This window comes from Pelodiscus sinensis, chromosome 6 (genome assembly GCF_052426305.1).
Source record: "Pelodiscus sinensis isolate ZL-2025 chromosome 6, ASM5242630v1, whole genome shotgun sequence".
In the NCBI taxonomy this organism is placed as follows: domain Eukaryota; kingdom Metazoa; phylum Chordata; order Testudines; family Trionychidae; genus Pelodiscus; species Pelodiscus sinensis.
Genome location: NC_143057.1, coordinates 38397646 through 38469734, shown reverse-complemented (window position 1 = coordinate 38469734; position 72089 = coordinate 38397646). Strand labels below are relative to the sequence as shown.

Here is a 72089-nt window from a genome sequence, read left to right as displayed (position 1 = left end):
TGTTAGCATAAAATTTTGGAGATTTCCCTTCCTTTTTTGTTTCCTATCTTTGTTGTCTTAGCAGAAACATAAAGACAGAAAAGTCTGTCTTTATGAATTTCCTGCTTTTAACTTACAGTAATAGTCACTAGTAAGCACCTGGCAAAACGAAAGGGAGGTCTACAACTTGGAAATATTTGTTTACTGCCAAATTACAAAGTCTATTTTCTACGTTGGCTTCCCATGAGCTGCACACCACTCCTAATCAATTTCACCCCTAGGAAGCAGCAAAAGGCTAGTGGCCAAGAATGGACATGTTATAAATCTAGCTCTTAGCACTGGGTTTCAGCAGAACACATTTGTCTCTCTCTTTCCCCCTTTTCTAAATATATAAATAAATAAATAAATAAATCCCCAAACACACACTAAACTTCTTTCAGAAACTGAAAACTAGACATCTATAAACATGAAATATCTATGAAGCCTGACAATGGAAAAGTCACTGGTGCTAATGGTGTCACCTTTCCATTCCTTGAAAATAAAAACTAGCATCAACCAAGAATTCATTAGTATGGGTTTGTTCTATATATAATGTTTCATCTAATCCAGAATCCTATCCTGGTAAAATTGCATCAGTGAGAAATAATAAAATGGGTGCCAGTCAAAATGGATAATATTTTCCTTTTTAAAATATACTAAATTAATTTAAAAAAATTCAAGATCTATCCTTGAAGTCGTTGGACTGGCCAATCTCTGACTGAAGTGAATGCAAGTTTGATCAGTATAAAAATTGCTTCATCCGGCTTCTCACTGTTACTTACAGACTATCATATCTGAATGACTAGTTCTAGTCACAACTGCCACATTTCTGTATGTAAACTTGTAGCAAGATGTGACAGGGAGATTTTCAAAGGCCCAAATGCAATAAGCCACCTCCCATTGAAAAATCAATAGGACTACCATGTATGTGTGACTTTCCCTTAGTTTGTAGACATAGAAGTCTGGTCCAAATTTGTGCTTTTAAGAAGAGTGCACACAACATGCACATTAATATTTGTATTGCCTAATTTGGAGCTGGCCAATGACAGAGCAGATTTTAGCACAACCTTTCTGAGAACTTGGCCCTGTGTTGGTAACACATACAAACAGCTGGGTTTTTTTTCTATTATGATCGTTAAGACTATCTTCTTTCCTTGGCATATGCTGCAGTGTCCAGTGAGGTAGTCAGAATAATTCTCTACATGAGTTCTCTGTCCAAAACTGAAGGCATTATTAATTCAGTCTGGCTTTTTGTTTATATATCTAATATAATAGCTACTGAAAACCAGTGAAAATAACTAGAGTGAATTCCTGGCCCCATTGAAGTAAAGAGCAAAATTCTCATTGACTTAAATGGGGTAGGATTTCACCCCTATTATTAGCTCTTTAATGCTATACCAAGAGTGCCTGTTTCTCTTCTTCTTCAGAAACACTGACTATACTGCACAGTACACAACTCAAAAAATAAACTGAAAAACAAGAAATATCTTATCAGTTTGAATTGAACATTATATATGTGGATATGTACCAAATTCTGTAATTATCAAGGATGCTCATGCTACCAAAAAAATATGAGCTTACCCAAAGCACAGCCTTCCCATCTATTGGAAACATTTGGTAAAGAATTTTGTCAATTTAGATAAGAAATTAAATGTTCTGTAAATTACTTTTTCAACCTACTGTAAATGGCTTGGTATTCATGCATGGAAAACCTCCTTTCCACCCCCAACTAATCACTCCCCTGTCTTTTCCAGGTTAATACAACTCCTGGTTGTTTAGACCAGATCCTTTATTGAAATTCAGCTTACTCTTCTTTAGCTTGATCATCTCTTTTTTTTTTTACCATCCTAACCTACTACTCCAGTCTGATCCTTAGAGTTTTCCCAGACTCTTATCTTTGATGAAATCTTGATGCCCTAATCACAATGCCGGATGCTGTTTCAATCTGTAGGTGTAGAACATCCAAAAAAAAATAACAGTTTCAGTCTGTAGACACTCACACAGATACACACACAGAGATATATATGAGCAAAGAGCTAACTCAGAGAGACTGAGTGGGTTTTCTCTATCAACTGATTAAATTGCAGCTGTGTGTGTCAGAAGAGAAAGCAGCCAGAAAAGCTAGGAGAAAACCCAAGAAGGACAAGTAGTCTGGCCCTGAGATGAAGCCGTGAACCACTGAGGAAAGTGCTAACTGGAATGGCAAGCTTGGAAACTGGAAGCAAGGAAACACACAACTAGATTGTTTGTTTCCACTGTGCTCAGGGACAGAGGACATTGTGGACATCCTTTGTAAACAAACAGAATTTCACCAAATAAAAATCTAACTGGAAATAACCCACAAGGCCCAACTCCTCAGGCCAAGATATGTTAGGGTTGACAGGTGTCCAGTATTGACCCGGACAATCCGGTATTTTCGCCTCCTGTCCAGTAAAAAAATTGGAAAATACCGGACACCTAAAATGTCCGGTATTTTCTGTTTTTTTCCCTGCCAGGAGGTGAAAAAACCGGACACCTGGCAACCCTAAAACACACTTGCCAACTGGGCCCAGCCCTCGGCCTGCCCACCCCCACCCCGGGGTGCCCGACACCCTCAGCCCCCGGACCTCCTGCTTACCTGGTGGCACAGGGAAGCTGCGTTCTGGCTTGATTAAGAAAGCAAAATGGATGCCAGAAAAAAGCCTAAAGACCAAGGGGAAGCAATGCCTTCCCTGGATCTTAGTGCTTAACTGCTTCCCTGTTCCTATCCCTATTCTGACTCTGCATGCACTGAAAAGGCCATGCTGTTTTATTTTTTAATTTTTTTTTCTCAACAACTTGGTCTCCCCCTCTTTTTCCCCACCCCCAACAGAATTTTTCCCCCAGTGTTTTTTTTTGGGGGGGGGAGGGAGAGGAGAGGAGGTGTTCGGTATTTTTGGTTAAACCATCTGGCAACCCTAAGATATGTATGTATGTGTGTGTGTGTGTGCGCACACACGTCCTCATACATACACAGAGAGAGGCATCTGAGCTAACAGCCTTCTCACTATATGCGAAAAGTCAGCCAGGTGCACTTTTGAAACAGCTGAAATAGTAACTTTTCTGCAGGGCCGTCACCAGGCATATGTGAAATATACAGCTGTGTAGGGCACCCAAATATTTGGGACACCTAATTTTGGGTGCCTCTATGCAGCTGCCAGTGCCTGTATGCCTAAGGACAGCCCTGTGTCACCTCGATTGCCTGGTTCCTCTCCAGCCCTGCCTCCTAGCTGCTCTCTCCTGCCTGTGAGTGGGCCTCTCCCTGCTCTCGCTCACATACACATACTCACATGCTCCTCTCAGCTAGCAGTGGCTGCTAACTGAGGGTTCCGTTCTGCCCGATTGGGAACCCCAAGGAGCCCCCAGCCTCTACAGCTCCACTCCAGCCCCAGAAAAAACCCCAAGCCCTGGTAGAAGCTGCAACAGGGGATGAGAGGGGTGAGGTAGAGAGAATCTTAAGGCCCCCAGCAGATGCCACACAAGGGAGAGGGGCTAGGATGGAAGGAAACTCCTGGCCCCCAATAGAAGCTGTGCAGGAGGCAGTAGCCTCTATAGCGTAAGGCTCTGCCATTCTGTCTCAAAAATCCCAGATTTCAGGAAGCACATCAGTCCTGCATTAATAATTACGGTGTTCCAGGGTTGGTGAACTACAGCAAGTGCCGTGGAGATAATGGATCATTGTATTGTGACTCTCATGTTCTTAACAAAAACAGCATGATAACTTGCTTTAGATATAAAATTAAACAGGGTGAACACTGTACATAAGTGTGACTTTTCATCCAAAGATCCATAACATTCTACGCACATAAAAGCCTCCCTTTGAGGAGGTATTGTTATGCCCACTTTATAGATGGGTAATATATAGCCAAATGTAATTTCAAAGTTGGTGTTACCAGAAAGCTGTTAACTGACCTGAAAGAAAATATGTATTGAAAGAATAATTTTACCCCCTTCCAACTCACTCTAATCACTCCCTGCCATACTCAGTAAACTCAGGATTGTTTTCAGCTGCCACTGTGGTGCCTTGTGACTCATAATTAGAAAACAAATGGCAGATTAGCTTAATAATATTCATTAGTATCTAATGAAACTGAGATTGTTTCCCGTTCAAAGCATGTTGGGCTGTTAGTTGAATTTAAGTAAATTCTTCTGCCTTTGCCCCCTTCAGCTATGTGAAAGAGAGAAGGGGCGGGGGGAGAGGGAATAGAATGATTAACTCTTTCCCTGTTAGCTGTGTTACATATGTTTAGATACTGTCCAGAAGCCTCTCTGATAGTCCTCAGGGAAGGAATGGTTAACAGAAAAGCAATGCTTCCTTTCAGGCACTGTTGTTCTTTTTTTTTTTTTCTGCAAAAAAATATCCTAAGTTAGAATTTTAACGATATGCAGAAATCATAGCTGTCTTGCTGAATCGCTATAGGACTGACCTCCCTTGACAGTTCTTAAATTATTCAGCTATCAAGGGCCTGCTAAACATTAAATTAAGCATCCTCTCTCCCCTGTCCTAAACCATTAAGTTATGCAAATGCACAGATAATGGGGCATATGACAGCTGGAGGCATTAATCAAGCAGCTATGTCTCTGGGCTGTTGTTATGTAGAAACCGCATCTGCCAACAGACAGAACAGACACAATTAGATCTCACTTAATGGAATGAGAAGAAACTATCTAGTTCTCTACACTCTTGTTAGGTTGTAGACCTGGGAGTGAATAAGACACTTGGGAAATCTCTCTCTTTCTCTCTCTCTCTCTCTCTTTTTAATACCTGCTCTTCCAACTGAAATGAAAAATTACCTGTAATTGTTATCATTTGCAAACAAAACCTGTCAGAAGACCCACCCGCTGTTTACAATGGATGTTTTTCTTGTTCCCTGCTAAGGCTCTTTGGGGAATTTTCTTCTTCTTTTTTTTTTTTTTTTTTAACTAAAGCTCTGTCTTTGAGGGGGAAAAACAAACAAACAGATCTCCCATTACAGCATTTGAATTACAGCTTTAAAAATGAACTTGCATGCTAAGTCATACCGAAGAAGCATATTGCTGAGGGACTAGTCAGTTTACTATTCATATATTTGTGCCCACTTCCCTCCTATTAATGGCTAATTATTAAAGATAAATGTTTGCAAACAGACCCCTTCTCTGTCATCATGCAACATTACTGCTCCCCAGAGGTACATAGCAAGAGCCTCATAAGTTATGGAGGTGTCCAATGAATTTCCTAAAGAAATCTAGAAGGCAGACTGTATAATTTAATCCATTGGTGTTAGAGTGTTTTAAAAATCCTTGTTGTTAAGCATTTATGCAGTAACAGAAGATTGATTAAGGTGATGGGCACACACAAACAGGAAACAGGAAACAGGATTGATGGGAAAATCCCCTTTTCATAAAAGTTCATATGCTCTGTTGAAATTTGTATAAGATATTGGTTGACTAATACAGTATATAGGAGAATTGGCATATCTAACGATATGGATATTTCCTGCAACTGCTCCCACTTATCCTGTAACGAATAATTATTAAAAGGAAGGAGTAGTTCTGTGGCACCTTAGGGCATGTCTACACTGGGGAGTTATTTCAAAATAACTCCAATTATTTCAAAATAACAAGGTGAGCATCTATACTACCAAGCCTATTAATTCGAAATAATGGGCTTGTTATTTTGAAATAATAACTGCTGCTTGTGAAGAGGACTAAGCTTATTTCAAAATAGTTATTTTGGGAGTTATTATTTCGAAATAACCTGGTAGTGTAGACATAGCCTAAGATGCAACAGGACTACTTGTTATTTTTAAAGTTACAGAATAACATAACTACCCCTCTGAAACTTGTTTAAAGGAGTTTGTCAAATCCTTTAGTCAAAATCTTTAACAAACTGTGTATTCCTGCTGGGAATTGGGCTTTTAATTTAATTTAGATTATTTAATCATTCTTTTCTTAGGCCAAAAGTCATGTTTCAAAAAGTAGTATTTATTCTAAGTCTTATCATAAATAGAAGTGTTTTTGTGAACTATCATGGCAGATAGTAACTGTATACCAAATTTACCTATAACTACTACAGTATGGTTAGACTGCTTATTTGATTATTCATTTATATAGATATTATCCCATTTGATATAAAATATATATCAAACAAACCTTTAAACCCCTTTAAAAATTGACCTGCAATAAATTACCCCAATAGTCACCACTTCTTTCACTGTTACTTCCCAATCTATTCACTATCACCTCCCAGAAAAGTCTGAGACAACAAATGACCCTTAAAATGTAACGTGAAAATCATCAAATCCAGGTTCCAGTACCAAAGAGGGAAATGTCTTAGTCAAAATACTTGGGGAGAGTGGGAATACTCTGCCACCAGCATTTCCAATACAAAGCCAGAGGGCATTAGCTGGAACACCTTAAAAGATCACAACTGTCACAGTCTTGCAATGGAGGGAGCACAAATGATAGAAAGTATGATTGGCGACCAATATTACCTGAACTTCCAGCAGCAATTTGGCGGATCCTGGTTTATAGAAATAAACAGCTTAATGGCTCTGATTTTATTTCTATCATTACTTTTAGTGGTGTCCTTACATCCTATGAGCGTGACTACACTACAGAGAAGAGTGACCCTTCAGAGATCTGTCTTCTAGCGTTTGATTTAGTGGGTCCAGTGTTGACCCCAAATTAAATGCTGAGGGCAGCTCCCTCCAGCATCCTCTACCCCTCATTTTATTAGGAGAAAGGTAAGCCGATGGGAGCATGTGCTCCTGTCAGCCTGTCGCAGTGCAGGCGCTGCAACGGCTCAGCTTAAGGTAAGCCAAATCTAGCTACACATTTTTGTGTAGCTGAATGGTGTACCTTAAGCTGACCAGCCTGGTCTAGAGTAAACCAGGCCTATGAGTATTATTTCAGTTTTATGTGAATTTAGCCTAAAAAATAGACCTTATCCCTTTCTCCAACTTTATTAGACATGGAGCAACTTGTTCCTCTCCATCTCTAAGTCAAGAAATAGGAGTGGAAATATAAACCTGGGTGACATAAGGATATTGAATTTGCAACCTCCACAACAAACTACCCAATCACAGCTTAAGATTTAAGAAACAGCTGTCACTCTGATTCAAAGAAAGGCTTCCTCCACTAAGGGTATGTCTAGACTGCAAGCTTCTTTCAAAAGGAGCTTTTTTGGAAGAGATCTTCCGCACTGAATGGACACTATCTCGCATTTAAGCTGTGATTACTATGGACGGAGTGGGCACCAGGGCACCTGTGCTTTTTCCTTTTTCCTCTTCTTTCGAAAAAAACTCCCTCTTCTACATCCACACACACCTTTTTCTGAAAGAGCTCTTTCGAATAAGGTGTTCTTCCTCATAGAATAAGGTTTACCAATGTCGGAAAAAACCCTCTGTTCTTTCAATTTTTTTCAAAATGCAATAGCAGTATGGACATAAGTGAAGTTTTTTCTGAAAAATGGCCATTTTAAAAAAAAACCCTGCAGTCTAGATGCACCCTAAGTCAGGAAACAAAAAATTATTATAAAATCCTATCAAACCATCAATATTATGGTCTGTTAGAAAGACACTACTTTCCCTTAGTGCCTTCTGAAACCTAGTGATTTCCATTATCATCTGAGGGAGGACCATCATCAAAATAGGCCTCTTGGCATCACAGGAAATAGAGGAAGTAATGACTCGTCCTGGGAAAAAGGCAAAATTTCATCCTTCCCCTTAGCTCTAAACACTAAATAAATAAATCTTCAGGGTGTAGCAAGAAATATATGAATTGAGCCAGTAACCACACAGCCAGTCCTACTATTGTCAAGAGGGCCAGGAACACTGACCTAAAGAAGCTATCCATATAGAGAGTGAAGTAAATGAAGCAACAATCAGGCCATCCATATTAGTTCTATTTTCCTCCCATATTAATATTGCTTTATAAAAAGCAAATAACCTCTAGAATACAATTTTGGGTTAGGAAGTATCCTGTCTCGCTAAATATATTGATATATACATTGCAAAGAACATAGCTGAAATCCTGAGCCTCCTCTTCTTAGATTATGCTGAACAGAGTACCTAGATGGAGTAATCTTGGTTAATATCAAACCTGAGGCATCATCCCACTAGGATTCTATTATGTTTGCAAAGACAGGGGCCTTATTCTTAACCAAATCAGAAGTGGTATTGGGGCAAGTTTATTATGTTGTAGCTTCAGCCAGGTGCTGCTTGGATCCAACAAATGTGGTGATACTAGAACCTATAATATTGAGTTGAGTTGACACAGGTATATTTTCACTTGTTCCTTTAGTAACTGAGTGTTCACCTTTTTCTGATATATATAACTGGGTATCTAGAATTCTCAGGCACTTAAATTACTTTTCAGTGATTTCTCGGATACCTCTGACTGTCCATTTCCTCAATATATGATCTAGGTTCTGCTGTAGAGATGTTGACTCTTGCTAACTGTCAGTTCTTATTACCTGCTTACAGGTGGAATGGTTGCCAGACTGCCAGTCTAAATTATGTATCTTCACTATCATGTTCAGCTTTTTCAACAAGATTTTTCAGTTTCTGAATAGTTCTTCTGGCCATCCTATTGCTCTGTATGTATTTTGGCATGCCACTGACACGCATTATACTGCTTGATTTTTGCAAAATTCTCCAGCTGAGCAGATGGGTTGGTCATCAGTAATCAAAATCTCTTTTTTTCCATATAATACTTATTGTGATTTGAGATGGGTAATCACCAATATTCTACTTTTTAGTCAGATATCAAAACTCTTTACATTTGGTGTAGTAATAAATTGTAAAAGTCAAATAAATCACTTCCCACGTGTTATCTCTCTAGAATTTCATGTCCCTTCAGTTCTAATTGTCTGCTTTTCAGAAAGGGTTATAGGTATCAGAATGGGTTATACCTGTTATCTGATCACTTGTCCCAAGCCAGAACATATATATAAGCCTATATATAACATTACATATATATTATATAAAGCTATAACTATACTAGAAGATTTATCTGGTCCTTAATTAATTTTTGCTTTTTTTCATTTAAATCATTGCTGTGGGTTTGGGCTGGGATGAGAGGCATAGTATGCAGGCTCTCCCGGGGAGAGAGGATAACCCCATCTCTCTCTCACTACAGCTGGTTTAGGTCAAGTGAAAAGCACTCTCCATGGCTGCTGCAGCTCCAGTGGGCAAAGGTGCATGTCTCCAGGCTGGGGCAGGCCTAGGTTCATCTGCCCCCTATGCTCCCCAGTCAGAGGAATGCAGCAAACTGTGCACTTTCCCCTCACTTCCTGGTGAAAGGGAACAGCCAGCAATGTTCCCACATGAATGGGAGCTGCAGCCTGCCCTGCCCTCTCAAAAGGGCACCTAAAGGATGGGAGGCTTGGGACTGAGGCAGTCCTGGACCCAGCGGGGCGGAGCACACCATCATCCAGCCCTTTTCATCTGCCTGGTGATTCTGTCTCTTTTCTGTATGGTTTTATGTGAGGGGAGCTTCAGGCCCTTCCACACACAACCAAACCTTTACCTTGCTTTGCATTATGACATAAGAGGAAGCTACATACCAAATTTGGTGGTCCTAGCTCTTACAGTTTAGGAGGAGGTCTTGAACAAATGGACAGAAGGACAGAGAGAGACTCGCTCACAAACTCTCTCGAATATATAATAGATAACTATGAATACATATGTGATAAGATACATGAAGAAACTGATCAAAAACGCAAAAGCGACGAAGAGTCCTGTGGCACCTTATAGACTAACTGAAGTGTAGGAGCATAAGCTTTCGTGGGCAAAGACCCACTTCGTCAGATGCATGCATCTGACGAAGTGGGTCTTTGCCCACGAAAGCTTATGCTCCTACACTTCAGTTAGTCTATAAGGTGCCACAGGACTCTTTGTCGCTTTTGCAGATTCAGACTAACACGGCTACCCCTCTGATACTTGATCAAAAACGATAATTTGTTAATTGAGAGTACACTGCTTCCAAATCTGAACTTCTAACTCTTGTTAAGGCAGCAGAGCACATGTCTGTTTTAAATTTGAAACTAGTTTTCCATATGTGGATGCATATATGGAAAGTGAATCTGCGATAGACTACTTTTGGAAGTAATTTTATTACAGTTGTTCTACAGAAAACCCATTTTCTATTGTGGCATCACAACCACACTACTTAAACATCCTGATTAGTACTGCTGAATTGGAATGCTATTTTTTGTTCTTTGTATTTCAGATATAGTTTGTAGCTTGTCTCACATGGGGCAGAGTTAAGGTTGTGATGGTTCTATGAAAGCTAATGCTGGCTTCAGAAATTCAGACTTAATTCTAAATTTCCTGTCTTTCATTTTTACCAGTAACTTTAACAGAAACAAGATGGGCTCCAGTTAGTCATTTAGAATAGTGATATCTAACTACATCATGGTAAAGCAACAAACTCATTTTGCCATTTTATCTTCAGAAACAAACAAAAAGCTGGAATAATTTAGATCTCATTTGCAATCTCACTCATGTATGCCAACAATATTGTTATTCTCCTCCACGATTTTTTTTTCTGATTGAAGGTGTTCTTCTACTAGGGAGTATGTGACAGAGCAGCCATCCCATCATGGAGTATAAGGGGTTAAAACAGCCTCAGGAGAGTGCTGCCGCTGCTAACTAATGAGAAAGGGGCATGAGACAGCCAATCAGAACCCAGCTGGTCTGGATAAAAGAGCTGCTAGCCTGGAAGAACAATCAGTCTTACTCCTGGTTTAAGGTCTTGAAGACTATACTTATCAAGTCAAACCCATTTTGCTGGTATAGAATAGTGGGTAAATGTCTCTAGTTCCTTTCATGGTACCATCTCTACCTCTAATTATTTTGTTGTTTGTTCTTCAAGGAAAACATGTTTTTGCCAGTTGACTTTACATTATTTTCTTATGGTTTTATTGCACTCAGGCATAGTAACCTATGTCACTCAGCCATTGTGTTTCCTAGTGTCCCTTATTTATTTTTCCCTAGATCTTGAAAAATCATGTAGGTGAAATCTTGGCCCCATTGAAATCACTGGAAAAAATTCCATTAAATAAAGAGGATGAAGTCTTGATCCTGTGGAATTACTCTCTTTTTTTATACTGACATCAAGACTGCATATTTATTTCTGTTCTCCATGTTCCATTAAATGTTTTTCCTCCTGCTTCTTATCCAAACTTTTACCTGTGAATTCACTGACAGTTTCAGTTTCTCAACATATCCTGTTTTTAAGGAAAATTCAAGGTCTGATCTTGTGTTGGTTTAGTTCGAGTTTGAATTTTTCTATTTCTGGTTAGGGCTAGATGGGATTATTTAATTCAGTGGGACTATTTGTGTATGTAAGGATAATGTAGTGAGTATTGATTTGTGGGAGCCAACCATTTATTTGGACTTCTCATGTCCTTTTGAAGTTGATGCATGAAATTACTGTAGTACATTCAGGTTCTCCAGGTTTTGCATTTAACAAACTACACACTACACCATCCTGTGGTCAATCACTTCCCACTTTCAACTGTCTGATTGATTTTTGCAATGCTTTAGGCAATAGCAAACTGCTACTAAAACCCAAACCCAGTGACATCATTTACTCTCTTCAAGACCATTTACTGATTTCCTTTTTCGTATTGTTTTACTTCTACCAATTTTAAAGATTTTTTTCTCCTATTCTTAAGCCTACATTCTCTAATCATAGCAAGATCCCCAAGATAATTATAGATAACTGCACTTTTTGTGTGATCAGAAGTTGAACTCTCAACCTTCAGGTCTTACTAAACTCCTGAGGCATGCTGAAATTCATAATTACCCACGGATTTTGCTATATTACTAAATTAATCCAGCTGCTCCAGAGCTGCATTCCTTTTTTACAAGATATTAAACCAACTTGTCAATCTGTAATTGTAGAGCTCCTTCCAGCCTTTTCATCTAATTCAGCCAAGTTATACTGAGTCTGTCTGTTCCTTGCATTCCATCTCTTTGTTCCACTACCATCTAATGGAAATGTATTCCATAAATAGCTTGGACTGAAGAAGCAATCTGGCTGACAAGAATTGTGAAGTACATATTTATAATTCATATAGGGACTTAATACATCCATTAAAATAGTTTACATTTGAATAGGATATATTCCCCTCTTGTACAAGTATAATAAAAATCAAGGAGTTTATGGCATCTCAGAGTATATTTTTGGTATCAGAAATATTTGCCATTCTGGCTTAAGTAAACTCCTACTGTACTGGGCACTGAGGTGATGGAACAATTTTTATAGTGGTGGTGCTTTCTAATATTTTGCATCCAACTTCCCAGTGAGAGAAGTCTAGAGTAGTATGGGAAGTAAGGGACTGCCCCCTCCCCTACACATTTAAGAGGGAAAGGAAAGCTACATTACTTTGACATTCCAATCCTTTTGAAGAATTTGCTCTTTCAATAGTCATTCTTAGTACTTTGCCCATTGGTCATTTCCGTGCTTAATGGCTAGAGCATGCTCTCTAATAATACACTGCTGTTCTGAAAGTGCCTTTAGTGGATGCAGGCTCAGGTCACAAGGATCGGATCCAAAGTCTTCTGAGATTAATTTTGAGAACTTTTCCATTGACTTCAGTAGGCTTTGGCTCACACACCAAATGAGCTATATAGCCCATTCTGACATCTCTTTGGTCCCTGGTAATGTTGTTTAACTTTTCCAATAGTTATTTTATCATTTTACATGGTCATTTATTTTTAAGTAAAGTGTTTACACATTTAATGCTTTTACTCCTTGCCAGTTTTTCAGATTTTGTGCCAGTACATCATCTTCCCACTTTGGGAGACCCATACCTGAAAACTACTGAATCACTGTCAGCTTGTGTGGATCTGATCTTCTTTATCTCACTGCAAATTTGTTTATATTATTTTCTCCAATGTGTTTAGGGTTTCACTCTCTGAGAAGAGCATTGTATATTTTAAATAATGGGATACCACTGACAGGGTTTGCATGATGGAATCATTGATATCGTTGTGACAGCAATGATGTCTCTCTGCTTATTATTATGAAGGATGTCTGTTGTGATGCAGAAACTAGTACCCTTGATCCTTTTTTTCACTCTTATGTGATGAGTTGTACTGCCCTAGAACAAAATCTCAATTCACTGTGAATAGTGACAATGATCTTGACAACCATTAACACTGATGCTTGGTGTGAAATCCATCATTTGACTATTTCTTCCATTCCTGTTTTTATAAGGCAATAATCTGGTCCTGGCACTTCCTAGTCTACATCTCTATCACACACATGAAACACACACTCAGGTTATGTCTATACTGGCCTCTGAATGACAAAACTTTTGTCTTTCAGAGTCTTTAAATGATATACACACACCCCAGAGATAAAAGTTTTGCCAATGAAAAGTACTGGATTGAACAGTGCTTTGTCATCAGCCTTCCCATAAAACTGATGCAGCTCCTTGGGGATGGAAGTATTTTGTCTGCAAAAGAGCAAACAGTGGCTATACTGCTCCACTTTTAGCAACACAGCTGTAGAGGCACAGCAATGTTGCTAAAAGCTGCATAATGTAGATAAAGTCTCAGGAACATAATCAGAAGGGAACTGCAGCTATTCACATTACCTCAGCAGTAACAGTGTGTGACTGAGGCTATTTCTAAACCGGGAAGATTTGGTGACCAAAGTGCTGTCGACATGCAGAAGCTACCAAAAGTGAAAACTGGTCGAACTGATTTTTCTGTTTCCCATTGTCAACATTTCATGACCACATTGCTCTCATATCCTTGACATATCCCTACCCTGTCGACTGATAGAGCAAAGCAATATGGGTAAGTAGCCCACAGTGCAGTGTTATGGGAAGGCACAGCTGATCCCTACACTTCTTGGGATTCCCTAATAGCTCTTTGAGCTCTCCATGCTAATGAATATCAAAGGAGCACAAGTCTTTCCAACCCTCACCCTGCAACACCAGTCTGCCTGCTGCTTTGTTCCTAGCAGGGCAGAATAGGACCATTCCGATTATTTGCTCTTTGTTTGTTTCCCATGTGAAGCATCTCACTCATCTGTCAGATACTTTTCAGAGCTTTGCAGGGGGAGGGGTGAATGCCTGCAGGGCAGCAGAAATCACAAAACACTGAGCATGGCCATCAGAGCAGGCATTGTGGGATACTGGTGGAAGCCATTTCTCTCAACAAAACAAAAGAGCAGAATCCCCACTGGCTTTTTGCCATCAATAAATGGAGAGAAAGACAAAAGTCTCTCAAAGGAGTGGACATTTTTTTGTTGCCAAAAGTGGGTGCTTTTCTCGACAAAAGCACTGCATTGCAGTGTAAGGGTATGGCTAGACTGCAGAGGTTTTTTGGGATGCCAGAGATATCCTGAAAAAACACCACTGCATCCAGGGAACGCATTTGCTCTTCTGCTTTTTTTTTTTTTTTGGAAGAGCAAAGGCGCTCTTTCAGAAGCCCCTGTATTCCTCATTTCTCGAGGAAGAAGGGGGCTTTTGAAAGAGGAATTTTTTCCAAAATTTGGCCCAGTCTAGACAGGCCACATTTCGGAAAAGCCTCTTTGACAAAAGTATCAGAAAAAGATAGATCCTCGCAGTCTGGTCTCACTTTTTGGTGACAAAATGTGCCAGTGTAGACAAGATCTGAGTGAGAGAGACAGAGAAAGCAAGAGAAAGACTTTTGACTTTTAAAACAATTTTAATATCAGTAGAAAACCACAGTAAAATCAGAATAAATTACAATTGCCCATCCCAAACAGAAGTACTTTTCTAATTGCCTATGACAGAATAAAATGCCCAAATTGCTTATAAGTGTATTATAACTAAACAACTGTGTAAAACCACAACTTTTTGGCAGCCCTGGTACCAAATAATTTATCTGCTTTTAAAATGGCCGTCTTTGCTTGACCAACATAAAGTTTGTAAGCAAACCACAGATTTATTTGTAAATCTATACTTAATAGTAAAAATAAATAAATACAATGAGGAGAAAAGAAATCAATAGACTATAACAAAAAATACTCTGAACTCAAACAAATAATGGCTGTAAGATGGAACAACCATATGAGTAACAGTCTTCTCTGTGTCATAAAACGGGCATGGTACGAGGAGAGGCTAAAGAGACTGGGACTTTTCAGTTTAGAAAAGAGGAGACTGAGGGGGGATATGATAGAGGTCTATAAAATCATGAGTGGTGTGGAGAGGGCTGATAAAGAAAAGTTATTTATTAGTTCCCATAATAGAAGAACTAGAGGACACCAAATGAAGTTAATGGGTAGCAGGTTTAAAACTAATAAAAGGAAGTTCTTCTTCACACAGCGTGTTGTCAACCTGTGGAACTCCTTGCCAGAGGAGGCTGTGAAGGCTAGGACTATAATAGAGTTTAAAGAGAAGCTGGATAAATTCATGGAGGTTAGGTCCATAAAAGGCTATTACCCAGGGGATAAAATGGTGTCCTTGGCCTCTGTTTGTCAGAGGCTGGAGAGGGATGGCAGGAGACAAATTACTTGATCATTGTCTTCGGTCCACCCTCTCTGGGGCACCTGGTGCTGGCCACTGTCGGTAGACAGGATACTGGGCTAGATGGACCTTTGGTCTGACCCAGTACGGCTGTTCTTATGTTCTTATGTTAAGTCAACCGTGAACAAACACATTAATGGCAATAACCACATGAAAAATTGTCCTTTGGAGATCACCCATACTCTTTGCATTCGGAGGCTTGTATACAGTTAGCCAAGCTGGATGGATGGAGTCCACTACCAGAAGCTATCTTTTCTATACCATATATCAGGATAATAAATAAGCATTTGAAAATGACAAATATTTACCAGAAAGGTATCTAATGATTTATGGCTTAAGCTAGTAAAAGTAAATTCAGAAGACACATTGAAGTCAAGCAAGCTGCCAGGCATGTCAACATACCAATCCACATCAGGCATAATAGGCAAGAAAACAGAAGCATTACATACCTGAGAATAGTTTGCTCAAGAAGGCAACTGTCCACACTGTCAATACTGCCCCTAGGAAGAGTTGATTCCACTTCTAATAAAAACCAAGAAACCTAGCAAATGGAATGAAAATCAAGCATCGCAGCCAAGATATCAGCTGAGACCCATGTAAAATCAATTAAATGAACCAGTTTTGTTATACCTTCTGCAATAAGGGAAGAGACTAAAATTCCTAGAAACAAGGCCTTGTCTGCACTTGCAAGTTTTGTTGCCAAAAAAGTCCCTTTTTGGTGGCAAAACCTGGAGAGTATCCACATTGCAACATGACAAAAGTGCAACAACTGCCCAGTTTTGTTGACAAAAATTCCACCTCAGCACAAAACTTTTGTTTCTCCCCCTCCCTTTATTGTCCACAGTCATATAGTGTGTACTACAGTATGTCTGTCGAGTTTATTGACCTCTGGTATGTTTCCCACAATGCTCAATTAGCCACCCTGGCCAGCACTTTGAACTCTGCTGCTCTGTAGCCAGGTAAACAGGTTAACGGATGCATCCCTCCCATCTGCAAACCCTGGGAACTTTAAAAGTCCATTTCCTGGTGTCTGCATCATTTTGTAGTGATCCTCCTGGCTCATTGTGTAATAGTCCTCATGGCATCTTCTCAAGGAAACAGCACACTCAGGAGCTGCAGCCCTCTGCGCCTTCTAGAACCTTATTTGTTTTAGGGCTTTAATACGTTAACACAACATGAATTGGTTGATAGTGATACAGATACACTTCCTCTTGGGGATGTCCTCTTTTTTGAAAGTTCAAATATGGTAACCCTAACCAACACCTCCACTGTTTCCTGGGCTCTTAGGCATTTTGGGGTAAAACTAGACCTAAATAACAGCACAGAACCCTGGGAGCCTAGACTGGTGGCTGTAAAACTTTATGGGACCATGGAAACTTGGCCACACCCATGAAAATTGGACATCCAGCTAACTAAAATCATGCCTGACCTCAGATGTTGCTGGACCAGAGAATGCTGGATTGGACAGTTCAACCTGTAGTTTCAGTTCTATGAACTATCCAGTTCCACCGACCTCCTTCAGCAACATAGAGGTTAATTCTAATACCTCCATTTCTTCCTCCTCAGCTTTTGAATATTATTCATGTTCTTGGGTGTGAAAACAGGATGAACCTCTTAAGAGACTTATGCAACTGGAATCCCCACGACTGTCTTGACAACTGCTTAAGGAATAAGTAAAAAGAGCTTTAGGCTGTTCTTGCCTAATTCTAAAGCTGATGAATTATACTGAACATACAATCCTGCACAAGAAGTTATAAGAAATCAGTGTAGGAACCTCCTATCTGAGGAAAGCTATCTCAGCCTGAGAGGGCAAATATGTCAATTCCAAATTTTTTAAGCTGTGTTTCAAAAGTATTGTTTGTGAAAAGGTGGCGGCATTCCATTTCCAGCCCCATCCTAAGATATTTTAACTGAATTTTACAAGTACAATAAATTCACATTTACAAAAGATTATCATCAGACAAAATTCTGCATTCCAGACAAGAGAGATCTTTTCCCATACCATAGCTGTGCAAGGCATGTGGTACACATAGAATGCACATGGATATCAATGAACCTGATTGTGTTGCTCTTCCATTCAGCTAGAATGAGCTAGTGCTCCTGAGGCAGTTTTAGACTGTATTGCTAAACCCTTCTCTTCTTGTTTCATTTCTGCATGACTAGTAGCTAGGGAAATGAAGAGCTAGGAAAGCAGGTCACAGTTGTTATAATTAGAGAAGCCGTAGTAAAGATGTGACCCATCGCCACTGGCTGTGTCTACATTAGCATTTTCTTAACGTTTCCCTCTGTTGCAATGTACAATGGCTTTGGTGCAGCTCCACTGACATGTCCATCATCGTGTCCAGACCTACTCTGAGTTGATACAATGGTTAAAATGCCTGCAGTCCCAATAGCCTGCTTAGGTTAGCATGGCCACAGTTGCTACCACAGAGCTGCACCAGTACCAGTGCAACAGTGATACATTTTAAGAAGCAGGCTAGTCTAAACAAGCTCACTGTATCTTCCAGCTATCCATAATAGCCCAGTTCCTGCTGGACTGGGAACCAACTACAGAAACTATTTAAAACTCTGCTATGCATCTTGCCAGCAAAATGGCTTCTAACACAGCTCAGCAGTTAAGTGAGGTCAGGGCCAAACTATTTTCTGTTTTAAAATGTACTTGGTTTAGAAAAAAAGACCTAGGTAGTTAGTGCGTTTAGAATGGACAACTGCAACCCATTCTATTCAGGACCCACCCTAAATGCCACCTGTGCAGGTACTGCCAGCCAAGGGATATTTTCATAACACTTATAGAATTCTATCCTTTTTAACAGCATGAAAATTGGCCATGTTTCATGCCGCTTTTGGGGGGCTAGGATCTTTCTCCTTGTTATATGTTTGTACAGTGCATAGCACGGTGGGGTTTCCAGCTGTTAACATAATAATAACAATAATAATTAATAATTAGAAATAGATGAAGTACTGAGAGGAATGAAAAACTGCAAAGAATCATTGGGTACATGGATTCTGGCTGAAATACAACTCTCCAAGATTGTTTACCTGAACAACATAATAAGCATGTGAAGAACAGATGATCACAGGTAGAACCATCCTCACACAAGAAAAGGAGGAAGTCCATGAATTCAGGCCCCCTGGCAGGTGGGAAGAAAAGGGGCAATTGCCCCAGGGCCAGGCAATTCAGTTTCCCCTCCCCCGACCTTGCCCAGGGACCCGCAAGACTGTTGACTCCCTGTATGAATTATAGATCAGGCACGGGTTTACCAACTACATGGAAACTTCCTATGCTAATTCTGGAAGTGCTTGCTTGCAATGGAAAACTGCCTAGTAACCAAAAACAGCTGCACAGTAAATGTAAAAGGAACAAAAGATCACAAAAGATGCAAAACAAAACAAGAAAAAGTTAAAGATAGGGGGCCCAAAAAGCATCTGACAGCATCCCCATTTGTGGGACATCAAGACACTAAAAATGTACAAGTCTCCTCCAGAGATCATTTCCTTTCTGCAGCTATTTATGGTTAACTGTCTGGAAGGAGCTCTCACTGACAAGATCCAAATTAAAATAGGAATTTTTCAACTGGATCATTATCACCAGTGAGGTAAACTGTTGTTACCATATCAGCAAAGAGCAACAACCCATTACTCATGTTTTATACATAGATGATTTGAAATCATATGGATGGCCCTAAAATTAATTACAGAGATTGATGACATGTAGAAAAATTTGGTGAAGATATAAATATACGAGTTCGCTTAACTAAATGTGAATTCGTCTCTATAAAGAGGGACAAGCTAGCACATCAGATTGCATACTAGTTAACAAAGGTACTCTTAAGCTATCTCTCAAGATAGCCCCTAAAATAACACACAATCAAGGAACTGATGGAGTTACAATATAAGAAATAAAATAAAGAATATTATAGGAAAGAATGTTACAGATAAAAAAAGGACTATTCTGAGGACAAAACTCAACTATGTTCAGTTTTTCATCTGAGCCATTAATATGAGGGTGCTACCGATAATATGGTACACTGCCAGAGCGATCAAGTGGAATCAAGAGGAAAAGAAAAAATCTGACATCCAAACAAACATGCTACAGATATACAGAGTAATGACTATTAGTCCAGAGATGGAAAGGATGGACATCTGCTGATACAAAAGAGTTTTGCTATCTGTGGAAGAAGCAGTTGAAACAAAGAATATAAAAATAAAATATGAACAGTCAGCCAAAGTAAAAGATCAGCTGTCATGATAACAAGCAGCAGACAATTGTGCATCCTTGTGCAAGCAAGCATAAAAGAAAGGAGAAAGCAAATTGCCAAAGAAAGGCTCAAAAGATTTACACAGAAATCAATGCACGGGAAATGGTGGGAAAAGATCGAAGTCACTGGCGATCCCAAGTAAACAAACTTATGGCTTTACAAGGATACTTCAAAAGAGAGATAGGTCCTTATTATGAGTGCACAACAGCAGTTCATAAGGCTTAATTTTGTTCAAAACAAGACTCTCTCAAAGAACAGCTCCACAAACTGCAGAATGTGTTCAGAAAAGGACAAGATGGTGGAACGTGTGTGTGTTCAACGCATGCAAGAGCCTGGCCAGGAGAGATTAGATCAACAAACACAGTGAGGTGTCTGTATTGGAGCCTCTGTAGAAAGTATGGATTTAAACTAACCATGTAATGTTATGACCAATGAATTGAAAGAGCACTAGCGAATGAAAAGGCTAAAAGATTTCATTGGATCTGGCAATTATCACAGACCAAATAGTTCAAGCAGGCTGGAGACAGTTGATATAGAAAAGAATATAAATGCTAGTGGATATTGCCATATCAGCAAATGGAAAACAAATGACAACCAAGAAGAGAAGATAGTGGAGTATGAAGAACTCTTCCATTAGGTGGAACAATTATGGAAAATTAGAACTAAGGCAAGCCTAGTGGTTATCGGAGCACTTGGAGTAATCCCTAAAGGTAGGAATGAGCAACTCAAGAACATGCTAAAAGTGTAAGGGTATGTCTACACTTGCCCCCTTACGTCAGATTAGGAAGGCAAATGAAGCATACCAAAGTTGCTAATGAAGCCCGGGATTTAAATATCCCACGCTTGATTAGCATATTCGCGGCCGGTCGCCATTTTAAAATGCAGGTAGCCCGAATTAACTCGCCGTGTGTAGACGCGGTAGTCCAATCCAAAACCCTTCCCTTGAATTAACTGTGACTACTCATTGAATGTTCTGTCATCTAGAGGGTGGAGCTTGTGATATCTTGGGGTATGTCTACACTTGCCCCCTAGTTCGGACTAGGGAGGCAAATGAAGCATTCTGAAGTTGCTAATGAAGCCTGGGATTTAAATTGCATGAGGAGTAACAGTTAATTCAAGGGAAGGGTTTTGCATTGGACTACCGCGTCTACACGCGGCAAGTTAATTTGGGCTACCGGCATTTTAAAATGGTGACCGACCACGAATATGCTAATCAAGCACGGGATATTTAAACTAGCTACAGGCATAAAGGGAAACAAGAAGACCTTTTATAAATACATTAAAAGCAAGAGGAAGACCAAGGACAGGGTAGGCCCACTGCTTAGTGAGGAGGGAGAAGAATAACAGGAAACTTAGAAATGGCAGAGATGCTCAATGACTTCTTTGTTTCGGTCTTCACCGAGAAGTCTTGACGTGTGCCTAACGTAGTGAATACAAGCAGAGAGAGGGTAAGTTTAGAAGATAGGATACACAAAGAACAAGTTAAAAATCACTTAGGAAAGTTAGATGTCAGCAAGTCACCAGGTCCTGATGAAATGCATCCCAGGATACTCAAGGAGCTGATAGAGGAGGTATCTGAGCCTTTAGCTATGATCTTTGAAAAATCATGGCAGACAGGGGAGATTCCAGAAGACTGGAAAAGGGCAAATATTGTGCCCATCTATAAAAAGGGGAATAAGAACAACCCAGGAAACTACAGACCGGCCAGTTTAACGTCTGTCCCAGGGAAGATAATGGAGCAGGTAATTAAGGAAATCATATACAAACACTTGGAAGGTAATAAAGTGATAGGGAATAGCCAGCATGGGTTTGTGAAGAACAAGTCATGCCAAACTAATCTTATAGCTTTCCTTGATAGGATAACGAGCCTTGTGGATAAGGGAGAAGCAGTGGATGTCATATACCTAGACTTTAGTAAGGCATTTGATACAGTCTCGCATGATATTCTTATTGATAAACTAGGCAAATATAACTTAGATAGGGCCACGATAAGGTGGGTGCATAATTGGCTGGATAACCGTAGTCAGAGAGTTGTTGTTAACGGTTCTAAATCCTGCTGGAAAGGGATAACAAGTGGAGTTCCGCAAGGGTCTGTTTTGGGACCCGTACTGTTCAATATCTTCAACAATGATGTAGATATTGGGATAGAGAGTACGCTTATTAAGTTTGCAGATGATACCAAACTGGGTGGGGTTGCATCTTCTTTGGAGGATAGGGACATAATTCAAAATGACCTTAGCAAGTTAGAGAAATGGTCAAAGGTAAACAGGATGAGGTTTAATAAAGAGAAATGCAAAGTGCTCCACTTAGGAAGGAACAATCAGTTCCATACATACAAGATGGGAAGCGACTGTCTAGGAAGGAGCATGGCGGAAAGGGATCTAGGGGTCATAGTGGACCACAAGTTGAATATGAGTCAACAGTGTGATGCTGTTGCAAAAAAAAGCAAATATGATTCTAGGTTGTATCAACAGGTGTGCTGTAAGCAAAACTCATGAAGTCATTCTGCCGCTCTACTCTGCACTAGTTAGGCCTCAGCTGGAGTACTGTGTCCAGTTCTGGGCGCCACATTTCAAGAAAGATGTGGAGAAATTGGAAAGGGTACAGCGAAGAGCGACAAGAATGATTAAAGGTTTAGAGAACATGACCTATGAAGCCAGGTTTCATGAACTGGGCTTGTTTAGTTTGGAAAAAAGAAGATTAAGGGGGGACATGATAGCGGTTTTCAAATATCTAAAAGGGTGTCACAAGGAGGAAGGAGAAAATTTGTTCCTCTTGGTTACTGAGGACAGGACAAGGAGTAATGGGCTTAAAGTGCAGCAGGGGAGGTTTAGATTGGACATTAGGAAAAAATTCCTAACTGTCAGGGTGGTCAAATATTGGAATAAATTGCCAAGGGAGGTGGTGGAATCTCCCTCTCTGGAGATATTTAAGAACAGGTTAGATAGACATCTGTCAGGGATGGTGTAGACGGAGCTTAGTCCTGCCTTGAGGGCGGGGGGCTGGACTCGATGACCTCTCGAGGTCCCTTCCAGTCCTATTATTCTATGATTCTATGAAATCCCATGCTTCACTAGCAACTTCGGTATGCTTAATTTGCCTCCCTAGTCCAAACTAGGAGGCAAGTGTAGACATACCCCAAGATATCACAAGCTCCGCCCTCTAGATGACAGAACACTTAGGCACTACAGGAATTTTAAGGAAAAGCAAAGAAAAACTAATGCACCTGAGAACCTAAAAAAGCAGGAAATCTATGGAAGTTTAACAAAACTTCTAACCAACACAACTTATGGAATGAGTCAGTGGTTAAGATTTATTGGTGACTCAAGATAAATTTTAGCCAGTAATTTTCACTTTTTATATTTAAAAATCTTGTGTGTTGTGAAGGTTATTTGTTTTTTCAAAAATCCTCCTGGTGTACAACTGAAAGAGAATACTAGCAACAACACAACTATGCCTATAGCAACCGCCTTCTAGTAGCTGTTTGATGGACAGTCTAAAGTGAATTGACTAGCTTCAGTAAGGTTCCTAGCAAACGTGTCCACATCACAAGTGGTTGTAATCACTCATCACTAATTAGCACCCTTGTTGTTCTCAGAAAAGAGGCCAAAAAATGAATGAATCAGCACAGAGGGTAAACTTCCCTACGGAATGTTCCACAGAGTCAGGATTGACTCACTTTGGCAGAACCATGCGGGGAAGCTTGCCATGCTTCTGGACCTGTTCCAAGGAGCAACGGGACTTTAGTCTCCAGAGCTGGCAATCTGTCCAGTATCTTGGGCATTTCCTTCAACAAAATCCAAAAAGCATAAAAGACAACAAAGAGAGTACTGTTTGATCATGTTGTATACCAGGAAAATATAGGGTGGACTTTAAAAAGTAAATCTCTGCCAAACCTGTTTGTTGAGACGTATTTAGATATATTAACACCACACATACATATGCACAAAAGAGTTACATTTAATACAAAAGAATTATATATAACCAGATCTGGCTCCAATAAGATATTAAATAATGCTGGTGTGATGGAATGTGACTCTCATCCACTGGCAAAAATTGCTTCGGTACCACCTATTGCCAGTGTGTGGAAGGGAAGGTCATTCCCGACTCTAATTTAAAAAACTGGCACTGACTACATTCGTGCTAATTAGTCAAAAAGCAGGGTTGTTTCTTAATGCTGTTTTGTGCTTCTGAGAATATTCTTGAAAGTTTAGAAAATAATAGAATACATGATAAAGGGTACGCCTACATTATTTATAAAATATATTTCTTTTTGTAATAACCATATTATATAAAGTCATCTTAACCTGATACTAGCTCTTCTTTGATGTCTGGTATTTGAATGGCTAAGGGGAAATATAAGTCTCAGTGCTCTGCTTCATTCTCTCTCATTTTAAGCTAGTCTTTGTCTCCCTCTTGTGTCCACTGCTTGTATTTAACACCAAATGCTTTAGGCAGCAAAAGATGGATATAATTTGATGTTTACAGGAAGAGCTTTACATTGTTTTTAAAACCATATGCAAAACATTAATCAGACTCAAATGACTACTTCCCAGAGAAAGTAGAGTTCAACTTTGAAAAGAGAGGGTCAGAATAAATTGCAAAGCAGACTGACCAGAATCAATGCAATAACTTTGATTGCCAAACTAAAAGATTCAAGATTGATTTTTCCCTCCCACTAAAATATTGCATATAATGTTTCTTGGTAGCCTGAAATACTGTATTTTGCAAGAACTTGTGTGACCAAGACCTCAAACCTCTCTTTCAACAGCCTCACAGATAGCTGAATGTGCATGATCTCATCAAGCAATGACTTTTAAAAGCATTAAAGTCAGAAAAGAGGAAATGATTAATGCAGAGCATCAGTGTAACTAATAGCAGCATGAAATATACTCAGTCAATCTCAAACAAATCAATTATTAAATCTGAAACATCTGCAGTAAAGTTAGGAGTTTTTTTTATTTTCAAAGAGAATATGTGCATTAAGGTCTGGTGAGACTATAGAGATAGTGCACAGCATTCATCCCTCAATTCATTCAATAATAAGAAGACTCCTTTAATGAAGCACTTTCATATTTTGAGAGGCCTCATATTGTACTCAAAATTTAATCCCATTTTATTTTTCATTTGTTTTAATCTTTTAACCATCTAATACTAACCTCTGCTTAAAGAAAACTAACAAACTGATTTTTAATTCTACGGAGTTTAATTTTCCCCAATGTGAAGGAAATTCCAAACTCAGAAATCTCACTCTCACACTCTTCAAAAAAAGAAACCCTTTGTTTGTGTACATTTATAGAAACCCTAAAGTATACTGAAACTGTCCACAGACTATATCTCTAAAATATCCCCCCTTGGAACACACAGCTTCTGTTTTACAAGTTTTTAAATTGTCCAGGCTTGGGGAAAACTACATTACATTTAAAATGTTGTAACAATGCTATATCTAAATATAACTACATCTTTCAGGAGAGCTTCGAAAAATCCATACAAGAGACACCTCTCCCAATGTATTACAGAAGAATGCACACCATGCAGACCAGCCATTAAGGATGTTAAATTTTGATTAATATCAGCTAATCAAGTAGTTGATAAGGGGGAGGTGGGGCGCTTACTATCCTGGCTGCGCCTCAGCCTTTTAGATGTAGTAAGAGCCACCTGCAGCTCTTACTACATTTAAAAGACAGAAAAGCAGCAGGGAACACAGGGCAAGCTTATGGGGGCCCTGTAGTGCTCAAGTTGCTACATTTCAAAAGTAAAAGGGCAGGAGGCAGAACCCAGCGCAAACAGGGACTGCTTCAGTCCCCACTTGTGCCATTTCACCTCTGTGCCTCTGCCCTCTCTGCCCTCTGCAGAGACAGTGCTGGGGGGAAGCATCTTTTAAGCTGGCTCCCCCCAGCACCAGCTCCAGCTCCTCCCCCGCCCTTGTTGCCTCTGTCTCGTAGGGGTAGTAAGGGTGGGGCAAGCAACTAGTCGAGTCACTAGTCGACTATCCAATAAACTTATGCTTATCAGATAGTTGAGTAGCCACTTACAGCCCTGCCAGCCATATGCAGTCAATCTGAAAATAATGAGGAATAGCTCCAGTTGAGCCACCATGTTTCAAATTACAACAAACTTGGAATAAAAGCACCAAACCTTATAAAACATAACAAGGTATATGGCGTGTTCTTTCGAAGAGCTAACTCTTGCTCTATATCTTCCTGGCTTGCTATAACCCCACCTTTTCTATAGCAACTAATCCAGTTTTCCACATCTCTGCTGTTAACTAGATGTGCCTTTCCTGTCAAAAATGAAGACCTGAGGCCAAATTCTCTTTTGAGTCATATGGAGCCAACAAGGTTACAAAAATATAATTGAGGGCAGAATGTGACCCAATTATTTTAATAAACTGCCATTATCTTAATACTGGGAAATCCCATTTGTATTTATATCTAAAGCATTAAACTCTCTCCTCGTCACAGGGGGACCGCTCTGTCACCTTGGGAAGAGCTTGGATATTTTTGCTCCTTTATTCCTTGACTATAACAGCAAGTCCAGGAGAATCTGCCAGCTAATTACTGCTCTTGTAATTGTTTGACCTAGCACACCATGCTGGAAATTGAACCACAAGTGTGTGAAACAATCAAATCTTGAAGGCAACCTGCAAATAGACTTATCAGGTGAACATTTATTTATACCTTGTTGTCATGAATGACCGAAGATAAATCAGTCTGTTATAAAACACTTAAGCTGTGTCTACATTGGCAAGATTTAGCGCAAAAGCAGTTGCTTTTGCGCAAAATCTTGCCATCTGTCTACACTGGCCGCAAGTATTTGCGCAAGAACACTGACATTCTACTGTATGAAATCAGTGCTTCTTGCGCAAGTACTGTGATGCTCCCGCTCAGGGATAAGTCCTCTTGCGCAAGTATTCTTGCGCAAGAAGCCAGTGTAGAAAGGTAACATCAATTTCTTGCACAAGAAAGCCCAATGACTAAAATGGCCATCGGAGCTTTTTTGCGCAACAGAGCATCTTCACTGGCACAGATGCTTCTGTGCAAAAGCAAATCTTTTGCACAAAGACACATGCCAGTATAGGCGCTCTCTTACTCAAATACTCTAACGCAAAAACTCTTGCGTTTATAATATTTGCGCTAAATCTTGCCAGTCTAGACGTAGCCCCAGTTGTACCCTCCAAAAGCACTGGGTATTGTTTTTAGTTGTACAATTTTCCATATGAATGAGCCACTTTCTGATCTCCCTTAAAACAGCAATAATGGTACAGAAAAGGTTTGTAATATAAGAACAAAAGAAAACCCGAGGAAAGGGAAAGGGAAAATATCTCAAAATGATAAAATTATGTCATTAATTTTGTAATGTACAATAAAACTGTGGAACTCATCAGGATATACATGAGGATAACAAAGAGATAACAATCTTACCGAAATAAAAAATGGGAAAAAAATAGCCACAGAGATTTACCTAGCCAATTAGAATGCCATCTCACATATATTTATAAGGAAGACCAATCCCTATTGGTCAAGACATATCAACCAGAGCTGCCTGGGTTTAACGAGAAAATGTCCTGTACAGCAGTGGTCTTCAACCTTTTTAAGCATGAGATCACTTTTTGGATTTAAGTGCAATCCAGGATCTACCTCAAACCCAAACACCCTTGCCCCACCTTCTTCCCACCCCTTCCCTGAAGCCCCGCCCTGCTTACTCCATCCTCCCTCCCCCATCCTCATTCACTTTTATCAGGCTGGGGGCAGGAGTTTTGGGTGCAGGAGAGGTTCAGGACTGGGGCCAGGGTTTGGAATGCAGGCTCCAGCTGGGCACTGCTTACCACAGGTGCCTTCTGTGTGATTGTGGTGCAGCGGGCTAAGGCAGACTCACCCCTCCCCCTCTTCCTCTTCTTCCCATGCCCTGCATAGCAAGCAGGAGGCTCCCACGGGTGGGAAGCAACTCCAACGCAGAGGGCAGAAGCTGCACAGTAGTGCTTTAATGGGGCAGATGAAGTGCCTGCACTTAACAGCCTCCCAGCTAAACCTCTCAGGATCACCTATCAAAGGTTCCAAGATCTACAAGTAGATCCCAATCTACTGGTTGGTGACCACTGCTGTACAGGAACATTAATGTTGTCCTCTCTAGCCCTAATGGAGCAAACCATGCTTACTATCAAGCACCTGCTTAAGTTCTACAGAAGAATATGATTGTGTTCTTTGATTAATGGGTTCTAAGGAAGAGTTACATGATCACCAGAAACATCGGATCCTGGCCATAGCCAGATACAAAGTACCAGCCTCGATGGGTCACCAGTCTCATCCAATCTAGAAAATCCTGTGTTTCAGTGAGAAGACCGTGCTACACGCAACAGAATTATTAACCACTGCTAAATCAGGCAAGTTTGCTGAATCTGTACTTTAAGAAATTTAAAATGCTAATAGTAAGTAATGACCTTTAAAAATCACTAAGAAAGGTTTTGGTGGTCACATATCCATTTACACTGGCATTAGCTACCAAGCCTTCTTTTTTATGAGAAATGTTTGATTGATCTTTATTGAGCAGAGCCTTTTTGATTGTAAAAGAAATGATCAGTTTTCCCCTCTGGTTCAGTCTCAGGAAGTTAATAGTGCAGTTCTCTCTGCAGTAGAGACAGTTAATGATGGTGGACTATCATAAGAAGGATTTACTGTCCAAATTACAATCCATTTTCTAATCAGACTTCTCCACTCAGACTGTTCTACTTGAATTGGTTAATGTTTTGGACTCCTTTGCAGTTGACAAGGACATTTTGTTGTCATTTTTTTTCTGTCATTCAAATAATGCATATGCTTTCACTACAGTGGTTCATAATCTATTGCTATAAATTCTTAAGTAAACTGTAAATACATTGATTTGATAAACTCATGCTGCATCTCCTAGACTAGCCAAAGCGCTTCTCAGCAATAATGGTAGGTAGGAAGACAGCAAAAACTGTACTCTACAGTAGAACCTCAAAGTTACAAACACCAAAGTTACAAACTGACCAGGCAACCACAAACCTCATTTGGAACTTGAATGACACAAACAGGAAGCAGTGAACACAAATTAAAAAGAGCAAATACAATACAGTACTGTGTTAAACAAACTACTAAAAAGAGGGAAAGCAACATTTTTATTTTGCATAGTAAAGTTTCAAAGCTGTACTAAGTCAATGTTCAGCTGCAGACTTTTGAAAGAACAACCATAATTTTTGTTTATAGTAACAAACATTTTGGATTTATGAATAAGTCCATTCCTGAGGAGTTTGTAAAACTGAGGTTTTATTGTACTATATTAAATAAATCATGTTTTATTTTTAGAGCCTGCCCATATGGTCTTATATTGCCCTCATCAATGTAATATTGAGTGCCTCTCATTAGGCAGCACATACACATTTTGAAAATGCTATAGGGTTAAAAATATTGAAGATAGATCTAAGATTCTGAGAATCTAATTGTAATGAGTCTGGGACAGCAACATGGCCTCCCTCTGACCCGGAAGAGGAAGGGCCCTCTAAGACCGCTTGGTTGGGGGGTCAAGGATCACCCAGCCTGACTACAGGAATATAAGAGCTCAGAGCTCAGTTGAAGCACAGATTCTGAACAGGCCAGATGCTCATCCCCAGCTCCCATTGTGAAGGGCTCAGTCACGTTGTGCCCAACGGGAGGACTGGGTTGGACCACCAGGACCCCTGCAAGCCCTGATGACTGGCTTGGGCTGAGACTGTGGCCACGGCCCAAGGATTCACCAGGACCCCCGGGATCCTCACTGAGCCCAGTCGACTGGACCAGTCCACCTGGGCCTTTGCCTGAGCCAGAGCCAGAACTGACGGACATGCACAACCGATGAACCAGTACCTCCGTCCCCAGCTGACCCTGAGGCCAAGCCAGATAGGCCCCCAGGAGGAACTGGAAAGCGGTCCAGGGACAGCCGTCCCTGGGGTAGATGAAGCGATGGAGGCTGGTTGGGCAGCATGTTGCAGCTTGGATCCCCACTGACCCACAGACCTGATCAGCATGTTGCAGTCCGGATCCCCACCGACCCAGCGGCTGCCACGCTGACACTGTCAGGGCCCTGGCCTGGGATTCAGTGGAGCGGATGGGCCTGTGTCTCCCCTGCCACCTCTTCCCTTGGGTGGCAGGTTCGCCCTGTAAGGAGAGAAACCCCTGCACTCGTCGGCTTTCTGCCATCAAGGAGACCTGACCCTGGGCTCAGCCTGCAGACTGGCCTGGGTTTTGGACTGTTTGACTATTTGTTTGTTGCTCCACCCTGGTCAGGAGCCTGGACTCATAAACTACTGCTCCATTTACCCTAAAAGTACTTCTTGACTCTTTGTTTGTTGCCCCACCCTGAACAGGGCCGTGGCCTCCCGCTGACAGGAATGAGTACACTAATGCAATAAGCAGATTTAACATAATGAACAAATGGAGTTGGCATTGCAACTGGAATGCTTCACAGAATAGTCGGGTTTAAAAGGGCTTTACAATGGAATAAAAGGAGCCACCATTATGTCTGATTACTTAGCAGCTTAGTGCAACGGAGAATGGCACATAGAAAAGAAATTAACATCTAAAAAGCAAATGCTCTACAAAACTCCAACATACTTCACATAACGTATAGAAGATCTCTCTCTTTCTGATTACCCTACTCTTAGTCACACACATTTACTAAATGTATATGAAGGAAGTAAAAATCAGCCCAGATTCAGATGCAGGAGCCAGAATTGTAAATATCAGAGTCTTTCCAGGTTAGATGAATCAGTAAACTTACTATGTAAGCTCAACCAATAAATTACATTGGCATATAGTCACCTGTAATGAATGGCAGCAGCAATTTCCTTCCTCCATGGGGAATCCATGTTTAAAACTTGACAGAATCTTAATCATCTACTCCAAATGCCAATACATATTATTCCTCAACAGCTTTCCACAATGTTGTAACAATTGGAAAACACCAGGATACCCAAACCTTCAGAAGCCTAGTTATGCAAGCACAGTTAACAAAACTACTCTATCCCGGGACACTGTCTTGGTTACTACAAACTTGCAGCCCATTGAGATGAACAAGGGCCACTTGTGCAGCCCACTCACTAGACCTGGTTGCCCATCGCTGCTCTAGGTGCTACCACGGTACAAATAAAAACAAGTCATATTTGTAAGAGAAAAGAAGTACAGTAGACTTCCAATAATCTGGCACCTTTGGGATCTAGGTGGTGCCAGATTATCGGATATGCCAGAGTACCAGAAGGTGCTATAAGGGGGAATACTCCCAACACAATCTCCCTCCCTCCCCCCACCTTATGCTCGGATCCTGGAGCCGCTGGTACAGCTGCAGGTCTCCTTCCAGGCACTGGCGCACGTGCGCTGAGCGGCTGGCTTTTCAATGAGCTGGTCGGGATGCCGTGCGCAACCCAATCCCCCTCCCCTCCCTTTCCTTTCCCCAGAGCCAAACACCTCCCCTTCCTGCTGTCACCCAATCCCACTTCTCCCCCAACCTTATGTCTGGGTCCCAAAGAAGCTGCCTATGCTAAGAGGCTGGCTGCTAGTACGTGCAGGCTGGACGCTGTGTACGATGTGTACCGTGAGTGGAACAGTGCGGGCCGTGAGCACTCATGCAGTTCACAGCAGCCTGGCTGTGAGAGCGGCTGACCTGAGCAGTTCCGGGTTCCAGTTAATGCCAGACTATCAGGAGTGCCGGACAACTGGATGTCGGACTATTGGAGTTTTACCGTACTTACAACTAGCCTACAGGGACCAACTTACAAGAAAGCTCTCACTTGATGTTAGCTCCTCTGCATGATATTTGTGGCTCTCTATAGCTACCAAGTGTCATCACTGCCTGATGACAGTGTACAAAAGAGATTAGCAGCCTCCTTAAAAAAAAAGCAGACAACTCCTGAGCAGGAATGTGAAGGCAAAATTCATGCCTATTTTATCTTCTGTAAAATAAAGTGATTGGCATTCCATCCAAAGCAGTCAAAACTGACTTAAGACTCCAAAGTGTGCTAGGCACTTTAAAGACAAATAGAACACATGGTCTGTGTCCTGCAGAGCTTATAATTTATCAAGAGACTTAGCAAATGAGTGGTGAAATAGAAGGATCAGGTCAAGCAATGGACGATATGGATTACAATTACAAGGTCATATGCTTGTTGTGGTGGTTCTGAATGCATTTTGTCTGTCTGTCTTATGGATTTTGACTAAATACTTGCATGCATTTTCTCTGCCAGCCAGAATGCCATCTCTATTCCTCCTCTGCAGCTCAAGGTGGGACCAGTATATTGCACCACAGTAAAGAATACATCTTTTCACTTCCTATCCTTAGTTAGAAAATGGCTTTAATGCTTCTCTAGACTTCATGGCCCATGTATCTGGGGGAGTGCGTGGATTGCCACTAGAGGTAGAGGAGTTGCATTTGAATCACATGTCAAAGACAAGAGGGCTCTCACAGGTACTTTGAGATGGAAAATCCAACAGTACATGAGGAGGAATGTAGTACAGGGGTGGCCAACCTGCAGCTTGCGAGCCGCATGCTGCTCTTCCCCCCTTAAAGTGTGGCTCATGAAGCCTCCCCCGCAGCTCAAATAGCCACCCTTACGCCCCTAGAAATGGTTCCCAGCCCCCGGCTCCCTGTGCTCACCGGGACAGGGGAGCCGTCCTGTGCGGTGATTCAAAATGGCATCACCAAGATGGCGGCAGCTGACAGGAGCTTGATGTAGCCAAAAAGTCTTGTCTTTTAAAGGGATAGCATCCTTTATTTATTGAATAGATATAGACATAGATATAGATATAGATAGATTGCTCAACAACTTTTTTTTTTTTCTCAATAAAAATTGTTCAAAAAAATAATTCTGGTGCGGATCTTCATATTTTTTCTGCCACTGTTTCGGCTTTCTTCATTTAATGGGTTGGCCACCCCTGATGTAGTAGTTTGAGGGCCCCATATGTATGACTTCATATAGAGCCCCACAGAAATTAGGGCAAGCCATACTACATGTGAAATATGGGTTCCTGAGAAACTGACTCAACACTGAAACATCCATGCTTACTAATTAGAATCAACCATTTTTTGATGAAGCAACATCAAAGTAGATTATTCTGATTCCTTAGTCTCAGTGTTAATGTGTGATCAATAGGAGATATTTTAAAAATTCAGTTAGCTGAAGAATAGATAAATCCAATTTATATCCTCATTTCCCTGGACCTAAAGTGGGCAATACGAATTAAGAAATAAGTTAGTACAAAGTGTGCTTTAATGGACTATTAATGTATGTCTATTGTAACTATGTGGTATAGACCTGAAGGCCAAGTGGCTTCTGCCACTGAAGGACTACATTAATGGGCAATTAAAGAATTTCCTGAATAGGCTCATTGCTGGTGGAGTTATATTTTTTAAAAGTGCTTTTTAAAGGAAATTTAAAATTGTTTAGTATGGCCAGCAGCATATTGCAGAAAAAATATATTGTGCTGTAGAAAGATTTCTGGCAATAGTAAGATAGTAAAACTAGCAGTGATTTTTCCTTAACTACATTTTCCACGGTTCTCAGACGTACCCAGGGACAACCATTTCTGGAGAAATAAACACCTTCTTTAAAGCAAGTTGTGAAATGATGCAACTGTGGATTCAGCTATCTTAAAAGCTGTTTATTTTTGCCAGGGAAGGTATCTACAATCAGAGACTGAAATAACTATGGCTTTCATATACCAGTACCTTTAGTCTCATTTTCAAGAGGCTTGGTCACTCTAATAGGTGTAGTGGCAGTTATTATGTAATTGAGATGGGGCAGCAGAACAAGTGAAAGGGATATCTGAATTTAGCCACCTCTGAATTCCCCAAAGCAATGGCCACTCAACAAACCTCAAATAACAAAGTCTCTCTTTAATAGTGAGTTTAAATGCCTCTTTCACCTTGGCAGTTAAATCTCATCCCTATTCTCAAGGGCTGCAAAAGGTAGAGATTAGAAGGAACAAGGGAAAACTAAATAGTTCAGTCCCTTTTAAAAGTCAGAGGAAAAACAATCAGCTTAGATCCCTTTCATGAGCTACTAGAAACTGTTTCTGTAGTCAATATTTCTGTGCTATACCCAGGGAAATCCTAGCACATGCTGTCTGATCTCTACCTCTGCTCACAAGATTGAAAAAAAAAGCCTTGCTGCCTCTATCCTAACTTCTTATATCCTGTTGATGAGGCACAGCTGGCGTCTGCTTCATTCTCTGCTGCAATCTCTTCAATGACAGGAGACACCTAGGAGCCTTTCACTGCTCTGAGAGAGAGATTTTTAAACTTTTGCTCTTCTGTACAGGGTTTCATCCCTCCACGTATGGATTATAATTCCATTTGTGATTATATATTGCCTCCGTGATATCAACAGCAATTGCTTACCTAGATAAGTAAAGTTAAGAAAGACTTGCTATATTTTAATGTGTATTTAATGTCCCCAGACAGGAAGGAGAATCTTGCGGTAAAGGTGCATGACCCTGAGTCAGAGCACTTGGGCTTTGTAGCTTTGGAAAGTGTTCCTTTAAGGGCTGAGCTTCCTAGACAGTCTGAGCAGGGCACTGTAAAGTTATTGATGTTACATGCAGCCTATTGGAACTGAACATTGAATGACGCATAGCTCTTGCTTAATCCTCAAAGATACTGAACTCCCATTGATTTTAATGGCAGTTAGGCACCTAAATGCCTTGGAGGATCTGGACCTAAGAGACCACTGAGTATCATGGGTTCTAGCTCCATCTTTGCCATAGACATCCTTTGTAACTTAACATATTTGTGCCTAAATTCTCCATCTATAGGAGGTGATAATATCCTAGAAAAGGATGGTTACAGATTAAAAAGATTAATTGGAACTCTGGGGATCTGCATTCAATTTTTATCTCTGCCACAGATGTCGTCAGTGACCATGGAGTAGGCACCGAATGCTAGGTTAACAGGCTGGGTATGTTGCTGGTCTGCAGCCTAGCTGAATCCACAGTGCTGAATTAGCTGCCCGTATTCCCTATGCAATGTATGGGGAAAGTTAGGTGCCTAAGAATGGGATTCCAAAGTCCATCAAACTAGCCTCTTCAGACCCCAGTCACAGTATCCTTGCGTAGCCAGACCCAATTTCTCTCCGCTACCTCTTCCAGTTCAATCCCACCAATTCTTTGTCCCACTCTACTCTTTTCTCTCCTGTCCTGTCCCCTTTGTATTTGAATAAGCTGGCCTTCTCTCCACACTGCAGGAGCCTAGCAGGGAGTTCATTGAGAGCACAGGAAAGACAAGCTCCCTGTTTTCAGTTCTGACACCCTGCCCCACAACAGCCACCAGGAGCCATTACAAAGAAGGTCTGGATTCATACTCATAACCCTGCAGCACTTCATAATGCAGCACAGGCATTGCTGTCTGTACTAGGAGCTGTGAGAGGCTTCAACATGTTCAGTGAGGATAGAATCATCAGAGATTTTAGTTTCATAAATCACAAGTTTCTACTCAGCATGTGCAAACAAGGGGTGTTAAATTACAGTTAATTGACTAGTTGATGGAATTTCCATCCACTATTCAACTACTCGATAGGCACTTCCGCTTTCCTCCTTTGAAATGTACAAGAGCCCCCGCTGAGGCTCTTGTACATTTCAAAGGAGGAATGCGGAACACAGCGTACAGCCAGGGGCCAGCCGGAAGTCCCGCTGACTCCGGGCTGCACACAGGTGACTGCTTGGAAATGTACAAGAGTCCCCAGCAGGGGCTCTTGTGCATTTCAAAGCCTTGGAGCCCAGGGTCAGTGGGGGACTCAGAGCTCCATGGCGCTTCGACATTTTAAGGGGGCAGTGCTGCACAGCTGAGCCATGGATCAGCTGTGCGGCAGCTGTTCCTTTGAAACACCACTTTGCGGTTTCAAAGCGTCAGTGCCACATAGTTGATCCTCGACTCAGCTGTGCGGTGCTGCCACTTTGAAGCAAGGAGGTGGGAATCAACTAGTCAACAGACTATCTCATAAGCAATGCTTATCGGATAGTCAACAAGTCCTTAACATCCCTAATGCAAACTATGATTTTCAAAAGTTTTTAAATTGTACAAATCTGGGCAGGTTTTCATGTAAAAGGCACAACCCTAAGTTAACCCAAATGCCTTTTCTTTCCCTCCCCCCAAATTTCAAGTCTCTCCTCTAAACTGTCCATAAATAAGATTGCCATAATCTTTTAAATAATGAAAGGCAATGTGTTTTTCCTAAGCCTCATTCTCAAAAATGGCTCAGCTGTTTGGCTCCCATTTTCCCCCAAAACTTTCAGCCTGAGGCAGATATGAAGCATGAAAAATTTCAACTCACACTCTTAAAGTTTGACAAATTTGTAAGCAACCGAACACAGAATCTTATAATGGAAAGTGTCAAGCAAACTTAATAACAGGCAATGTTACCAACCCCATCTATAATGTAGTTTCCAGTGTTGTTTCTGAGTGAGGAGAAGGTAAGAGTTGGATGGGAGGGTTATGATGCTTAGCCTACACATTTACCCAAATTCTAAGCTCTACTGTGAAAAAGTCACAGCCACCTATGACAACAAATGGAAAAGGTGCAAAAGGGAGACAAAGACTGAATTAGTTGAAAAGGCCTTCTGATATAATACAGGTGGTACCTCCCTAAATTGGGACTCTCTGGATGTTGCTGGACCACAGAGCCCAGAGATAAGGAAGTCTGGTGGTGAGAGTGGGAGTGCAGCAGCGGGGCCAGCAACTCAGCAGGAGCAGCCTGGCAGGGCAGGATGGGCAACACAGTGGGGAGCTCTGGCCTCAGTGGCAACAAAGCCAGTGGCAGCAGAGGAGCTCCAGCCCCAGCAGCCATGGAGGTCTGGGGCTGGTGGCAGCCATGGAACTCCAGCTGTCACGGCACCGGTGGAAGCAGCAGCCAGAGAGCTCCCACCCTTTAGGGCCGTGGTCCCCAACCTGGTGCCCACGGGTGCCATGGCGCCTGCCGGGCCCTTTACGTGTGCCCGCGGAGCAATCTGGGCTGGCCCCGCCCCCGGGCATGCAGCAGGTGCCAGCCTCGGGCGCATGGCTGGCCCCGGCCCCGCCCCCGGGTGCGCTGCACGTGCCCTTGCCAGCCCTGGCGCTGGCCTTGGCCCCGGCCCCGTACGCGCAGCATGTGAGCGGCCCCGCCCCCAGGCGCCCGGCAGCCCCAAAAGGTTGGGGACCACTGCTTTAGGGCCTCAGCCAAGTCAACGGCTGGGGGATGGTGGTGGGGGGGGAGCTTGAGCCTGTGCCAGGGCCCAAGCCCAAGTCAAATCCCAAACCCAAGCCAGGTCCAGGAGCAGGCAGAAAGCAGCTGGCAGTCGGGACAGGCTGGGAGCTAGGGTTGCCAGGTGTCCAGTTTTGAACCGGACAGTCCAGTATTTGATCTTTCTGTTCGGGAAATAAAGTGCGAAAATATAAATATCCAGTATTTTCTTAATAAGATGTAATGTAGATTGTGATGTAATATCAAGTGTGTCCCGTATTTTTGTGAAAACCATCTGGCAACCACCCTACTGGAAGCCCGAAGACAGGGAACCTCTCCTGGTCCAGCAAATCTCCTCATTCAGGTCTGATACGGTTGCCAGGTGTCCGGTATTGACCTGGACAGTCCAATATTTTTGCCTTCTGTCCGTTAAAAAAATTCAGAAAATACCGGACACCTAAAATGTCTGGTATTTTCTGTTTTCTTTTTCCCTGCCAGGAGGAGAAAGTACTAGACACCTGGCAACCCTATGACACACTCAGCAACCAGGCCCAGTCCCAAGTCCCTCCACTGGCCCCCATTTACCTGGTTCTGCAGGGGCTTGTCTTGTGGCTGAAATAGAAAAACAAAATGGCTGCCTGGAAAAAAAAAAAGCTTCTTAAAGGGGCCAAGGGGCCATGCTGATTTATTTATTTGCTCAACTGCTGTCGGGGTCCTTTTTTTTTTTTGCTCAACAACTTTGGTCTCCCCCCCTGCCCCCCCCCCGACTGTGAGGGGGTTCGCACTCACCACCGTATCCCCCTGCCGTCTGTCTTCCGGAATTGGCTCCCTTGGCAGGTGGGGTGCCTTCTCTGGGGTGGTGTCTCCCCTCTTTACTCCCGGCTGCGGCGTCCTCTTCGCCACACTGCCCTCCGGCAGTGCCCAAGTCTGTCTCTGAGCCCCCCTTCCGGGGGTTGATGTTCCTCCAGCGGGCCTTCTTTCAAGCCCTGCAGTCTGGGGATTTGCGGGCCAGAGCTCCCCTAGCCCTGCCTGGCCTCCCCAGCCCTGCCCTAGCTCCAGGGAGCCTCCTCCTCCCTCAGCAGCCAGGTTCTCACTGCTTCCCCCCACAGCAGCAGCCCATTCTCTATTATAGCGCCCAGCTGGGCCCTAATGGGCTAGTACAGCCTCAGCTGGGCTAAATTCCCCAGCCCTGGTTCAGGCCGGGGTCTGCCCTTAAAGGGCCAGTGCAGGGCGAGCGCCCTGTCACACCGACACACACACTTTTTTTTTTCTCAGCAGAATTTTTTCCCAGGGTGTTTGGTATTTTTGGTTAAACCATCTGGCAACCCTAAGGACTGATCAGGTCCCAAGGGTGCCAGATCAGGGAGGTCCAACCAGTACAAGGATTGTGATCTGACTAAAGGCCTTCTGATATAATACCAGGCTGCTTGATAAACAAGAGATGCGTGGGTTGGAAAATCAATGGACCAAAATTGATGTGTCAAACTTTAGGCCGAATTAGTGAACAAAATGAGGCAATGGGCTATTTTAGCCAGCCTTTCCTTTTCTTGTACAATAATTTTTTTAAAAAAAAGAAAGACTTCTGAGGGAAAATAGCAAAAGAAACAGCAGTCTTAACAACAAGCTCTGCAGCAAGTTTTATCACCAGAGCTGCCATACCTACTGTCTCCTGGGATCTCCTGCAGCAACTCTCATAGTGAGAGTCAGGACCCCAAAGTGCATCACAATTCAATTTTAATGGAGTCAACAAGGATTGCTTACACTTGCTGGGGTCTGAGGCAGAACCTAAAGCCAGAGAGCTACAGCCCTGGGCATTGGGGCTCAGGTTACAGGCTCCCTGCCTGAGACTAATGTCCTTAGGATTTGGATTTGGTCCCTTCACCCAGGGCAATGGAATTCAGGGATTTGTCAGCACCAGACAGAAGCTACGTTTTTTACACTGACTGTTCTTTTCTCTCCCTCACCCTTTCTTTCGGGGGATAAGGGGGGTTAGGAAATGAACTGGCATTTAACAACAGCTGCACCCCATCTCAACTAACTTTTCTTTTCCCCAAAAGGATGGGTTTTACATCTTCAATACCATCTAAGGTAGATCTTTCTAAAAGATCTCTCTCTCTCCCTAAAGGAAATACAATAGTAGGAATGGGTTAAGAGAAATTATAAGTGTTTCTGTATTAAGATGTTTAATGGTAAATATTTGTTTAGTAAAAAATGGTAGAACAGTCCCATTCACTGAATAGTTTCCTACAACAGAGCTTGCTTTCTAAGTATACTTATAGAAACACCCAGCTGTTATGGAATGAATGGTTTGTTTGTCCCTTTCATAACAATGGGAGTCTCTGTTGCCTTAAAAGGACATTATAAACAAGGTACAGCATCTGTTAAGTGATGCGAAGCATGCTATCTCCTAGGACACAAATGCCTACATTTTGCAGCATTCCTAGCTGCTGACATTCACAAGCCATTGAGACTGGGAATCATACAGCTGATCATTTTTTATTCTTTTGTGCAACTTATCTCTGGTATTATTCCCAATTCTGTCACTGACTCCCCAAACATCTCCAGCCCAGAATCTGATCTACGTGACTTCTACAGTAATGCTTATTTAGTAATGCTGGAGTCACGTAACTAAGATCACATTCATATACAGATTTGTCTTATATGGTAATTTGAGAATACATCAGTATGTTCTATTATAAACAATATGGCTGACCAAGAACTAGAATTTACAGTGTCACAAATTACTTGTCCCTCTCCTTTACACTGGTGAATGGCATAGTCAGCCAAGACTGGGTTTTCGAGTCTCAGCCCCTTTGTTAGCCCCTGTGAGTTGGGCTGTACTGATATGAGACTGGCATCAATAGCACTAGCTCTGCTGCAGACCTTATGAGAGCATTATCATGCCTGCAGTCAGCAACAAAAAGTGAAAAATATGACTGCTATTTGATAGAGTATCATGCTATAGGCAAATGGCTAATTAGGCCTATTCCAGTTTTGAATACAAACATTCAGAAAGTTCAGCAACTCCAGCCTGGCTGTTGGAACCTTCTTGCAATATTAGACACAGTCTGCAGGCACATTGTCTCATGGACTTGCCAAATGAATGACTACAACTTTGTACTTTGCTGCTGTGTGACTCAGGCTAGGCTGTTTGTTGTTTCCCATCTTGGGATGAGTGCATTAATATTCAATAGGCTGATCCTCACACTTGTTAGCTACTTTAAACTATCAATACAGCTCCTTCATGAAACCAGCAAAACCAAACTAGGCCTAATTCTGCTCTTATACAGGTGTAAGTCTGAAATAACTATATTGATTTCAATGAAGTAGCCAGGCTATGCCACTGTAAAATTGAATTATAAAATACCCCTTGGAGCCTGCACTGGTGTAAATAGCACTTAAATTCATTTTAGAAAGTAATGATTATTCTTAAACTAAATTATTAATACTTTGTAAGGTATTAGCCTGAGGGTGGGTTTATTTGTTTGGGTTTGTTGGTTGGATTTCTCTAGGAAGAAGGAGGCTGGGGTGGCTTTTGTTCTTAAGACTGCATTTTTAGTCTTTACTCTGCACTAAGTCTTGGTAGCTAAATAAATAATACAAGGCAAGTGTCACTGTAATAAATGAGAGTATTTATGATTAGACACATCTCCCAGCCATGCAGAGCTGGGAAGCTCATCTTAAGGGTCTCTTTTGCTTCTGAATCTTCATCTCGCCGCAGGATCTGCACAGGGGCTAGGACTGTTCCAGTGCAAATAGCAAACAGGGGAAAGAAGAAGATGAAATGAAGATGGATGAAGGTTAAATCCAAAAGATTGTACAGGTATTCAGCTTCGGTCCTACAAATCTACTCCTCAGTATATCTAGTAAGGGACAAAGGCCAAAAAGAAAGACTCTAAAATATTAGGTTGAGGGGCAGGGGGTTCTTCCTTTCATGTAAATAACTCTTTCCATAAACTTCCTTTTTATTAGTCTTTCAATATTTTATTAATAATTTTTCTCAATAAATGCGATAGCACCTGAAAAGGACACCTGAGGTGAATGCACACATGATGACTGGAGGTTCAACCTTTTACATCTACAGATCTCAAGAGAGGAAGCCATTCATAACAAGGCTGGTGTTTTTGCACCATCTCCCATCTCCTAGGCCCCCACAACAGCACCATTCCCACAGCAAGCATGTTTCTCCAAGATCACTTGTTTTAGGCTTACCAAAACTCCACCTCAGAGGGTGGTGATGTGAGAGTCACTTATGCTACCCCCACCACCCACCCACATTGCTATTTTACATGCTAGTGTGTATCCATCAACCTGAGTTGGAAAGCACACTCATAGCTGCAATGTAGATGTATCCCAAGTTTCAGTCAAACTTTTTTACTGGCACATTCTTGGCAGCCCCCCCCCCCCAAAAAAAAGAATTTCTAGGGTCAGCCACAGATTTAGCCTGGATGGAACCAGGTAGGTAAATTCTCCCAATAAATGATGGCCCAGTCATTGTTAACAATTTTTATGAAGCTATGTACATGAGGCTGGCATACATCTGTCATTGTTTGGCCTTTCAGGCTAGGTTCTGGAATGAGCTCTCTACAGCTTCCTTTGATTAGTTCTGTGCATTGTTACACAGCATACAAAACTGAACAGGAGAAGCTGAGTCACACATAGTCATAAAAGATATTACAGCCATCTTCAAAAATTGTCAGACCTCCCAAGACTGAAAATGTAGTCTTTTTTTTTTTTCAGATGTGATTCAACGAGTATCAGCCAATGACCAGGAAAGGGGAGAAGAACTGGCAAATTAAAGAATATTCATAGGAGAGTTAGCCATCTACCAGAACCCCAGACTGGATTTTCAGGGCCAAATGCAGTAATGATGAAAGTAGTGTTTTGGTATAGCATACACGCTGGCTTATCTTTTGACTAGGCAGATTGTGGAAACATTTGCAGCTCTAGTGGATGGGTTGCACTGCAGATGTAGGAAAGGAGAGTGGCTGCCCGGCCATGCCCACAAAGCTGGAGGCTCCAGGAAAAACAGGAACTCAGACGGCCATTGAAAGACCTGGTAAACTCAGAGAAGATAACCCTGTGCATCTCGGCATTACAGTCCATCCCAGGCTGGAGATTTAGATTTACAGCTCAGTTGTGGGGTAATTCTGCAATTTTACTATAGTTCCAAATGCAACAATTGCAGAATTCCCCCAGGACTAACAGCTAACTGTCCTTCATGCTTTATTTTCCACTCATGCAGACAAGTAACTTCATGTGAAGGCAAGGATGTCAAACAAGCAATTTCCTTTATTAAAGAATACCTTCAAATGTTACTTATATTTATAACATCCCTGAAACACAATGAGATTGCTTTCTCATTTATCAAAAAGAACTAAGTTGAGAACCTGGCCTCATCTGTACGTATTGCTACATTAGAATCGTGTAAAATACATGTTGGAATAAACTGCATAGATGCAACATTCACCTCTGCCCTGAGCCCCCACAAGGACCTCAGCAACATCAGGTAAATCCTCTAGTTATATTTATAAATTACAATTACTAATCATCCTAATGGCAATTCCTTCTATAATTTCAGAAAATTTCCATCTCACATAATTCTCAACTCCATTATTTGTAGACTAATTCATCTATAGAAATACCTAATTTTCTCTTTCCATGCACTGTGCACTCCAAGAAGATCTATTTTATTTCAGATACTGTGCAGCTTTTGTTTCTGTCACATCAAATACACTTTTATTCCTTAGCTGCTTACAAAAAAACAATGAATGTTCACATGCTACCAGCTTTTCTATATATCTCCATGCATCTCTTTGATCAAACCCTTCCAACCATTCAGGAATAATCCATGGGTAATTATAACTTCTTAGCTTCCTTAGCCTAAAAGGAGCCTACTTATCACAAACTGTCATGAATTCTGATTAAAAATTATCAAGAGCCCAATTACCAACAGGAATAAAAGATCCCTCTTTCCAATTAAAGTGATTGATTTCATATAAAACCTAGTAACATTTCACTTTTTAATTATGCACATTCTTATCAAATATGAAGAGGTTCATCCTGATTTTATTTTCCATTGAGTAAATTTAATACAACAAACATTAATAATATGCTGATATAATGCCAGACCTAACAATACTTTCACCATAATTTGACAACATCTAATCTCTCAGAGTACTATGTTCATTTTTTTATGGTCATTCCTGCTTTCCCCTGCTAACATTTACTCCAGGATTGGCGAGAGGGTATAAAATGGATTGTCTGCTATATTAAATTGAAGAACTGATCCCCATTACTTTTAAAAAAAATTAAAAAGTACCATCTGAAGAGAAGGAAAAATTAGAAGAAAATCTATCTTTAAGCCAGAAAAACAAGAAAATTCAGTTTCAGCTGAATCACCGAACATGATACTTTAAATGATTCACTATGTGAATTGCCCCATTGAGTTCAACAGGGCTACTTGTGCAAATTGGATAGTGCTCATAACTGCTACTTAATCTTTGCATCTAGCTCAGAAAGAACACCACAACAATGCCCAGAAATAATCCAATGCCAAGAGGATGGACAGCCTTCAAACTACAGGCTGACCCCAAATTAATGGCCTCAGATTTGTTAGTCTAAATCATGCTGTGTAAGTAGAAAAGTGCTTTATTTGATGTTGCATTTTTAAAACCGTGGCTTTAGACATACATCCAATTTGTTAAACACATGGGACAAGGCACAAAACCTCTACACACAGCCCTTTTCTGAAACTGTTCAATGTGCTCTCCATGTGATCTATGGGTGGGCATCTAGTGTACAGCCTCCTTAACTGGATGCCTACGCATGGCAAAAAAACAGTGACCTGTGACTTTATACTGAGAAAAAAAGACAAAGTATTTTTTTCCATCTCAGCCTTTTCAACTTCCTGCACAGCATCTAACAAATAAAAGATTCACCAAAAATAACCACATTGAGGGAGAACCTCAGAAAGGAGGAGGACCCTGAAGCAAGGACACCATTTTGGGAGGGCTCGGGGGGCAGCAGCTACGTGATCTGGGATGTGGCTTGCTTTTCTTCCCATTCCCCATCAGACTGCAAGAAAGTATGCGACTTGTGTGCATGCCTCTCACCCCTGGCCGGTGAGGGGAGGAATAATTCACAAAATCTGTATAGTTTCCCCTCACTCCCTAATGAGCTGGGGAAGAGGAAGAAAAGCAAGCAGTGTCTCGGTACACATGGCTACTACACACACAGCCTGCCTTCCTGAAATAGTGCTCTTGCCCTGAAGGATCCTTCACAGATAGTTCAGAACAATTCCTAGACTTCCTTAGCCATACATTGCAGGCTCAGAATCAATGGAGCCCTTGTTTCCTTTCCCAACAGCCAAGAATGCTCTGTGTCAGTCTCTGCCTCAGAAAGCTGCAGCTTACTGAAGTAACATTTCAGTGGTGAAAATGCTGGTTTGTAGTAAGTGATATGTGGAAGGGGAATTGTCAGAGTTTCCACATGCCCCTTCTTAAAACCACATACACTGAAAGCAGGATTGAGATAACTTCTACCTCTGACCATCACAACTTTCCAGCTACTGTTAAATTATCCCTGCCATCCATACCACCTAAGAGTATCATTTTAAAGAACAAACAAACCCCATCTTTTATGTTCCAGGTGACTACAAATAACAGCAAATGGTGTCTAATCCATCGATCCTTTCACCGGTATTCTATCCCTACTAACTGCCTCTTAGCCAACTGCCTTCCCATCACCCCTCACAATCAAAAAATCTTTCACTTGACTGCCTTTAACACCATGACTGCCTCCCACTTGTTTTGTTGTCTGCAAATCCAGAGTCCTAGACAATAGTAAGTACTGAATGAATCTGGAGGAGCTGCTAGCTAAAGGGAGTCAGTGGTGAACAAGCCCATCAACACACACCCCACCGAGATAGGCTGCCTACAACACTAGTTTATTTTATGACACAGGAAGGAAGTCAGTCCTAGCAGAAAAGGGCGGCTGAACTGGGGAGGGATGGAAAGTGTATTCTTATTGAAAGAAGTTTGCATGAGAGTGAAAATGATGCTGGGACATTTGGAAAAGGAAGCCTGAAATTGAATTTGGTGAGTGTCATGGCAAATGCTCCTTTCAATGGCAAATGCCAATCTGAATGGAAAGATTCAAACTACTCTATAAGCAGGACTGGGAATGAAATGCTTTAAAAAGGTATTTACTTCTTATTCCCACACGAAGAAGAAAAAATAGCTCAAAAGATCTCAAAAGAAAACAAACACGTTGTTCGCTCAATGTTATCTTTATTTTCTCCACAAATTAAACCAGTAAGTTGGCAACGTAAATCAGTTCTTAAAACAGCGGTTATAAAATCATTACCTCTAAATCAAAATCTAATTAATCATTGATGTAACTTCACTGAGTTCAGTGAAATTACATAGGAGTGAAGTGGTTCATCACTGTGATTATTAAGGGCTTCTCTACACTGGCACATTTTGTCACCAAAAACTGCCTTTTGGGGACAAAAAAATGAAGGCATTTACACTGCAATGCAGCTTTTTTCAGGAAAGACACCCAGTTTTGGCCACCCCTGCAAGAGACTTTTGTGTTTCCTCCTCCCTTTATTGACGACAAAGAGCCATTGTGGACTCTGCTGTTTGTTTTGTTGCGGAAATTGACTTCCGACAGTATCCTACAATGCCTGCCCTGGTGGTTGTGCTCAATGTTTTTTGATCTCTGCTGCCCTGATGGCATGCACCCATCCCCTTTCAAAGCTCCAGGATGTATCTGACAACTGAGTGAGCTGTTCTATTTAGGGAACAAAAAGAAAATAATCAGTTCTGCTGCTACAGAGGGAGGGCTGGAGAGACAGCTGTGCTTTTTTGACATTCCTTAGCACAGAATGCTACAAGGGAATCCCAAGAAGCACAAGGATTAGATCTGCCTTCCCACAGCACTACACTGTGGGCTATTTACCCACATTGCTTTGTTCTATCAACAGAGTGCTACCAATGTAGCCATGAAATATCAACATTGGGAGAAGAAAAACTGGTTTGATTGGTTTTCTTTCACTTTTGGCAACTTTAGCATGTCAACAGCACTTTTGTTGCCAAACCTTCCTAGTGCAAGCAAAGCCTTAAGCTTCAACACTATTCTTGGCACTATATAAAAGCTAAAGACATTTTCCCACCCCCAATGAGACCACAGTCTAAACAAGATGCATGTGAAAAGATGCATGTGACGAAGTGGGTCTTTGCCCATGAAAGCTTATGCTCTAACACTTCAGTTAGTCTATAAGGTGCCACAGGACTCCTCACCACTTTTGCAGATTCAGACTAACACGGCTACCCCCTCTGATACAGAAGAAAGGAGTTTCAAGAAAAGTTGTGTGTGGAAAGAAGATCCTGAAACCTGGGTTAGAAAGAGAGTTTTAGGTGCCCATGAAAGCAAAGAATAAGGCATGTGGAGTGTGGGAATAGTATGAAGGGCTTGGTGGGGTGGAATGGAGTTTTCCCTGGCAGTATGAAGGAAGCAAGAGGGCAGCAAAAGTGTGCACCAGTTGAATCTATTCAGAACCCCACATGGAAGATGAGACAGCAGAAGTGATGCAGAAGATGAAGGAAGCTAACGAAGCAACTAAGAAAAGGACGAGATATGATCCGAACAGCAGGCAAGAGAAACTATTTTAGCTGCTATGATCTGAACTTCTAGTGAGCAAGATGGGATTGGGGGTAGTCAGCAAGGAGAAGGTTGCTGTAACCAGATATTTCATCGAGAGTCCAGTTTAACAGGAGGTTGAATTAAAATTAGGGTAGTTTTTGTGGGGAGGGGAAAAAAACACACAAATTCAAAATTAATACCCTACACTGGTTTCAAATACAAAACGCATGCAGAAACAAACATCTTACACATTGATTTCACTACATGTACATTGTGGTACATCTATACATGACAACACAAATAAAAGGCCTTAACCATATGAACATTTACTACAGTAATCCTTACTACTACATTTAAGTCAGTGGGACTCCTCAGGGCAGTGAGCATCATACTGGTGAGTAACGATCAAAAGGAAGGTCTGAAGTCAGGAAATGCAGACATCAGTTTCCCTACAGACTATAGAGATGCATTCTTGGAATGTATTTGACATACCAACCAAGTACTCTCAAATTGCCATCAGTTCTAGCCTCATCTGCACATTCGTAGTAGTTTTGAAGTTCTTCTTATAGAAGCACATGGTACCAAGCACTACTGAAATTTAGTGAGAACAAGGAATTCATTTAAAAAATTATTTGTAACTGTAAAAATCAGGGTAACAAAACATGACAAGATTTTTCTCTATACCAGTGGGATAGCTTATAATCACAATTACGCCTGTGTAAGCCCATAGTAACACATTGATTTCCATGGATTTGCAGCAGTGTAACAAACATCAGAATCTGAACTACATTATATTACAATACTAACCATTGTTAATTTGCAAATCAAGTTAACTGCTTTGCAAATTTAAGGACCAATCCTGTCAGGTACAGAGTGCCATCAATTTAAATAGAAGCTGAGGATGCTCAAGCAACTGTAGGATTAGACCCTTCATCCTCATTTAGTTACCAACAATAGATATATAAACTAAACTAAACTCATTTGCTAAAATTGTGCATTTTATGCAGCATCATAATAACTGTCAAATTTTTTAAGTTTCATTTCAGAGATGTGCAGCATTGCGCTAATTCACGAACATTCATGACTGATGCATCTGCATGAAACTTCTCATGAACGCTGCAAGCTTCTGAACATCTTCTATTGTCACAGCATTATACAAAGAAGCACGGATTCCTCCCACAGATCTGAATGAGAACAAAAAATTGTTATTGTTGTACATAGCAACAAAGATATCCTTACCATTGACTACACACAGCTATCTTTCCCTCAGTATATGGTAATAATTCATATTCATGGTAACAGGAGGGGACATTCTGCCTTTTGATATATTCACAAAACTTTCTTTGTTGTCAATGGGAACCGAGCATCTATTTTAACTACTTATATGTCCTCCTTTGTTCTAGTACAGTGATTCACAACCCTTTTCCCATGGAGGAACCTCTAAAATAATTTTTCATATCCCAAGGAATCCCTACCTATGAAAACGTTTGCTTGGCCAGAAAGAGTTGACAATGGGGAGCGCAATTCAATTACTACTAAATTTTTCAAGAAAATGTATTTATAAAGAGCTGGGTTTTTATATATATGTCAGCTTACATTGGAGCATTTTTCCTGTCTCTCTTTCTCTTCCCCTCCTCTCCCCCCCCCCCCCCCCGGGAGGGAGTTTTGCTATCCTTTCAAGCCCAAAAAAGCAGTAGTTCCTATTACACCCTCAGGACTTCCTGTCCCAATGCTCTCACTCAGATGACAGTGCTGCTATATATATATTATACTGGGGGAGAATGGCAACCATTTTGTCTTATTTTGCACTGTAACCCTAAACAGGTTATAATAAATGAGTTCATCCAAGGACTGTACTTACCGATGTCCTTTCAGAGAAATCATATTCAATTCCACAGCTTTATCAAGGAATTTCTTTTCCAAAGCTTCGTCACCATTAACATTGCCAATGCGGAATGGAATGTTCATTCTGCTTCGGCTCTTTTTCTCCACAGGGCATCTGAAACATTTGCAAAAATATAATTATTACATTTTGTCCTCCATCTAGGTGCTTTTTAAAACCTTCTATTGAAGTTACCATGGATGTATTTGCCTGAATAATCACATGTGTTTAGCCAAGCAAGTCAGTCTGCCCTGTCATTTCAGCCATGGATGACTTGAATGATGATTTTAGAAATACACCAGAGGGGTGTTAGTCTGTAAATAAAATAAAATAAAAACAATGGTCCTGTAGCACCTTAGTATTATTAAATATTCTGTTGTATTCTCCACTCCTCTTCTTCAGTGTAGTATTTCTCAAGCCCATTTGCAGCAGCCTCTCCAGCAGAGTGCGGAGCCCTTAGGCCATCATCAAATCTGGTAAGAGGGCAGCTGTCAGTGATGTGACATTGCCTGTCTTTGGTCACAGTTACAGGTGAGATTCATTCATTGGCCAAGGTGTGTTGACTGTACATTGACCCCGACCCATTCAAAATCTATTCAGAAGGGCCCACAAGTAGCATGGAAAAAGTCAAAGCTAGGTACATGTATGGTCACTTTAAGTAGAAGAGTTTGACATCGACTGCAGACCATCCTCTATGACACATCAACATCACAGAGAAATCTGAGTAGAGCAAGTCAGCCCGCAATGGGTGCCTTAATAACAAGCGCGCTCTTGGGTAATTGAAGAGATCTATATGCGGTGGTAGGCTTGGATTTCTCCTGATCACTCATCTATTCTGACTATAGAATACCTACAATAGTCGTGTAGAGGAGCGATATTGTTTAACACGGGGAGTCACAGGTCAAATCAACCAAGTGCAACATAACTGGGAAAAGTGTAGTTGTGTGTCCAGTGACTTGATGTGAGACAAATGGAGTCAGACTGTAAGTGGGTGGCTAGAAAACATACTTAAGGGCTAGGCTGAGGTAAGCTAAAACACTGTAGTTAACCATGGTCAAACTTCTCCCTCATCTACACTAGGGATGTGAATTGTTGACCGGTAAACCGGTGGGGGCTGGAGCAGTTCCCCTGCATCCTGTCTACTAGGGCTGTAAGCAACTAATCACTAGTTATCTATCCGATAAGCAAAAGCTTATTGGATAGTCAACACACTAGGGATGTTAAATATCGGTTAATAGAATAGTCGATTAACCTCATGAATTCTTATGAGTTAGTTGACTATTCTATAATGCCTGGAAGTGGAGCCAGCAACCAGTGTGCTCAGGCCCCACTCTTGAGGAGCCCCCTGCCACTCCATGATACAGAGGCAGCAGCGTGGGGTGCCAGGCGGAGCTAGTCCATGAAGAGAGCCAGTTTAAAAACTAGCTCCCTTTGTGCCTCTGATAGAGAGGCAGCAATGTGGAATGGCAGCAGCCCCTGTCCCAGGGTAGGGTGGGAGGAAGTCTGAGCTCCCAGACCCAGTGTGAGCTGGAACTACTTAAATGCAGAGCTGCAGCAGGGGTGGGTCTCAGACCTGGCACAAGCCAGGACTGAGGCGAGCTGCTGGCCAGCCTTCTAAAAAATGTCCTGGCAGGTTGGGGGGGGGGGGAGGGGAGGATGCATGTAGTTATAGCATTAACCTATAAGCTTTTGCTTATTGGTTAATTGACTACACGATTACATCCCTATAACACACTAGTCAGACTAGTCACTTCCTCTTCCCCTCCCCCGCTTGCTGTCTCTGGGGGATGCTAGCTTAAAAGCCAGCTCCCCCAAGCTCCAGTTCCGTGACAGGGGGCAGAGGCACAGCAACCTTTGAAATGTACAGGAGTTCCACCTTTGAAATGTACAGGAGTCCCCACTGGCCCCAGGCTCCACGCGGCACTTCAGTCTTTTACCTTGATTTTATTTGGTCCATATGCTTTATGAAAATATGTTTATGATATGAATGTCTTAACTCAGATATGCTTTATGCAAGAATGTTAATGTAATATATCATTTGTAGGGCTGTAATTTACTGACTATAATTATCTCATTGGTCTGCATGTATCACATCTATTGCTGACACTTCAGGTGCAACAATGAAAGAGGCCTTCACGGGACTTGTGGGTCAGCCCATGAATCCTAGAACTGGAAAGAACCTCCAGGGGTAATCAAATCCAGTCCCCTGCAATCATGGCAGGACTGAGCACCATCTAAACCAAGGCTGGGAAAAATATGGTCCAGAGGCCAGAGATGGCCCACCAAGCCACCAGTTCTGGACTGTGAATAGCCCTGCTGGGACCCTCAGGCACACAGCTGCTGCAGTTTAAAGTGCAGTCCATGCAGCTCTTTTCTCTGTAGGCAGGGGGAATCTTCGTGTGAGCTCCCTGACCTCAGCCCAATCTTCAGCTCTTATTGGATGGACAAAACTAGCCAATGGGAACTGAAAGATTGGCGTGGGGGACAGGCAGGAGTGGCTCGAGGAGAGCTGCCAGCAACTGGTACCCTAGGCGGAATGTGCGATCGGCGCCCCCGCCTCCACAGCCCTCAATGGCATGATGTCATCATTGGGCGCCACATTAAACGCGGCGCCCTAGGCAACTGCCATGGTTGCCTACATCCACGGGCCACCCCTGAGGACAGGAGCAGTGAAGCTTCTTCCCCCTCCCGGAGCTGAGAGCTATATGGAAGGAGCAACTTGCAGTTTAAAGTGATCTGAGGCTGCAGCAGGCAGGAAGCCCAGCCTGCCTTGGGGATGCTGTAGGGCTGGTGGGCAGGAGACACTTAGGTAAGTGCCTCCCAGCCAGAGCCTGCCTCTGGCACCCCAGCCCCCCCTGCACCCAATTCCCTCCTCCAGGTCACCATCCAAACCCTCTGTACCCCCTTTCCCCAGGTCACAACTTCCTCCCAGACCCTGTACCCCTTCTTACACTCCTCCCCAGGACAGAATCCTCTCCTGCATCCATACACCCTCCCTTAACCTATACTACAATACCCGGACCCAGGTCACAACCCCCTCCTTCACCCAAATTCTCTCTCAGACCTCACACCATCTCCTACATCTCAGTCCCTTACCCCATGCACCTTTCTGCACCCAACCTCCATCCTAGACCCCACATCTCCTCCACAGGAAAGTGCAGCCCTTGACCACTTTCCAAAATCTTGGAATGGCCCCCACCAAAAATTATTGCTCACCCCAATCTAAACCATCCTAGACAGGTGTTCATCTAACCTGCTCTTAAATATCTCTAATGGTGGAGATTCCACAATCTCCCTAGGCTATTTATTCCTGTTCTTACACATCCTGACAGTAAGGTTTTCCTAATGTCTAACCTAAACCTCCCTTGCTGCAATTTAAGCCCACTGCTTCTTGTCCTATCATCAGAGGTAAAGGAGAATGACCTTTCTCCCTCCTCCTTGTAACAACCTTTTAGATACTTGAAAGCTGTTATGTCTCCTCTCGGTCTTCTCTTTTCCAAACTAAACAAACCCAGTTCTTTCAATCTTTCCTCGCAACTCATGTTTTCTAGACCTTTAAATCACTTTTGTTGCTCCTCTCTGGACCTTCTTTAATTTGTCCACATCTTTCCTGAAATGTGGTGCCCAGAATTTGACACAATACTCCGATCAGGCCTAATCAGTGTAGAGTAGAGTAAAAGAATTACTTATGTCTTGCTTACAAGACTCCTGTTAATACATCCCAGAATGAGGTTTGCAACAGTGTCACACTGTTGACTCATATTGAGCTGTACAGGCTAAGATATTGCTTCCCATCTCAATGCAACAGATTCAGATTTGTCCTTGAATATTCACCAGAGAAGAGGAGTTTATGGTAATGTTTGCATCAGTTAGCTCTCCTCCCACTGCCCATGATTTTATCATTTGGCAATGTTTTAGTTTCACTGGTTTTGAAATTTGTAAAATGTGAACACAATATAACAAGTATTAAAAATGAAGACAATAAGTCATTGCAACTTACACATAGAATCCACTGGAACTGTCAATAATGTCATAAATCATGTGTGATTTGATTGAACTCAGTTTATCCATAGCTGCAGCCCCACCATTGTTCTTTATCCATTCCAGGACTAAGCTCATGATATAGATACTGAATAAACAAAAGAAAACATTATGAAGTCATAATATTCCGAAAATGGAAAAAGTAATCAGGTTTCATTCAGAAAAATGTCTCAACAATTAAATGGAGATATATTATTGTTTTTAATAGCTCACAACATTTGGCATCTGGACATTTCCAATAATGGCAATTTTAAAACAGGTAAAATGTTTGTGCCAAACTAAAGTAGCTTTTAACTTCATAAGTGACATAAGTGTGATGGCAACTGCCCTCTTTCCCCGTCCCTCCTGATCAGCGGCCCTGACTCCCACATTTAGACATTTTGCCTCTAAGGACTGCAGAACTGCAACAAGCAATTTTACTAGAAGTCTCAGGGAGTTCCAGAACTGGACCAGCAAATGTGTTCTAGACCCATGCCACTACACTGACAAAGCTTTGTGGATGCTCTTGCATTGTACCTTCCTGCTTAATACCAGAAATCTAGTCTTATATTTATGACCATTAAACAAATGTCCATGACCTCACTGTCATCTAAAAAGTTATTTTTCACATTAAACAATTATCCTCCTGGTAACAAATATTTTATAATCATTAATGCCAATTCAAACCCTAAGCACAGAGCCTGTTAATTTCACACAGCTACAGATCAGCTGTTTCAAAGCCAGCTACCCAGTATTACATAAAACCCCCACAAAGCCTTTTGCTTTTGTGCTTTGGCTACAAAACTCTGCTTGTTCAAGTCAGGCATTTCCCACCGCTTCACCATTTTACATAAACTGTTCACAAGTTTTTATGGCACATTTCCAACAGGTTTGGTTTTATTAATCCTCCCATTACAGTTTCCAAGGGAGTGCTTAGACAACATTACCCTTCAAATCTCTCTCATAGGGATCTAGGAGGAGGTTGTTTTAACATCCCTACCTTTAATTTCTCCTTGGATACTAAATCTTTAAACATTTCCGAAACACATCATGAAAGGAGTGAGCTTATGGACTCCCTGTTATAAATTAACAGAACAGCTTTATGGGCCCGCGCCTGCAATCTTCAAGGCAGCAGAGTGTCATTTATCCCTATGCAGAGTTCTATGCATCAAAAACATGCTTTTGAAGGTTTAAGTGGTACATAGTCCTTGCACTGGCTGATTGCATAGGATACATTTTACAAATAGCCCACACTTAGCCAAGTCTGTGGGACTACTTAGGCAAGTAAGGTTTGGAGGTCTAAGCTCTAAGTGATGCTCTTAAACCTGTCAGTGAAATAAAATTCCATATCCTTCTGCCACGCCAATCAAAAATATGGTTCTGGAGAGGCTTTAAATAGAAAATAAATCCTTGGAACTGAAAAATAAGATTTCTCCAGCAAATTTGCTATTAATTTTAGCAGAGGAGCTTAGTGTCAGAAAGTCAGGACTCTTAGTGCCAAGAGGTTAAGAGTATCAGCATTACATTAATTTAATTCAATGTTCTGCTAAGTAGCTCATGCAAATTTGGTTAGTATTTCCTGCCTATTTGCCAGCTAACTCTGGAACAGAATAGGGTGAGGCAGAAGGAAAGGAAAGAAGCTTTGCTGTTTTCTTACAAAAAAAGGCATTTTAAAACCAAGCCAAACAGATCTGTATCCTGCCAAAATTTAGGTCAGTATTAAACCTTGAATCCTGGAACATCCTCCAATGTGGGTCATCGGCATGAAGTAAAAGTTGGCCAAGTACCAGGTGGGAAGTAGAGCCATCCCTAACGGAGCAAGGGGCAAGTCACCTATATGGAGACACTCCCCCTTAACATTAAATATTGCAGATTAAATATTGATAACACCCAGCTGTATAATTATGTTTGTAGTTCTTTTTATAATCGTAATGAAGTTCATATAATTAAAAAACCTCACTGATCATGATCAGTGTTATACTGCTTATACAGTATTTTAAAATCTATCTTCATGGACTTCCTTGAAGCAAATTCTGCTATCAGATCCTGGTTGGATGCATCTTTCGTCCCGATGGAAAGTCCACCCAGCTTCTCGAGAGGTAGTTGGCCATATGCAGTTTTTAGTTTGGAAAAACTTCGCTCTCCAGAAGCCACCGTGACTGGGATTGTCAGCAAAATCCTGTCTGCTAATGCTATGTTTGGGAAGGCAAGTGATTTAAGAAACTGAAGGGCTTGAAGTGCAGTACTTGTTCCCTCAGGGAAGAATTCTCCTAACCCAAAGTTAGATTTTGTCCATTTGTCTCTGTGCCTGCTAGTGACAGTCATTGTATGCTAGCTAGGTGTGTAGGGGTGTTGGAGTGCAGAGCTAGGGTGCACTGGGAGTCTAGAAAAGCAAGAGCATGCAGACATGAGAAGTGCAGAGGGTCAGAGATGCAGTGGAAGAGCTGGGTGGTGCTTAGTGTTCCCTCTAGTTTTTTCCATACATGTGCAGAGTGAATTTTGTTATGTGCACTGAGACATGTGCACCACCAGCAGAAACACCTGCTGCCAGCGCTAGGTGCAGTGCTAATCAGATGGGTGATACTGGAATTTCTCTTGGGTGGCCACCCAAGCACTCACCTTACATGGAACACAGGTGGTACAATGTATTCCTCACTTGAACTCCCAAATTTCTCCTCCCCTAACATCCATCCCCACAACAAATCCCCTCCGCCCACACCACTCTTCCTCCAATTTCTCCATTCCTCAGATTCCTAATACTGGTTCCTGCCCACGAAGCATTCACATGCCAAAATCTCCCTTCCCCAAGACAGATTACATTCTCTTCAAAATCAAAATGCCATCACCCATGAATCACAAATTGCAGCACCCTACAGGCATCTATTGCTAAACTCCTTTTGTCTAACAAGGTTGTGATTTACTTATCCTTAGTTTACTGATGGTGGGATGAGTTCACTCCATTTTTCTCAATGAAGTTTGTCTGAGAACATCCAGAAATCCTTAGAATGTCACTTTCAGTTTAGCAGAAGTTGGGGGAGCATCCTGTAACTCAAGAAGCACTTGGTCAAATGACCCCAAATGTGGATCAGTAGGGCTATTCTGCATCCCCAGGAGACAGATTTCCAAGCAATCAGGGTAAGCAGTTAGAGGACATAGAAAGGTTGAGTTTTAAAGCCATAAAATAAGTGGGAGTTAGTGGAAACCCTCTGCTGTTTTTCTGTAACTCGCTAGCCCTGGTGGGTGGTGGTAGAATTGTCAGTCACTAAATCCTAGTACTCTGGGGAGGGAAACCCCAAGGCTTGAGACTGCTGCTTGAAAGCTGAAAAGATGAGGACCATGAGGCGGGAGGATGATAAGGGCTGGCCCTCTGGCCTGGAGCCTGGTGGCAAGAACCCACCTTTCTCACACACACAGCCCTGCTGGGAGAGAGAAGAAAGGGTAGATAAAGTGGGAGGTGTAGCACACTAGGGGACACAAGATTTGGACTACGGGCGAGGGGCCCTGATGAAGACTGGCTGCTGGCACTCACCTGTGCTTTCCTGTTGGAAAAGGCAAGGGTCCATCCCTCCAAGGCAGAGGTCTGGAAGGGCAGGGGTAGGCCAGGTCAGGCTGCTGGAATGGCACTAGTGAGGTGGAGAACTAGGACCCTGCAGCAGCCAGCAGGCAATTCTAGCAGAGGGAAGAGCAGAAAATTGCAAAACAGCTAGAGCTTGGAGGGGAGGGGAAAGAAGAAAGTGAGGGGGAGCCTGCAGACAAAAACAAAAGCAGAGGAGCAGGACCAACTCCTGCTGCCAGAACCAGCTCCCCTCCCAACATGCCTCTGAAGCACACGGCCCAGGGCAGTTACCTTGCTTCATCCTATGGATGGGGGAGCTCCACTTGATGCTATTAACAGACATTCAGGAAGTAACTTTTCAACTATAACATTGTATGCAATTATCACCAACTGAAATTTTTCAATATTCTTTTCAGCCCAGAAATGAATTTTTGTTTGCATCTCAAATGTGGAATCAACACCGTTTAAGTTCCAAGGCATGATGGGTTGTTGTTTTTCAAATGAAAACACTTTTGCATGTGAAAAACCCCCCAGGAATGGTCTGGATTTAAAGTTTAGCATGTCCAAATACTTAGTATTCAAAGCAGAATATGTAATTTGGCAAGCAGGAAAATAAGTGGGTACTTAGTAAAAACAGCCTACTAAGCATGCACAACACTTAGCTACATAGTTAAGGAAACAGGGAGAGCAAATATGTAGAGAGATGTACAAAGCCCTTTATATCGACAAGGTCAACCCTCCCTCCTCTGCTGAACAATCTGTCCAACTTTTAAAGATGACTTCACAAGGGACCCAGCAGAAGGGCCAGTCTTTGGGACCCAATGCCACCCATTCCAAATGTGCACACTCTATAGCAGAGATAGGCAATAATTTTTGATGGAGGGAAGGGGGTGGGGGGAGGGAACAGCACTCCAAGAACTTTGTAAGTGGTCAAGGGGATCTAGGAGGGAGTTTGGGGGAAAAGGAGGGGGGTTAGGGTGCTGAGGGTTTGGGCTGTGACCTGGAACGGCGGTGCAGGAGGGCAGGAGCAGAGGGTTGGGGTGGGGGAAGGAGAGGCCAATGTGCCAGATACAGGCTCTGGACAGGAGGTGCTAACCTGGGTGGCTGCCAGCCAGCAGCCCAGTGGAACCCTCAAAGCAGCCAGCTTCAGGGGACATGTGCTCTCTGCGCCGCACGCCCTGGGTGGGACGGGGAGCATACTTTGTGGGATGCCTGCACCACAAGCACAATGAGAGCTGCAAGATTGTGCTGAGTGTGAGGGCAGCATGCAAAGCTCAAACACACACACACACACACACACACACACGTGCTGCAACTTCAGGAGTAGGGGTGCTGCAGCAGCCCCAGACTTGAAATGGTTTCCATTATACACGATTTACAGTTTGATTCAGTGGCTTTCAGTACCCCCACTTTACGCAAAGAGCACATGCCCCACAAATCCAGATACATTGAGTGGCATGTGGGGGCACAGAAGGCAGGGAGATTTCTACTGGGCTGCAGGACAGTGGCAGACCAGATCCAGTGGTTTGGGGTGGCTGGATACATTTTGCCCATCCCTGCTCTACAGGGTATAGTGCACTTTGGAGTACACAGCTCCAGACCCACAAAGTCTGAAATTAGTATGTCTAGATTTAGTCATCCATTAATTAATATAATAAGTCCTATTTCATATCAGTACTGTAATTCTCATTTAATGCCTGCAAAATTCAGGAAATTCAAAGTTATAGATCCCACATCACTGGTAACTTAGTATATACAGTAAAATTCCAATAGTCCGGCATCACAATGGCAAGAGCCTAGTGAGTGAGCTTCAGCAAAAAATGAGTCACAAGGTAACAGCGGAAGCAGCTGAACTGAGCAAAAAGGGTAAAAAAGGCTTTAAAAAAACTAACAAGTGAGTTTTGAATTAGACCAATGGCTGTATTTTTTTAAATCACCTTTTTACTGCACAACTGTACAGGAAATGCTTCCAATCCCACTGACATCAATGTAAGGTTTTATATATATATATACACACACACACACACACACACACACACACACGTAGGCCCACTCCTCCCTTCTTTTGTAATCTTCCATTAGCAAGGCTGTTTTCTCTAATCTTAGCAGTATAGTGTCACTACGCAGAGCAAACGGTACTCTGCTGTGCTTCATATATACATAAAATTGCCAGACACATTCTGACTATGATCCCAATTGCTGGTGAGGATTATAAAGCAGAACCAACAGTTTTATTTTTAGATGCCAGGTTGATCTCGAAGTGGTAATCTGTGCAAATTTAATATGAAATGCTCAGATGCCTGATAAATAAAAATCACCTAGACGCCAGGTTTCACACTCTTGACTTCTGTCTCACCTTTGAATCTATTGTAGTAAATGATGTTGCAATAGATAATGGTTTAGAAAAAAGATCATTTAAAAGAATAAGTCTCTGCCATTGTCATTTTCCAGCAACGAAGATAGAGGGATTCAGATGTGCAAGATGCACTTTGAAAGGAAGTTTGTAGCTTGGATATTTTGGGCATAAAGCTGTGTTTGCTGAAGGGATCCTCCACTATAGCTAACCTTCTTTCCCCACCCATCATCCAGACAAGGGAAGAAGGGGGTTTAGGAAGAGATGGACATGCAATCTAGAGGTGGGATATGCATTGTCCCCTCCATGGGTTTAATTGCTTGAGGTATTCCATGGGCAGAGAAAGGGGACCCTGGATGTGCTATGAAGACAAAACGTATGTGTGTAGATGGCTCTGGATTTCAGTTTGCTGCTGGGAATCTGCATGGTCTAAGGTCTTAGATGCTGGCGGCTTTGGCAGGTGGAGGGAAAGCAGAGTAAACCCTGGTCTTTGAGGGAAGGTTTTGTGGGAAACTCCATACAACTTACTTCAGGGAGTTATCAATTCCCTATGTAGGTTTCTTCCCATGTGGATGATCTGGGCCTTAAGTTTATCTGCTGATGATATATAAATCTGGACAGACTGGTTGAGGTTGAAGACTGAGGACCAAATTCATCCCTTGCATCAATTGAGACATCATCATTGAATTTGCTGGACTTATTTCAATTTATGGTATGCCCAGAATTTGGCCTTAAACTTAGTATTGCATGGCATTATCTAAAAAAATATACATGCTGAGTAATTACCTCTTTCAATTCCCTCCTTCAACCCTGATTTAAAGCCACAGGATTGGGGCTTACAGTAGTCGTTCCCTCACTCAAAGACAAATTATTTGATTTACTGGACTTCATACTCCTGCCTATTTGTGACCTGATAGCAAATGAATGTTTAATTTTTGGAACTTTTTCTGACAGCAGGAGCATATGCTAGCTTAGTAGTTTGGTAGAGAAATAGGTTACCTGTAGCATGGAGGAGTGTTATATAATGAGCCATTTCCTGCTTGCACTTTGTAGTCCAATACTATAGGGCATTCTTTGAGCGCAAATCCCAGCAAATCCTCGCGCACTATTACCACAACTACACCAGCACAGCCAGCGTTCTTCTGGGCACCAGCAAAAATTAACCCAAACTTTAACAGAAAGAAAAGGATTTTCTTAGAAGCAATGACTTATTCAAGATTATTAAATATTTTAAGTTCTGTCGCTTGATATTTATAAAGACATGCATACATTTGCAGTGTTATCTGAATGGCTAGTAAAACATATCCCATTTTTGGAGGGTTGGGGGTAAGAGAGGCTCAATTTTGATTTCAGGAGTCACTTCCACATTTGATTAACACATGTAAATATTGATTTGTCTGTACTGTCAAAATTAAGTAACTTCTTTCAGCTAATGCAGCTGTAGCATGGAGGAATGAAAGGAGACTTGATGAAATTCAAAAAAGGAGAAACTATTTGACCCTCCTTTCCTTTCACTTTATTTACCAAGAATGCAACCAGTAGATAGAAATTATTCACAGAGAAGCCTGTCTCTGAATGTCTGTACTGCCAAAACAATTTGCTTGATAACAAATAGCAGCATTTTCAACAAACCCAGTGGTCTAGAACTGACACCCTCATACAATCATAGAACTGGAAGGGCCCTTGGGAGATCATCAAGTCCAGTCCCCTCCACTCATGGCAGGGCCAAGCACCTCTGGCTACTTGTAGTAAAAAGAAAGGAGACTTGATGAAATTCAAAAAAGAAGAAACTATTTGACCCTCCTTTCCTCAGCACAATTTGATATGGAAAGTCAAACGCCTATGTGTCTAGACTACAGGGTTTTTTTTGAAAAAAGTAGCCTTTTTTCAAAAAAAAAACTTCACCTGCGTCTAGACTGTGGCCACATTCTTTCAAAAATAAATCAAAAGAACGCGGCAGTTTTTTCAATCACGGTAAACCTCATTTTACAAAGAATAACGCCTTTTTTCAAAAGTACTCTTTCAAAAAAAGGCGCTATTGAATGCAAAATGTGCATTTTCGAAAGAGAGCATCTAGAGAGCATCTAGATTCTTTCAAAAAAGCGGCTCGCTTTTTCGAAAAATCTGCTCATAGTCTAGACGCTCTCTTTCAAAAGAGGCTTGTAGTCTAGACGTAGCCTAAGTGAAGTAGTACGCAAATCAATAATACTTCATACTTCCATAGTGCCTTTCATGAAAGAATATCAACACACTTAAACACTGGTCAGTGTCATAACCCTGTTTTACTGACAGACAAACTCACACAAAGATTAAAATGACTTTACTATAGTCATAGAGTTTGTCTATGGCAGAATAAAAATTGGAATCCAGAAGTTCTGATGCCTTGTCCCCTCTTATAACCACTTGAAGAAAAAGCTAATACTCAAGAGCCACTTCAGCATCACTTAAGACAACACAGTAGAAAAATTTAGGCCTGGTATACACTGGGGCTACGTCTACACTGGCCCCTTTTCCGGAAGGGGCATGTAAATTTCACGAGTCGTCGTAGGGAAATCCGCGGGGGATTTAAATATCCCCGGCGGCATTTAAATAAAAATGTCCGCCGCTTTTTTCCGGCTTTTAAAAAAGCCGGAAAAGAGCGTCTAGACTGGCCCCGATCCTCCGGAAAAAGTGCCCTTTTCCGGAGGCTCTTATTCTTACTTTGAAGTAAGAATAAGAGCCTCCGGAAAAGGGCACTTTTTCCGGAGGATCAGAGCCAGTCTAGACGCTCTTTTCCGGCTTTTTTAAAAGCCGGAAAAAGCGGCGGACATTTTTATTTAAATGCCGCCGGGGATATTTAAATCCCCCGCGGATTTCCCTACGACGACTAGTGAAATTTACATGCCCCTTCCGGAAAAGGGGCCAGTGTAGACGTAGCCTGGGAGTTTAGGTTGAGCTTCCATGCATTCGGTCAATTTTCTAAACAATGAGTCTACACCATCAAAGCCGTTCCATCAATCATTAAAGCAGATTTCGGAACTCCAGCTTTTCACAAGGAGCAACGCTAAATTTGACCTTGTGCGGTTAACGTCAGGGTAATGAAGATACAGCACTGTGAAAGTCGATGTTTTTGGCCTCTGAGAGCATCCCACGGTGACCATTCTGGCCAGGATTTTCCTGTGCACCTAAAAGGCAGCAGAGTTGAAAAGCCCCAGGAAAATTTGAATTTCATTTCCTTTGCGGCCAGTGTGGCAAGCAGACCTCAGAGAAGGCAGCACACCTCAGAAGTAAACCTGACCATGAATGCCTAGCACGCAAATGATCACCAGCATAGAGCATGCAGGCGATCCTGGACCTTACTACTGTGTGGGTAGAGAAATCTGTTCTCACAGAACTATGAACCAGCTAAGGAAACACACCTATCTATGCCAAGATTGCAAGAGTCACATAGGAGAAAGGATATGCCAGGGATGCCCAGCAGTACTGCATGAAAATAAAGGAGCCGAGGCAGTCAAGCCAGAAGACAAAGGAAGCAAATGGATGGTTGCATGGGTAACCATGGGAAAAAGGGTGCAAAAAGACAGCCATTGCTTTCAAGCAGGGATGAGGCAGGAAGAGAGAAGTTGAATGCATTATGGGACACTGACCATATGTACCCAGAATCACCTACTGCACAGTTTTGATCCCAGCATGCACCATAAACCAGAATGCAAAGAAGCAGGAGCAACTGTGGGATAACAAACCACAGTGCATTGTTCTCAAAGTGGAAGGTAGCCACCCGACTGGGGATGAATGACATAGAATTCTTGTGCACAGTGGAAAGATGCACCTTCAACATTACAAAATCTGGTGCTAGGAAAAAAAAACACCTTAATCTCGGAGTGTAGAGAAGGAATCATTGCAGACAAGGTCTCAGATGATTGTTAGGTTAAGGTATTTGAGGCCATGGCTGCATCTCTTTTAGTATGGTGTACAGTGCTAAGCACTCAGCACTAAAATATAATCTGATGTGTCCAATTCTCAGGGAACAAGATAGCCAATTAGGCTCTCGCGTCTGAACATTTTGCTTCTAATTCCTTCATGGCACCTTAGAAAAAAAAAAAAAAAAAAAAAAAAGGGAGGCCTGTACTTCTACAGCTTCAGTGGGACTGGAGAATGCCCAACACAGTCCAGCCACTGATTTGTCTAATCCAAGTTTGTCTAATCCACTTTGTAGAGTGAGTGTGTTGGATACTGTACCTTGGAAACATCTACTGGCTTGGACAAGAAATTTGATGACATATCACAAACTAAGACTGCTCCTCTGACATCAGGTACAAAGTCAAACTCCACACCATGAACGGTCTCATTAGCACAATAATAGACATAAGAGGCATCCTGGTTAAGATTCCAGCTGCTTGTGTCAGGAATTTCTGAGACAGATAAGAAGAAGAAGAAAGAAAAAAAAAGGTTACAACTGAAGACAGCTAGAATCAGCACTAAATTTACTGGTGAGCAGCTATACTTTGACATTGAACTTTAAATTGCTACTGAGTGGTTTCAGTACACTAGGTAATGATTTATTTTTACCGGCAACAAATCAAGTTCACCTGTAGGCTACGTACAAAAGAAAACCTACTGCCCTAGAACATGTGTACCCATCTGAGCCACTGACATGCACTGGCTGCTTCCAGGAGTGAAGCAGAGCCAGGACATGTAGGGAGCCTGCCTTGGCCCGGCTGTGCCACTGGACTTTTAGTGTGCAAGAAACACTGTGAGGGACGGGAGGAAAAGTTGGTTAGTGGGGCCAGCAGACCTCAGTTTGAAAAAATACCAATTTAGATTATTCATCAAATCACATAACTTATTGCTAAAGGCCGATCTAATTAACCAGCCCATCTCCCTGTCAAAGACAGGATTGTTCCCCACCATACAGTTGTTAGTTAAGCTCAGTCTAGTTTTAAAAGTCCTGCCGTGATGGGGCTTCTATTCCTTCCTCAAAGGAGTATACTGAACAGCCTAATGGCAGCTGGCAACTCAAAAAGGATGGGCACTCCACTATTTAACTGGTTCTATTCAGTAATCTGACAACCTTTCTGAAATGATTCAAATGTGGCAGAATTGTTCTGCTAGCGCTACTTGAAATCTTGTTAGATGTGAGAAAAGACAATACAGTAAACTTCCGATAATTCGGCACATTTAGGACCCAGGGGGTGCCGGATTATCAGATTTGCCGGACTATCAGAAGGGGGGGCTATGAGGGGTCTGAGGTGGGGTGGGGGAGATGCCACCCCAGACCCCCTCATGGCCCCCCCTTCCGATAGTCCAGCTCTGCCCCAGGTGTCCCTGATTCAGCCGCTGCTGGTGAGTTTCAGCAGCGGCTGAATCGGGACGCCTGCAACAGAGCAGCTGGGGTGCTGCCGGGTTGGTCCCGCAGCGCCGCTCCTCGGCGCTACTGGACCAACCTGGCAGCACCTCAGCTGCTCTGTCCCAGGTGTCCCCACGTCAGCTGCTGCTGAAACTGATCAGGGGCTGACTCCAGGAAGCCCAGGGCAGAGCAGCTCTGCCTCGGGCTTCCTGGAGTCAGCCGCTGGTCAGTTTCAGCAGCAGCTGAAACGGGGACAGCTGAGGTGTTGCCGGGTTGGGTTCCACAGCCCCGAGGGCAGCACTATGGGACCAACCCGGCAGCACCCCAGCTGCTCTGCCCCGGCTTCCCCGATTCAGCAGCTGGTCAGTTTTAGCAGCGGCTGAATCGGGGAACCTGGGGGCAGAGCAACTCCAATGGTCCGGCTGCCCGGAGCACTTCCGGGTTCCTGATGGTGCCGGACCATCAGGAGTACCGGACCATCAGATGCCGGACCATCGGAGTTTTACTGTATTTTGATATGCAACAAGCTAAACATCAACTTACTTGTGTAACTTCCAAGTTTAGGATGAACAATGTTCACTTTGGCATACTTCTCTGCTTCCTTAGCTGCTTTTGCTGACCATGCTCCAGTAACCACATAATCTGCACATCTTCTTTCTTTTAGTCCAATAAGGTTAAGTGGGATAGCACTAAACTGGCCAGACCCACCCCCTTGGAGGAAAATGACTTTGTAGTTTTCTGGTATATTTCTGTGTAAAAGAAGGAAATATAGTTTTCTATTTCAAACAAAACTATGCCCAGGATTCAGGACACTCTTACCACAAAAGTCTTGTGAAAGATTTATCAGCTCTAGGTAGAGTCATTTTAAAGAGCAAAAAGTTAATTTAGCTTCATATTAGTCTGATCTAGTCATTAGGAGCCATTTCAATGGTCAATATAAAAGATTTTAAGACTGTCAGAAATAAGGAAGATTTTCTGTAAGACTAACAATAAGCAAGGCCTTTCACTAGTACTAATTCTATTGTAACATGCACAAACAGTAAGTAAGATGGGGTATATGTACTACAATAGAATTAGTGTTCATGAATGGCTTTGTTTATCGTTAGTCTCAAAGAAAAAAACCCATACTTTTTCATTTCTTGTAAGATATGTTTCTGACAATGCAAGTAATCTGTTTGGATAAAAAAGAATAGACTCATGAAGGCAAAGGTTTACAGACTAGACTACTGTCAAGACAGATTTCTGATAACTGTACAATTAAACTAATTTAAAAAGTGGAGTTCAAGTTTAAGAATACAATTGAAACACTTGTACGTGCAATTGTGTCCGATTTGCATGCACAAACTGCCAGATGCATGTAAATTGATTATTTGTTCATTCAGTCACAGAAATTGCATGTTCAAATTAACTGTGCAATTCCATTTGAATTTTAGGTGTACAATTTAAAAAAAAAAACCTTTATATGAAGAGATATTATAACAAAAGATTTAAATAAATTCCTATAAGTTATACAAATACACACATTCGTTTTAGTATCAGAAAGATAAGCATCACAAGTAGACAGAAAGTTCTCGCTTAATCATCTTAAGATACACCCAAGTTTCCAGTCAATCTATGAATGCAGGTATCTGCACTCTTGCTTTTGTGCATTACACAGTTAATTTGAACATGCAGTTTCTGTGAATGAACAAATTTCTCCCAATATACCATGGTCACTGTCCTTTATGAAATCTATAATCATTAGAGACATAAGTTTTTAAAACATGCTATTTTGAGTTAAATCAGATTTTATTAAAAAAATATGGAAAGTTTAACCTACATACTATGATAAAACAAAACTAGCAAATGGAATGTCAGTTTATGTCACTATAATATCTGAAAAATGGTGCTTTTATGTGAAATCCCTTCATATTAAGAGTTTAGTTTTTAAAAACTTACAGCAATTCACGCAAGAGAGTTTCAGCTGAGTTTATAATTTTTAAGAAATCAGATGTTCTATGGCTCATTTCTGTGGGGTAGAAAAAAAAAAGAGATAATGTGAAATAAAACCATAACACACAAACTGAGTTTCTAAAACATTTATAAGCCAGCTATCCCCGATGTAAACTACAATACTTAATATTTAATACTTTGTTCACATATAGTTCCCACTAAAAAACCTTGTATGTATTATCCCCTGATTTTTCAAACACAGAAGTTTAGCCGAATAAGGGACCTGACTTTTAGATGTGACAGGCATCAGTTAATTTCCATCTCATACGTGGGTGCGCTACATCTCTGAAGTTCAGGGAAAATTTTTAAGATAGCTAATTGTGGAGCTAGCCATCAAAGTTTGAAATCTGGCCCAGTGAATTGCGCAAAACCTCAAAGCAGTCGCAGAATGAATTAAAACCGAGATCTCCAGACTTACTGGTCCGTTCTCTAACACCCTCCCTTTTAATTGTGTTTTTGGAAACAATTCAAGTATAGTTTTCCCTTATTATTCTCAGTACAGGCAGTCCCCGGGTTACGTACAAGATAGGGACTGTAGGTTTGTTCTTAAGTTGAATCTGTATGTAAGTTGGAACTGGCGTCCAGATTCAGCCACTGCTGAAACTGATCGCCAGTTCTGACTTACATACAGATTCAACTTAAGAACCCCAAGTCAGCTGCTGCTGAAACTGATCAGCCGCTGATTCCAGGAAGCCCGGGGCAGAGCAACTGTGCCTCGGGCTGGTCAGTTTCAGCAATGGCTGACTTGGGGACGCCTGTGGCAGAGCAGCTGGGTTGCGCCAGCAGCAACCCAGCTGCTCTGCCCCAGGCGTCCTGATTCAGCCGCTGCTGAAACTGACCAGCAGCGGCTGAATCAGGACGCCTGGGGCAGAGCAGCTGGGGTGCTGCCGGGTTGGTCCAGTAGTGCCCAACCAGCAGTGCCCCAGCTGCTCTGCCCCAGGGTCCACAACAAAACCCTGGTCTGCTGGGGGGGGGGGGCACACTAGCTGCGCCCTCCCCCCCAGCAGACCAGGGACACGGGGAGCAAAGCCGCAGCGGCGGGGTGCCTGCCTCTGAGGCTTTGCTCTGGCGCGGGACCGCCGCCACTGCGGCTTTGCTACCGGTGCCCCTGGTCTGCTGGAGACGGTCCCCAGCAGACCAGGGGCACCGGGAGCAGCTTTTCTCGCCCCGGAGGTCGAGGTGGCTGACCACTGCCTTCGAGCTCTGGTTCGAGAAAGCCCCGTTCGTAAGTGCGGATCCGACATAAGTCGGATCCGCGTAAGTCGGGGACTGCCTGTATAGAGCTGCTCTGTAACCAAAGCATAGTTTTAAGGGGCTTCTTTGTTCCATAATCCTGTTGAAGAGCAAAGAATCATTCATATTAATTCTCATTATCAGAACTTCACTCACTACATATATGTTGAAGTTCATGACTTATTACAAAATAAGGCCCTGATCCTATCAAGCAAGACTACTAAGGTCCTTAAAATAACGTGCACTGAATAACTTTGTTTTGCAAGCTTGGGCTCTGAAAATTGAACAGCCATGCATATGGCACAAAAGACAGCAAATGGGATGACACGTTTCCTTCTTAAGTGGGAACAAACTCAGCATCATATAAATTTGGGAGGCTTCTACAATATATACAAATATAATACAGGGGTACTAAAAAGACATTTCTTCTCCATTGTCAAATTTAATGAACAAACATCTCACAAAGATCCAGAAATGCTAGCTATGACTGGCTGAGTTCCTTGCTTCTGGGCCTCAGTGTAGGTTCAATAAAATATAAAAAAAATCTGTCCATATGTCACTCCATAGCCTTCTTCTGGATGATTAGCGTAGAGAGGAAAACAATATACAGGCAGTCCCCAACTTACGTGGATCCGACTTATGTCGGATCCGCAGATACGAACGGGGCTGCCCCAGAGTACACGGACTGCGGGACCTCGCGGTCCTGCCGCCCATATACTCTGGGGCTTTCTCTGCGTCTCCCTGGTCTGCAGACCAGGAAGACGCAGAGCAAAGCCGCGGAGGGGCTCGGGCAGCCCAGGGGCGCCTGGGCTGCCCGAGCCCACCCCCACCCTGGCTTTGCAAAGCCGCGGGGAAGCCGGCAGCGGAGCAGTCCAGGCTCGCCTGGTCTGCCTTGCTGCCCGAGCCCCCCCGCAGGTTTGCAAAGCCGTGGGGAAGCCGGCAGCGGAGCAGTCCAGGCACGCCTGGGCTGCCTCGCTGCCCGAGCCACCCCCCCCCCCCCTCGCGGCTTGCAAAGCTGCGGGGGGGTTCGGGCAGCGAGGCAGCCCAGGCGCCCTGGACTGCTCCGCTGCCGGCTTCCCCGAGACTTTGCAAAGCCGCGGATGAAGCCGGCAGCGAGGCAGCCCAGACGCCCCGCGGCTGTCCCGCTGCCGGCGTCCTCAGAGGCTTTGCTCCCCATCTCCCTGGTCTGCTGGTCTCCAGCAGACCAGGGAGACTGGGAGCAAAGCCGCGGAGGACCCAGGCGGCGGGACCGTGGTGCGTCTCGGTCCGCCGCCCGTGTCTTCCTGGTCTGCTGGGGTGGGGGGGTGCGCAGCTAGTACGTCCCCCCCTTTCCCCCCCAGCAGACTAGGCTTTTCTCCGGACGCCTGTGGCAGAGCAGCTGGGGTGCTGCCGGTTGGTCCCGCAGCGCCGCTCTGGGCGCTACTGGTCCAACCCAGGAGTACCCCAGCTGCTCTGGTCCTGATTCAGCCGCTGCTGGTCAGTTTCAGCAGCGGCTGAATCAGGACACCTGGGGCAGAGCAGATGGGGTGCTGCTGGGTTGGTCCAGTAGTGCCGAGGAGCGGCGCTACTGGAGCAACCCAGCAGCACCCCAGCTGCTCTGCCCCAGGCGTCCTGATTTAGCCACTGCTGAAACTGACCAGCGCTGACTACAGGAAGCCCGAGGCAGAGTTGCTATGCCCCGGGCTTCCTGGAATCAGCGGCTGATCAGTTTCAGCAGCAGCTGACTTGGGGACGCTTGGGGTTCTTAAGTTGATTCTGTATGTAAGTCAGAACTGGCAGTCAGTTTCAGCAGCGGCTGAATCTGGACGCCAGTTCCGACTTACATACAGATTCAACTTAAGAACAAACCTACAGTCCCTATCTTGTACGTAACCCGGGGACTGCCTGTATAAGCAGATCCTCAGGACTCAAAGGTCCTTCTAAAAATTAAAAGGATATGAAATTTTAAAAGGAAATGGGACACTTAGATTATGAAATAAGTATAAGAACTTTTGAGCTACACATTTCGATCAAGCTAAACTTCTAAAATCAATAAAACAAACAGAATTTAAAAAAAAAGTCTTACCAAGAACACTAATACCAAGTCCTTTATAGTTCACCAATTCTTTCTGTGCTTGCAGCAAAACCTAACAAAACAAAACAATCAATTTGGCACTACTGAATGTGTCAATGCTGGAGCATAAATATCCCAACTACTGCATACTGAGGCAATGTGACATTTCTCAGTTCATTATAAAATTACTGAAAGTTCAGATACTACTATAACTTCACCTTATCTATTAGTTAAGGGTTTATCATATGATGGGATAATCAAATCAATCATGACCCCACTGTGAGTATTCTTCATCTACTGTCATAATTCTATGATTCAGTGTCCAGACTATTATGGTACGTGCATGGTTTTACTAGACCTTTCCAGCTCTAATGATGATTTAATAAAAAACACACTTGGAGCATATATTAGCTCCTGTTCGAGGATGTCCAAATGCTTTATAAGAGCAAACTGGTATTATTTACATTCTACAGATGGGGAAACTAAGGTTCTGACAGTTATGGACAGAAGCAAACTTTTGAATTCTGAGTCACTGATGCAAAGGCAACTTCAAAAGGCTTGCTTTTTGGACCACAAATTTCTTTAAGGTGTCTCAAGTTGGGCACCCAAAAATAAAATAAGTTTCTTCCCCCTCTTATCTCCTCTCCCCTCCGCCCCAACTCCACACCACAGGTTACTTTTAAAAGTTCAGGCCTAAAAGACTTGATGCCCCAGCATATTCTCACCAGTGAGCTACACTTAGGGTCTAATCATTAAACCATGCTGCCTGCAGCTGAAGAATAATTCTTAACTCACAAAAAATTCTGTCCCTCCCCAAAGAAAGTTAAAGGAGTGAAGAACTCCACAAAGAGCTCACCTTGGCAAATATAAGCACACTAATTATGTATTTGCCAAGGAAACATGCTCTAGACTAGAGAATTGTACAAATTAAGCAGACTGCCTTCTCAATAAGAAATCTGGATGATCTTTTAATGGTATCAGGTTGTCACCAACTGGCTTATCTGGAAGAGAGTGTCACTTTTGACATCTGCAGACTGAACTTTGGACCAGGGGACAGCACATATAGATTGCTCAGGAGGGAAAAATGATCAAAAGACAAGCAAGATAAAAGATCTGTTAAGAATTCAATTAAAACGCTGTTCATGTATTAGTAACATTATTTCAGGAGTATTTGTATTAAAAAGAGAAGAGGGAGGAGAAGATTACTTTTCAAAAAGAATATGCTTCTCTTTTCCCCCTCCTTACCATCTTAAAACAAACCTGCAAAAGTCAACAGCGTACTCCTGGCATTCCCTTATTTCAATGGGAGTTAGGGAATGCCACAAAAGCAGGAGTAGGCTCTACTGAAAGTGAAGTGAAACAGTCCATTGCAATTTTCAAACCAGTGGGGGCAAAACCAGACTAACAAATTGTAGTGTCTGATCCTCTCCCCCTCGCTCACAAAAGAGTCACATAAATAATTCCATATACTTCACATGACTACTCATACTTAGCAGTTAAATAACTGTAGGATTAGACAGAGTAACATTAATGAGGGAGTGCTTTCCTGAACTGTCCAAATGCTGTACAATAGATAAGCTACAATAGATATACTACAAAACATTTCCAGAAATTCCATTAAACGCTGTTCCATAGACAACTGACATTGAGAAAGAACAGCAGCTACATAACAAGAATGTATTAGAACAAATCCAGACACAGAACGCTTGAAGACAAAAATGCTGACACTACATAACCATTGTGTGGAAAACTGAAAGCTTTAAGTTTAGCATAAACCACTCCTCCTCCCAGATGTAACTGGATAACTGATAGCTGCTGATGCAACTTTCCAAAGGGTTGTGTCTATATTTTAGATATCATGTCACTCATATAAAACTGATTCAAGTGTGCTTATTTATGTATCTTGAGCATTAATCTGCTGTAGTGAAACTTAAGTATCTGCAAATATTTATCTTCCACACTGAAAGTGGTGTATCCAACAATTACTTACAAAATTATCAGATTTTGCAGTTAGAACTGGATTACTTTGACCATTTATTTTTCCCAGCAGTTATGATGTATTTCTAGAAAGCAAACTTGCTGATATGTTAGTAGTACAGAGGAGTTGTTGTTTTTACATCTTACATTTATTCACAAATCTGCAGATCTGCAATGACGACAGCCAAATGGGAATCTGCCCATTTCTCCAAACAGCAATATGCCACAAAAACTGACCAAAGCGTCGTGCCTGAAAGCAAGGTACTGCGTTTCTCACCTTAGAACAAAATTAATCATCGATGACATGCATGCAGGCAAGGGGAGAGGGCTAGTGGATACCCACTTGGTTTGGGCGAGCAGGAAAACAAGTCACCTGCAATGCAGGAATTGCATAAACCGTAGGCACTGGAGCCAGCATCCTGAGAGGGGAGCTCTCCCGTAACCACAGTCTGAGCTTCAGGAGAACGATCTCTGCTTTCAAACAGGAGTCGGACCCCTCACAGCCACGGGTCACACCGATCCCCTCGCAGCAAGCCCGAGCGCGCCCCCTGCCCCCGCATCCGTTCCATTCCCGGGGGACCTGCTGGTGCCTGGAGCCACCTTATTGCCTCTGCCAGCGCCCCCGCGCCGAGCTGCAGCACATCCCGGGTACTCACAGAGCGCGGCAGCTTTGCGGGCCCGGCGCTGAAGTTAACCACCTGCCTCGCAGCGTCCATGGCTGAGCGATGCCTCGCGCTGCTCCTGCTGCCCTGGTCCAGCGCTGCGTCCCTCGCGGACTCGAGCACCGGGCAATACTCACACTCAGCGGCCTGGCTCCCTATTGGTCCCTGTCGCACGAGTCTGTTTATACCCGCGTTCTGATTGGTCGCTGTGCTGCGAGGCGCGCAGTCATTGGCCGAGCGGCCACGAGCCCGCAGCGTGATCGTCCCGCCCCCTTTCTCCCCCCCCCATGCAAAGTTGTGCAGAGATTGCAATAAACTCGGGGTGAGGAGAATGCCCGGGACGAAGCTCTGCGAGTCAGTGCTAGCCCTAGCCTCGCTCGGCGCTCCCCTGCCGCTCCC

General features: G+C 42.5%; 1 protein-coding gene across 2 annotated transcripts; it reads right to left on the bottom strand.

The window, feature by feature from the left end:
• Window positions 1-45259: 45259 nt before the first annotated feature.
• PSAT1 (phosphoserine aminotransferase 1) lies at window positions 45260-71841 on the bottom strand. Of its 2 annotated transcripts, XM_014573324.4 has the most exons (10): window positions 71685-71813; window positions 71176-71278; window positions 69064-69124; window positions 65712-65781; window positions 64317-64522; window positions 62666-62838; window positions 59447-59616; window positions 52519-52647; window positions 48498-48635; window positions 45260-47820 (listed from the first exon to the last, which is right to left on the bottom strand). In XM_014573324.4, the coding sequence occupies exons 4-10, from the start codon at window positions 65777-65779 to the stop codon at window positions 47715-47717; spliced, it is 990 nt and encodes a 329-aa protein (XP_014428810.1). In that variant the 5' UTR covers window positions 65780-65781; window positions 69064-69124; window positions 71176-71278; window positions 71685-71813; the 3' UTR covers window positions 45260-47714. The 2 variants fall into 2 exon arrangements, with proteins under 2 accessions (XP_014428810.1, XP_006122537.1); XM_006122475.5 differs by lacking the exon at window positions 71176-71278 and having other exon boundaries at window positions 71685-71841.
• Between the last annotated feature and the right edge of the window lie 248 nt (window positions 71842-72089).

Coding starts and splice junctions, on each gene's coding strand:
- PSAT1 (XM_006122475.5), bottom strand. CDS start 71,744: ATGGACGCTGCGAGGCAGGTGGTTAACTTCAGCGCCGGGCCCGCAAAG. Junction 65,782..69,063: donor ACTTGGTATTAGTGTTCTTG/GTAAGACTTTTT, acceptor TCTACCCCACAG/AAATGAGCCATAGAACATCT. Junction 47,821..48,497: donor ATTTCTCTGAAAGGACATCG/GTAAGTACAGTC, acceptor GTTCTCATTCAG/ATCTGTGGGAGGAATCCGTG.